We start from the raw sequence: 72,089 nt of genomic DNA, 5'->3' as shown, positions 1-72,089 counted from the left end.
TCATATCAAACCTTTTGCTGGAGATCAAACTTAGTCTGCACACAAATTCCCCTTTGTTTTCCAAAAATCTCTGCAACCCTTGACTTCATATTTGACCTTATCGCTTTGATCAAAACACACAAAAAACACCACTACATTTGATAAAACATGCAGTTGTTAAAAGAGACTATTTTTTTGGGGGGGGGGGGGGGGGGGGGTTAATGGGGTAGACAGCTGCTGGGAATGCACGCACACAATACTGTATTTACAAGTTTAAGGGTCATGCCCCTTGGCTAATGACACGCAGCTGCTTATTCACAACAGTGACGGTGGGGGGGGGGGGATGTTGCTCGTGGGATGCGTTTGATGATGTTGGCAAGAGCGGCCTTTGATCAGTCAAAGTCGCGGTTGGTGAGGACCAGAGGGGCCACCAGGGTCCAGACGTACAGGGCGATGCAGATCCAGCTGGAGGAGATCTTCACCCACACGGACGGCCACTTGCTGGTCATGGTCTCGTAGTTGGCGTCAGGGCTGGGAGTGGGGGAAAGGGACGTGATTACTGAGTACATAACTTTAAAAGCCTCGTCACTTTTTTTTATTTAAGATTTTTATTTTTATTGTCTAAGACGTTTTTTTTTTTTTTTTTTGTCTTTTTGATTTAGACGATCAAGAAATATCTGCAAAGAACTCTGAAGTGAAAATCATGATCTATTTAATGGAACACACAAGAAAAATAAACACTGAGATGCACATTCAAATGAACCTCATGAACATTACAAGCATTACAAGTATGTGGTTTAGTGACAAACCTGGGTAAGTACAACAGGATGCAACAGGAAAGCCCTGCAGCGCATAGTGAACACAGCTGGAAGGATTATTGGTGCTTCACTCCCCTCCCTAAAAGACATTTACACCACCCACCTCACCCGCAAGGCGACCACAATTGTGAGTGATGCAAGTCACCCCGCTCACAATTTGTTTGATCTACTGCCCTCTGGGAAGAGGTACAGAAGCCTGTGCTCCCGCACCACCAGACTCACCAACAGCTTCATACACCAGGCTGTTAGGATGCTGAACTCTCTCCCCCCTCAGCTACATAACATCCTGGACCCACAATGGCTGCCTTGCACTACTCCACTTGTACACTTTGCAACTTGTTGTTGTCCTGTTGTCCTGAAAACACAACACTTCTGCTGCTCTTACATAACTTGCACCACTATGCCACTTGCTTACTTAGGTCAAACAGAACTACCTCAGCCATTTATTGGTCTGACTTTGCACAATTGCACAATTTCAAACCAATTTTGCTGCTCTTATTTCTTCATTGTATGGGTCTTCTTATTTACTTTTTATTGTTTACTTGAATGTTATGTTTGTCTGTGGACTTAATTGGTCAAATATGTCTCGTCTTCACCGTGGGATAGTGAGAAACGTAATTTCGATCTCTTTGTATGTCTTGGCGTGTGAAGAAATTGACAATAAAGCTAATAATAATAAATAAATTAACTCAGGGTAAGTGGTAAACCTCCTACAACAAGAGCCCTATAGCATTGTTTTTTTAGGAGAATGAAGCCATATAGCTCTTTTATTAGGAGGTTTACCCCTTATTCTGAGTTAACTTACCCAGGTTTGTCACTAAACCACATACTTGGAATAAGTAAGTATGTAAGTAATCAACAGTCAGGGAATGTCCCACCCGGTCAGACACATACCTGTACCAGTTGGTGAGAGTCATCATGATGTAGAGTGAAGCCAGGAACAGCATGAAGTGGAAAAAGGAGTAACTGTAGGTGACGCCATCCCTCTCGTTGTCCACGGCGCGGTTCACGCCATCTCCCTCCTCAAAGCTCTCTGGGAGGGAAGGCCCGTCCTCGATCAGGGCCGACTCGTCGCTGGTCAGCGTCAGCTTGTTCACTTGGGTGTTGGAGGAGTTGCGGATGCTGCAGTGGGCCAAAACAGAAAAAAACAAAAAAATCGGGTGTAAGTAAATGACAATGAGAAGATCAAAGTGAGAGGAGACCATGGATTACTCGAAACCCAATGTGCCGAAACAAGAGGCTTTGTTGGTTGGCTGAGTTTAAGCAAAGCGTGTCATTAAAGCTCCGGTATTAAAGGGCACATCTCCAAAGTTGGATTATACAAAGTCTTGGACAACAACTGAGTTTCACTGCTGAAAGTAAAATTCTTGTCTGTTCTTGGATTAAATCTGAAAGACCATGGGACCAGTATAACTGATGAATCAATTAGGTTGTCTTCTGACCACCATTTGGCTTTGCACTCACCTGGAGTACAAGACACACATCAGGAAGAGGATCAACCCCACAACGCCCTGTGCATCCCACCACTGGACCACGTGGTCCTGGCCAGCAGGGGTAGTGCTGTTGAGGCCGATGATGCCAAGGAGGCTCGGGTTGCAGTTCCTGTCTGAGAAGCAAACGGGACACCCCTTACTTTCTAGTCACCAACAACAACAACAACAGGAGCAAAGCCTAATCTTGGACTTTATTTCTACCCTCCTCTACCAAGTCTTGACCTAATTTCTCTTAGAAGTACAAAGGACAGCTCAATGAACAAGGTCAATGCAAGTGTGGCAAAAGAAGCATGTTTGGCAAGGTCTCGAGCAAATTAGATGTGGAATCCCTGTGGATACTCTGTGCTAGTCGTACAAAGGTCAGGAGGAACTGAAAAACACAACTATTCATCCAGACAAGATTCTTACCAGGCTCATTGGTCATGGCAGACCAGGTCAGGTACATGGTGTAGAGGGTGACGAGGGAGGACTGCAGCAGACCAGACCTGGGTTGGGCCTCCTACGGGAGGAACCAAAGAACACCACATTAGTTTACAGAGTAGTGATAGAATAGTAACAGAGAAATATAAGACGGATTTTCTATCTATTTTTTCAAATCAGTGGGATGCACCAATTGAGAAATTCTGGGCCGGTACCGATAGATAAAATAATAATTTGGCCGATAACAAATGCCGATATATTTTCCTCTCTGTTCGTTTACATCTTTTTGGTTGTTAATTAAACTCTATAGTAGAGTCGAAAGAAAACTATTTAACTGAACCATTTTCAAGTCTTTTAGGCCTTCATAGCACAACAATTACCTAGTGCAGAATTTATGCAGCATAACAGATAAACATCAGCCACTGCCATCGGTAAAGGTCATATATACCGATAGCCGATATCGGTAAACAAGGCCGATACCGATGTTAGCCAATATATCGGTGCATCCCTAGTAGTAATGGTGTTGGCGGATTTAATTTGACAAAAATGTTGCAATATTTTGAAAGAATCTGTGCAACCTAACCAGGGTATCTTAAAGAGTTACCTGGATCTTGGGCAGGATGGACAAGACTGACACTCCCACACAGAACAGCATGTTGATACTGATGAAGGTCTTGTTCTCAGCGCAGCCATCAGTGTGAGTGTAGTACACATAGAACATGACCAAGGAGATCAACGAAAGGACGTAGTTCATGGCAGTAGCAGAGAGAAGGGCTGTAAAAGGTGAACATAGTAGGCAATATTTTGTGATATGTCCAAAAAAATGGTGAAAAGAATTACTGGATGAATATAGTTTAATAAAATGATAGCAGCATACAAAAATATTTGTGTCAAAAGCAGTCTGTGCATTAGAATACCACTTTGGGCAACTGATTTATCACTTTCAAAAAGCCAACCGCCACAGCTCTGATCTATGATGCCAATCCTTTCTAACCATGCCAAGGAAGCGTGACCACATCTTTTAAACCCTTTCCAGCTGATCTGTGACTGAGGGCGCATGAGAAGCCCAGATGGCTGGTGTCTTCTCTCTCCCTCTCTCTCGTCTCTCATACCTGCATACCAGCAGCGCGAGTTCCCCTCCTCCATCTTCTCCACCCAGGACTCGTTCCAGGAGTGGGCAAAGTCAATCAGCAGCACCAGCTGGATGAGGATGAAACAGAAGGCTCCGGCCATGCCCACGTAGAACCAGACTGCAAGAGACGAGGGGGCAAGAAGAACGGTAACTAGAGATACAGACACTGCGCCAGGCTTGGCCATTTATCTAGTCTACGGCTGGAAAGCAGGTGCAGGCTGAGGACAAGGTTGAGTAAAACTGGCAGCAAATTTTTTATTTTTGGTCTGGGCATCTCCCCACGAATATATCTAAACCTCAGCTCTTATGCACAAGCTACAAAGCTGACTCTTCTATCTGTATGGACAAAGTGTTGGCAGCTGTGCAACTGTGCTATATCTGAATATGGACAGAGTATGCGTAGCTTTCCTTATTCAGCAGGGCGCATGTTATTAGGAGAAGTGCCACTCAAGGGCTTTTAATGAATAAAACCCTGAAAATCCAACTACAAGGCTTTCTGGGGATGATCAATTTACATTAGTGAATTAAGTGCTGACTGGCCTTGAAAGCCCGTCTCAGACCAGCTACAAGACCTTTAAGAGCAAGTGTTTCATACATCACTTCATCAGGAAATAAATCACTGAATGTGTGTCCATGGCAATGGCTATTTACCAATAGTGAATGGACCCTCAGGGATGAAAAATGCTCCAATGGTAATGGCGGTGGCAATGGCAAACTTGAAGAACCAAAACCTGCAGAGCAAGACCAAAGTTAAGACAACAAATGGCAAGGAACACCCATTAATTACTGCTTGCCAAGTAAGCAAGCTTTATACTGTTAATTGAGCTAAGCTGTTATACTTTTTGAGTAGATAAGATAAGACTCTTTTACGTAAGATCATGCCATCAACTACTGGAATGCAGTTATATCAATGATAAGGCCACTATGGAAGAAACAAAAACCATCTAGATCACAGTCAATAGCTGGTCAAGTTGCACACCCAGTCTCCTACAGCTTCACAACGGGAGGCCGAGATTTGGTTGTGTCCACACCTACCCATTGTGTAGGGCCGCGCGGGGATCCTGGCTGCTCCTGACCTTGATGGTGATGAGGGAGAAGAGCAGGAAGAACATGGCCATACCAAAGCACACCCGGTACACCGCCTTGTAGCCAACCAGCACATCGCAGTTCACATGGCCCTCCACTCCTGGGATAGAGGTGCCCATTCCTCCATCACAAAAGCCCGGTATCTGCGAATCAGAGAGGGCAACGCCACTAATAGACATCCAGCAACCAACCAACCAACCATATGTGATATGTGGCACAGAGCACAGAACATGCATTCAAAAAGAAGAATGTGGTTAGTATTTGGATTCTTATCAATCTCCCATAAGGGTGTAAATTAAGCAATAAGCCCTGTTTGATGCATTTTACAACGGCATTGAACGTGATTCAGCCAATCACAATCAAGGACCTGAACTATCAGTTTTAGAACTAAATATAACAGCTGGCTTGGCTTCTATTATAACATAAGCCTACATAGTGAAATACAAACCCATACAGACAATTTACCCAGACAAGACTTTGACGATTCAGATTTACTGCACAAGACTTTTAGGCGTGCAGTTTCTCACCTTTTTCAGCTGCCCCTCCATGCCAGGCATGAGCATGATGCAGGCGATGGCCACCCCCAGCAGCATGAAGAAGGCGTAGATGAGCCGGGTGACGGTGGAGTTGTTGCCACTGGGGCAGCACCTGCACAGCAGACAGGGGGCGCTGCCACACAGACAGGGGATCTGCGGAGGCAGCAAAGTGGGTCAGAGTCACAGAAACACACGAAAGTGAAAGGTGCGTTTACACTGAGTTAGCTCAATAGATGAGGCGATTTCATGGCTGGAGGGACTTGTGACAGCCAAAGAAAAAGACGAAGTCATAATTAGACGAGGAAGGACAACTTAACTTTAGAAAGCAAAGTATTAGGCTATTAAACATGTTTCTGTTAGTGCAAGCCCTTCATAATTTGAATGTGTACTGAACAAAAAAACGTTATATAAATATACACACTGTAGTATTTATTCATGACCAATGGCTACAGCATACAAGAGCTATCAGAGATTTACCTAGAGTTTGCATAACCATCACACGTGCCTTATTTAGATCTCAAATCCACATAAAAATAGACATGCATCCCTTAAAAAGGAAGTCCAAGCAAAAACCTGTAACTCTTCATTGACAGTTATGTTGACTTAATTACATTTTCATTTCGCAAGAGGTCATATGTTATTTACATATAACAGATTTAGCTAGTTCACCATGTGCTATGTGCAGACATTTGATCTCTTGTTTACAAATGTAATTGACGCAATAGCACAACCACACGGGTTGAATGGGTTAGCACTGGCAGGGTAGATTAACGTCAATTAAGTCAAGCACTAACTTGGATAATAAAATAGATATAGCTAGTAAATAATAACAAATGTGTTGATTCAGTATGTTTTGAAGTGTTGTGTTGAACATCAACCAAATAAAGAGTAGTCGCTTAGCAAACGGTGACGTTAACATTAATGATAATCGTGGGCATTAAGATTTGAAATTAGCCATCAAGCAAGCCAGCTATCATTAAGGGCAGACAAAGATAGCATTCTTTCTGAAGACAACACACAATCTAAGGATAACCAAGTGGTGTTATTCCGCAGAGATGACTGGTGTTTCCAATGCCGACGCAGTAAGGTTAGCTCTAGGCTATGCCTTCTCTGACTAACGTTCTAATCAGGCTAATGTTAACCTTTCATTTCAGCTAACGTTACCTATCGATAGCACGCAAGCTAAGTGGTTACGTCAGCCAGTTTATTATTGTAAAGGTCGGGGAATAATATTGAAATAATCGCAAGGACTTCTATATATTTTAATTTTAAGGACTCTAAACTACATTAAGATCATAACCAAACGATGCAAATGAATGCCATCAACGATGCAGGGGTGAACCACCACCCTGTTTTGATAGACATGGGTGACACAAATGTTTTCGACCACAATGTTTTGCTACCTAGCACTAGCTAGTGATAACTTAGCATGTAAAGGCCTAACGTTACACAGCGACAGTGGGGATATGATAGCAATTTAGTCCTAGTAAAGAGATCATGCCATAAGTATGCTCACGTATAACGTTACTAATAACCGATATATATGTAAATGGTCAAGGTAAATGTTGATAACGTCATTTGTTGTCTCTTGTATCCATCTACGTCTGACGTTAGCATAGCATGAGCGAGGATGTTTTAGCCTGCTACAAATTCGTTTGACGATCCCACTGTGAAATCTGCCGACGACAAGAAAGGAAAAATGAAGACAAATAACAAGGCTAGCGCTAATACGTTTCATAATAAGAACTGCTTACCCAGCTTGCCATGGAGCAAAGCCCTAAAACGGCCCCCATGTTGACAGCGTGAATTCGGACTTCTCTGGCGTAAAAGATGGATGCGGCTGCTGCTTCGCTACTGATCTGTTTACAAGTGTGCTTCCACTTCCGTTTAATCTCAAGCAAAGCCTTCATCTATGACACACATCCTGTATTATGCGCTTGAATATTTTTGCTTGCATATTGATTGTATATGGCCTAACTACTTTCACAAGCAACATGCAACAATTATAACAATAACAATTAAACTTGTTGCATTGGCCTACAAACTTTACTTGGCCGCTTAGCCTAAACATGGGGCCCCCAGTCATGTGCATCCAATAATCTAATTGAACAAAACTACAAGAAAAAATGCAGCCTAGGCCTACTGCAAATGTCCGGATAGGTCTACCTCTGGCACAATGAAGCAACTCTGTTTTGAAACACTTTTGGCATTATGCTTGGTTTAGCATTCACATTGGAGTGAATTCAACTACAGAATATAGGCCTACAGATGGCCTAGTGCAGTGATGCACTACAGATGGTACTATTTCACAGAAGGTGAACAAGACTATTTCATTATGAAGAGAAGTAGGCTAATAATGCACATCTCTCATGTTTTGTGTATGTCCTACTCCTGCAACTCCTTGTAAACTGCAAGTCACTCTTCCCAAATCCTCACTACCCCCTTAAGCTACTCCTGTAGGCAATGTCCTCCTTGGTTACTATGTTGTTTTTAACAGCTCAAGACAACACAATCTGAACTGCTTGAACATCAAGTTGAAGTGTGTGTGTGTGTGTGTGTGTGTGTGTGTGAGAGAGAGAGAGAGAGAGAGAGAGAGAGAGAGAGAGAGAGAGAGTGAGTGTGTGTGTGTGTGTGTGTGTGTGTGTGTGTGTGTGTGTGTGTGTGTGTGTGCATGTGTGCGCGCGCGTGTGTATGCGTTTGGGCACTGGCTGTGTTTCTGTGTGCAAATGAGAGGCTTTGGGCTTGGTTGGTGCGCCTCCTTGAGACCAACATAGCATTCAGCTTTCAGGGGGCCTTGCGCGGTGGCCCCCGGGAAACAAAAGCTGTGAAGATAATTCATTCATTAGATGTGAGATAAACAGATGAGTCTTTAAACATTTCCTGAAAATCCCCATCGCAAGAACGTATGCTAATAATGTTAATGTCCATTCTCTTATGCGTCGTCTCTCTGCTTATAGCAAGACTTTCTGAGTCTTGGCAGTTGGCAGTTGTCTGATCTCTAATGAGAGTGATCGGATTTCAGTTGTGATTTAATCAGTAGTGAGCGGTGATGCTCGAGAGCGACCGAGGGATTGTCTATGCTGGTCACGTAGCTCATCCTGGATCACTTGTTTAAGTATAGGCCTGTGAGTTGAGTAGCCAAATTTATTTTAGGCTTACATGTTTGGGTAGGAGCTTTGGAATCAAACCAAAGAGATCAGAGTATTTCAGACACAGACACAGACATTCAGTCTCTATTCCATTATCAAATTGTTATTTTTTTATTTTTATACAATGCCAATACTACAGATGGGATTGTGGTCTCTGCTCAGTGTATACTTAGAGTAACATTGACAATGAGCGCTTGCTCCCAATTTCCTTCATAAACACACAGTGAAAGAGCCATTTGTGATATGGACAAAGCAACCTCTAGTTGTCCTGTATGCATAGCCTGTCACCATTAGCTTGTTACAATGAGGGTTTGCCCATTTGAGGGGGACAGCAGGAGTAATAATAAACAGAAGGTAGAAATGATCAGGCTAATTGCATGAACCCCAAACAATGCAAGCTGACACCTAATTTTGTCACTTTGTCTTGCATTTCGCAGCTGTGTATTGTGCTTTGTGATAGTCTGGAAAAGCATGTTTAATGATCATCATAATTTATGTATTCATTTCACTTCCTGTTGTGCTTTAGCTTTTTTTAGGCCTATATAAAGCTCACTATAAATAAGTTGTATCAAAGTGTATTGCCATCTTGCCAACATTAGAAATGAATTGTTGGAAAAATATTGTTCCTTGGGAATCATTGAGTTCATTGACGATAAGTTCATTGAGGATGAACTTGCTCTTTTGGCAATGTTTTAAAATCAGAAAAAAATAAAACTTTGAATAAGGCAAGGGTTATTGCACTTCACCACTGGTTATTAATTACTGTAATTTTGACTAAAGAGATTTGAGGACAGATTCCTTGTTACCACGGCAGTGCTTTCACTGTAATCTGCTCTCCATTTAGAGAGGCATCAGGTCTATTTAATAAGCTGCACTGAAAAGCATAATATGCACATCAAGCATTTATTATTAAGCAATTATGCTGATAAAAAAAACCTTTAATGATAGCTTGCAACTCTTGAATTATATTAACATGTTTGACTCTGTTGTACTGTTTGGTTCAATTTGTCATTATTTTGGCATTTAAAATTGATAGAGAAATTAAAATGTACATAAAAGGTATTACAAAATGTCAAATTTTACTATTGGCTAGTGAATATTCCATACACACAGCACATAGTTTTACAAACTCTGTTTTAACAAGCCACTGACTTTAGTTAATAAAATGCTGCATTATTCATCACATGAGAACTTGTATTGAGAAGGTCTTTCATTGTGGAGGCCGGCAGCTCTCTAGCAGGCCGATAGTCCCATGAATGCCCTGTCTCAACAAGGTCATCTGCAGGAGAGGGCTAATAATAGCCTCTATATTGTCAGGGACAGACGAGCTCCCAGGGTAATGATGGAGAAGATTCCCCGATAACATTTTCCCGCTTAATTGAGACACATCTGTTGAGCCGTCAGATCTCTCTCGGCTCAGCCCTACAGTCGGAGGGGCAGTGGACGATAAGAAAGATGAGGACAGAAATAGTAACATCAACAAAGCGAGGCTCATTAATGCAGTCTGTTCAGTCACCGTGTACTGAATGCAGACGTTTGTGAACGATATTTATTGAGGTCATTCTTATTGCATTGTCAAAGGCCATTTAATTCATGGTTTCAGCAAAGTTCATGACAGGCAAAGGAAAAGTATGTCTCTACAATAGCTCAAATTAATTGTGTGTGTAATTGTTTGTATTTAAGGTTGGATATTACATATTCGTCTCACTAAACTGATAAGGCTGTGTGGCTCCTGATTTAAACAAAGGTTCTCTTATTCAACCTAGATGGTTCTGATCGCACTAATGAGACTCAGAAAAGATTACGAACACTCTAGCCTAATTCACTCAAGCCACCTTATGTATCAATTGGCCACGAGGCCTCGGGACTTTATGGCATTGTGCATGGAAGTTTAATGATCACCACTTGAGTGAACCTGATATACATATGCTGAATCTACCAGTTACTAGGGAGACAGATGGGTGTGTGTGTGTGTGTGTGTGTGGGAGGGTGTGGGTGTATGGGAGCCCTCCACACACACACACACAAACGCACACACGTTTGTGTGTGTTTGTGTGTGTGTGTGTGGAGGGCTCCCATCATGTGCCTCCGAGACCTCTAATTTATTACTTTAATTTTGTTCTCCTGTGAGAAATAACACTGTGAATGTCCAAACGCCACTGAAGAAACATAGCTCCCAAAGCTGTATGGTGTAACAATTTCATTACATCTTACATGTGCTCCTACCTTCCTTGCCTAATTGACTGAATTAGACCCTCAGTATCAAGATGAAAGGTAGAATGGTCCCGATTGTTGCTGTATTCAAATATTGAATATGATTATGCCCTGTTATTTGGAACGCTTGTTAGGCCTACACTGGCACTGTATGTCAGAGCAGAAGTCAACACTGTGTGCCCAGTGCTATCTTAAGCAATGCATGCATATTTTAAAACACTATTACACCTGTGCAGATTAATTCTCGCGGTGGCTGTCAGCATGAGCTCTGCATAATCAAGCACGTGCCACAAGTTTTATTTTAGGCTGCGCAAGTTAAGCCAGGTGATGTCATCTCCCCTGACTTTAATCATGTTCCGTAGTGCTTGTCATCCATCACCGGGCCGTACCTGAGCTAATGTACTGCCTGATAAAGACAGCGCTGCACTCTTGATAACCAGGGGTGTCATAATGAGTTCCAAGTGGGGAAAAAACCCTAGTACTACCTACTACTTTATTCAAAATAGCCTATAAGGACTCATAAGAGTGAGGCAAACAGCTTTGCACTATGCAATACTGGATGCCTTGCCAGGTACAGGTTGTACAGGTTATTACAGATGACTGCTCTGGATTAGAATGGTGTTGATGTCTACTGTGACAGTCAGATGAGCAAACAGGGTATGCTATAGCCTACTTCATGAGAGGAATGTAAGGTTTGAGCTTTTAACAAATGACCATATCCATATCATGGACTCAACTTCCACTGCTATGCCGATGACACTCAGCTTTATATCAGCACAAACCCCTCCTCCCATCTCCCACCCATACAACTTGTCAACTGTCTGCAGGAACTGACGCCTTCATCACCTCCCGTTTGGACTACTGCAATGGTGTCCTGTCTGGACTGCCCACCAAGGGCCTAAGCAGACTCCAGTATGTCCAGAACTCAGCTGCCAGGGTTTTAACCCACATAAAGCCCTGGCAACATATCACTCCCATTCTCCAACAGCTCCACTGGTTGCCAGTCAAGTCACGCATCGCCTACAAGATCCTCCTGCTCACCTACAAATCTCTCCATGGACTCTCACCACAATACATCACAGATCTCCTCCACCCCTACACTCAGTCACGCTCCCTGCGGTCCTCTGACAAGGACCTGCTGGCCACCCCCCGCACCAGGTTGCGGACTTTTGGGGACAGGGCTTTCTCTGTCAACGCTCCCACACTCTGGAACAGTCTACCACTCCTTGTCCGCTCTGCCCCGTCCCTGCCCATGTTCAAAAAGCACCTCAAAACATTTCTTTTCACCAAGTCCTTTGACCCCTAACCCCCCCCCCCTCATTGTTAAGCGACCTTGGGTACCATGAAAGGCGCTATATAAGTCCAAGTTATTATTATTATTATTATTATATCCAATGAAGATGTATTTCATTCGAACCTGATGCAAGAAATCGGATTGCTGCTGCAGTGCAAAGCCTACATATTATCAGGGAAAAACACCACATTCTGATATATCACCACCACCACCAAGCACAAGGGTGCAATGGCTGCAAAGAGATTCTTGCTGCTCGAAATTGGGAAAGTGAATGGAACGCGCCGGTGACTGCTGAAGCCAGTGTGCTTATCTCACTGGTACCCGACAGTTTGGGCTCTTGCGCGGCCCCGTCAAAACGTGCCTGTGATGTCACTGCCGCGAGGGTTGCTGTGCTCGTACTAATCTCAGTCTCTGCCAGAGTGAGAGAGATTCACGAGGAGAATGGACGGAGCGCCGAGTGTCCTAATGGATAATCGGTGTGTTTTCTGATTCGGAGTGTGAAATCTCATCTCCGTTGTCACTTGCTGTTCTGCGTATACTGGGTAAGTGCTAGTCGCCTTTCTGTACATAACGTGTCAGTGTCATATATTTTCTCATGACCATACATTGTGGTTGCAAGTAGTACGGATAGGCATTGTTGCCACTGACTGCGTTTCTTCTGCAGCTCGAACAATAAATCCAGGGAATGTCATTATGGCAACCATCATTTAATTGTCGCCAGGGTAGCCCAGATTTAACGTAGGCTAAATGTCTTTTATAAATGTGTTGACCTCGCGCATCTTAGACTGGGGATTTATTTTGTTATTTAGCATGAAGCGTAAGTTATTGATTCCATGAATGTTATCCGATGCATTCACATACAGCTCCATATAGGTTATTGTAACAAGACAAACACATTTCAATGAATAGGCTACAAGACTACTGTACAATGCCACAGTTGCTTATTCAAATGGAAATGATGCGTCCTGTCCTGTCTGTTGTAAGCAACCGACGTTGTTTGGATGTCGGTGGATGGACCATGATTGACGTGATTGTCATTTGTAATGCAATTCAACACATGCATGCAATTACGAGCTAATGTGAGGCTTCAAATTATTAAGTGTCGAAAATCCGTCTGCATGTGTAGGTCAAACACTCATTCCAATCCAACACTGTGATTGGGTGCCTAAATTATTAATTTATTCCTGAGCAGAGGACGACAGGTATTCAGGAAAGGTTCGGGAGGTACAGCAGGTGGAATGCTCGCTGACCTTGGGGGCTTAGACTGTTGTTGGTCCAGGTGCAGGTTGCCAGCACCGCAGTTTTGGGCTCGAGTGTGATTATAGAATTGATTGGAGCAAATAGATTGTTTTCAGCTTGACATTACATCATCTGGTCTTGTCTTGTGGGCTTTGTTTTAATTTGGCTGGTTGTCATTTTTCAGTTAGTTATTTGATACTGAGGTCTGTATGATGACATTTTGATCACTTCTAATAACAGCTTGCCTATAATGAACCCATTGCTGTGAAATCACAGGGAAATATCACACAACCTACATTCAATACCACTTAATATTGTATTATGAAATATATGTAGCCAGTTACACAGCATAGCATTCATTGTAGAACAACAACATGACACTGTAGGATTTTCCATACATCACTTAGCCTATCACATATGTTTGTTATTCAGAAAAGATGATGTTGTTCAATAATGCGTGGTCTTTGCATCCAGTTCCATGTATTTGTGCACTAACACATCTCCCCACCCCTCTCCTAACATTCAACAACACCAGCCCCTTGGACTATTTTCTCTCTGACTGTGCTGTTAATTATCCTTGAGCTGTGTGTTGACTAATGAAGGCAACATTGGAAAATCTACCCAGAAATATTGTTGTGTGTTAAAATGGACACAAAACATTGAAGTGGAAAACAATATGAACCATTATGTTACAGAATCATGCTGGGATTTTCTCCATAAAAATCCATTATGGACCATTAGCAGCAGAAAGGCTGCTGTGTATTCTGCAAATTGTTTGCATTATGCATCCATTTTAATAGGAGAGAGTACATTTTGTTATCATGACGTTGGTGATGAGAGATGGGGGAAGGGGGATGAGCTGAACTGTGCTGCTTTGCCTCCCGTGGAAGATGCTAAAAGTAGAGGAGATGCTAATGTATATGGATAGTGACAGCTGAAGTTGCTGGGGACACAGCGCGGCCCATTCCACATTGCATACGCTCTGGGCAAAGTTTACCCGAACACAGACATGGCACTGCTCGTCACCCCCCCTCCCCCCGCCCCCACCTCTACCATCCCTTCTGCCCCCCTACACCAACAACCAGAACACTAGTCCTCCACATCTTCCCCCCTGCATCCCAGCATTCTGGGTTGGAGGCATCCGGCAATTTGTGTCATGGCCATTCTCTTGGTCCAGTTTCTCATTTCTGAATAGTGTTTTGCCACCAAATTAGATCAGATGATATGGCTGGACTTGTGAGTTTTTTTTTTAGGAATCATTCACCACAAAGCTGTTATTTTCCCTTTAAAATTCAAGCTGCTAGCTGAAATCCCATTGTAAATAATTGTAAACCACAAGTTGTCAGTGAAATTATGTTAAAATGTGAAGCTTTGGTTTTAAGCATATTGCTCTGACTTAGTCCTACATCACTGCAATGGTGTCAGAGCAGAGTGTCAGTAATTGCGGGTAAAGGCTCTTGAACAGTTGGATTTCAAGCTGTTTTTATTCTGGTCTTTATGTGAACTCAAGCTATTTGCATTTGTGGCATATGAATCATCCTGTATTTCAAAATATCAGCGAGGTAAAAAATGTGACTGTCTGTGCATGTGTGTGTGAGAGAGAGAGAAAAAGAGAGAGGGTTAGGGAAAATAGAGATTTAATGTGTTTGTCAATTCCATTACTGTATGTTATCCCCTGGGCAAATTATGGAGGTGGTAATTGTCTCCTTCTGATAAGATTTTGAGACGTCGCCTCATGATGTTATCTTTCCTAAGCATACAGACCATCTGTGGTTGTGTGATGAGGACATAGCTTGCTAACAAGCTAAACTATAGTATATGCATCAACATTGTATTGTCAGTCTTGATTCCATCCACGTTATAAAAAAAATGTATTTGATAAGAGAACACACACTCTTTCCATCTGATCCAGGATCACTACTGTGAGAGTGAGTGTAATGAAAGGGACACATTTGAATGATTATCCATATCAATTCAGATTGTCATGGATCCGTATATCCACATCCAGCTGTTGCCGTTTTTTGTTTGTTTTGTTTTTTTGCTAAACAGCACTGTGCAATATGCCCACTCGGATTCAGTCCTCTGCAGTGCACATCTCGCTAAACAGCCTGCTCTTATGCTATCAGCTTGGTAATGGAGGTGAGCGGCTCTCGAAGCTCATCCACCGTCGCGGCACATCAGGGCCCTCGATCCTCAGTGCGGCCCTGTCACGCTGCGGTGTGTGACAAAATAAAGAGCTTGCCGCACTCCAGGTGGCCACTGCTTGGGGTTGCCGCCGCCACACGCCTAATTGGCTCAGCTGACAAAGAGCAGAAAGTTTGCGATGGTGCATGGCTGGTTGGCATTTTTAATTGTGCCCGAGGGAGCCGTGCCTCATGCTTTCATTTATGTTTTTTTCTTTGTGGTTCTTTGTCCAGGTTTAAAGTGTTCTGGTCTCACTGTAGTACACTGACTACAGTACAGAGACCCAATACAGAGTTTAGTGTAGTATTATAGTACAGTATGTCTATCCTTAAGAGATACATAGTATGTAATTGTTTTTGCTTTTTTTCTTGGTGGTGAAAGGGTGTGAGATGAATAGAAAGTTTGAAGTAGATAAGGCACGGCTGTTAAAATGCTCTAGTGTGGTGTAACTGGTTACAGCACCAATACGGTGTTTGGGTATACTATATATATATATATATTATAGCCTGTGAGAATCATTAACTACCAGTCTTTAATACCCAACATCTGGGGAGACTGGCAGGAGATGCAGCAACTGTATGGAGCCTCCACACACCGATGGCTTGTCTCGCTATTTGAAATCTCAGTTTGTGACACACACACACACACACACACACACACACACACACACACACACACACACACACACACACACACTGAGAGGGAGAGAGAGGGAGGAGAAGATCAAAAAGGACGTTTTGGCTTCTTACTATCTTAGACGAGTGTCTTCAAAGCTGTTGCGAGCGTACACAGTGGATTTTGCGCTTCTTTTTCCATCGGCTTAGACTCTCTTCCTGTCCCTTTTCCTATTGGCTGAGACGCTCTCCCTGTCCCTTTTCCTATTGGCTGAGATTCTCTCCCTGTCCCTTTTCCTATTGGCTTAGACTCTTTCCCTGTCACTTTTTCCTTTGGCTGAGACTCTCTCCCTGTCCCTTCTCCCATTGGCTGAGACTCTCTCCCTGTCTTTTTTCCCAGACCCCGCTGTTCTGCTTCCTGTTAATTGGTCAGCACTCTGCTGAGTGGGCACAGCATAACTCCATGTTAGTGCTTTTTTGTTGTTGTTTAAAGGGCTGGTCAAGAAAACGATTATAAATGGGGCCTTTTCTGCCACGAGGCTGACCAAGGCGAGTGGGTGTTGAGCTCTCCTCCCATAACCCACAAGGAACACAAAACAGCATCTATGACAGTAATGGAGAAATATGCTTGCCTCTCTCTGAATATTGCCTCTATTATTTCTCCCTCTCGGAGGACTTGTTAAGCCACAGTTTAAGTTTGACTTTGACTTTCACTTACTGTAGAGAAGTTCTGAGAGACTTTTCTAGCAAGCTAGAGTGGGTATATAGGCTTTATAAATAGAGGTTCTCAGCTATCTACATTTTCATACACATACTTTTCAGTGTTCAGCGGGACGGTTACCCCCTCCCCCACCTCCCCCCAACATTCTAAATCAATTGTATGCACCATATTGTTATGTAGCATAGTAATGTTATACACCATTTCAAAGCTTTGACTCTTGGGAATCCAAACGTGACAACGTTTTTCATGTACAATCTGTATAATGCTTTACATGCTTGCTTACACCCCCCCCCCCCCTCCGCTTTTGGTGCTACCCTGACTTCTGGCTGCAGTGTAGCTGCAGCACAATAAGTAGATGCAACATATTGGGTACTGAAATATTCACAAGAATCCATAGAAATTGAATCTTCATGTTGTGTCATCCAATATTAGTTGTACAGATGTATAGTCTATCTTATACTCACTCATTGAACCAACTAGGTAAATGCAAAAATAGAGACTTTTTGTAATTATTCCATATTTTGTGTAGTCAGTCTATATCAGAACACCTGACATACAATCTAAATAATTCACAAGAAACCTCAAAGAAACCTCAAAGTGTTCATTTGAGACCAGGATTATGCTTCTACACAAAGGGGTTCATGTGCAGTAAGCATTTGATTGTCAGTATGCATTTTGGATAACAAAAAGTCCTATGGGGAGTTTCCATAGGCATTTTACAAAACACATGAGCATACCATGGCAAATAATAGTCTAAAGCACTCATATTTTCATTCTATATTGATCTACTTTTGCACACAACTTCACAAGACCTGGTGCTAGGGTTGTGTTTTGAAGTGATATCAAGTGACCTACAGTAGAGGGCTGAAATGTGGTCAGTTCAGAGATGCTTGTAATCCGGCAGAAAGAAAAAACTATATTCTAGCCTTTGTAACTCTTTGTGAGTACATCACACATTTATTTTGACTGTTTCCTACGAAAACTAGAGGACCTCAGCTTTCTATAGAGGTCCAACATTTGATATAGGCCCCAAAAGAGGTGGGAACAATGCCCTTGTAAATAGGCACAGTGCAATTTCAGGCAAAAACTTGAAATTTGTATTGAGATTAAAGTGTCAAAGAACTCTGTCTGTATGTCACCCTATCGTGTGTTTTTTTTCTCCATTGCCACTGGTGCTTTGCTTAAATGGGACATCCCTTATGTGGTTGTGGTGGCAGTGATATTGTATGTGTGAGGTTGGTGAGTGTGTATGTATTTGTGTGTGTGTGTGTATGCGTGTGTATCTGTGTGGGTGTGTGTCTAGTGGGGGTGTTATAGACCACACAGCAACGCGGTGATTTGGGTGTAATCCACCCCCCCCCCCCCCCCCTCCTTGTGTAAAGTCTGTATCTGTATGGGCCAATAAAGTATGGCAGCGGATCCCGCTGTGTTATCTTAAATCACAGGATTTGAACAAGTCATCACGACCAGGGCTAAAAATAGCCCCCTGCCCACCCTCCCCCTCTTCTCAGTCAATCTGGGCCATCGATGTCCCTCCGGTTCCCCCTACTCCCTCTCAGACAAAGCTGCTCGACAAGATGCTTTGTACTGAGATTCGCCAATATCACAACGTGGGGAGCTCCCATTTTCTCTCCCCTGTCGTCTGTGTGAGGGTCCCTTGTTTACTGTCACTCTCGATTATTCTGAACCCCCCCAGCAAAAGCCTCCACTGTTTGCACATGTAATTGCATCTGGATTTATGGATCACTACAAAGTGTTGAATTCAAAGGGAGCCTGGAAATCGATCTCTCGCCCAAATCGCTCTCCTGGGGGCAACTTGGTGTGAATATTTTATGAAAGCCTGTGGGAAATAGAGCAGGAACCCTCCCGCTCCTGCTGCCACTTTGCCCGGCGCAAACGGTCATCGTATGATCAGGTAACAGAGCTGTGGAGACGGTTAAGACGACTCATGAGATTCCCTCCTCTCACAATCGATAATGCTCCAGTTATGTAATCCTGCTCTGAATCTTTCATCAGATGCTTTCAAATATAGCAGCTCATTTCCATATTAATCATCCCTCTTTTGCTGTATGCGCGGATGTCCTCTTTTTCTTCGGAAGGATGATCACGTCACTAATAACAACAATAAATAATGAACAGAGGAGCGAGGACTGATGACTAATTGATTAAGGATGATGAGGATGATGATGATGGAGGAGGAGAGAAACAGGAGGAAGAGGATGAATAACGATGGTGAGTCAAACTCCATCAGTGTTGCAGTGATCTCTAGAGACAGCAGGTGAGCCAAAGCAGTCAAGGTAGCCATGTTTGTGCAGATATAGGGGTGACTCCCGTGATTAACCTGGCAGTATTTCACCTTGTAAACACCCACCCGCAGGCCCCAGTGAGACCCAGGCCACACACACAAACACACACACACACACACACACACACACACACACACACACACACCTGAGACGTGGGTGCCTTTGACCTTAAATGTCACTCCACCTTACAGCTGCCCCTTCTCCACCGTGCACCTCCTCCTGTCGCATCCTGTTGTGCTGCTTGCCATAAAGATGCACATAAATCTGTGGGTGGTTTTTCACTCGCCGACTCCTGAAGGCCACGTCAAAGACACCGAGCCACCTGGGGAATGTCGGCCTCTGCTCTGAGAGAGAGAGAGAGAGAGGGTGAGCAAAGTGAGGTGAAGTAAAAGGAACAGAAATGTCTCTCTTTGTCTTTGTCTCTAATCTCTCTCTCTCTCTCTAATGGAAAAGAGCAGAGGACAGGGATGATAGCGAGTCCTTCATTAAGTCTCCTTTCATTCAATATTTCTCTTCCCCCCTCCTCGGTGCTTACCTGGCCTGTCATTGGTTATTGATTGCAGTGAAATTAAATTAGTGGAATCCATTAACATCTCTTTGGCAACAGTGTTTGGGCCATCTTTTGCTTGTGTTCTGAATGACAACACAGCCCAATGTTTGTTTGTCTGTTTTTATTATTTGTTTTCTTTTTTTCCATCCCTGACTGTTCCACTCCAGTGGACAATTATGGACTCGGTTTCAATTGTTGTCCATTGGTGTGTTTAGAGCCAGATGGTGGTTTTCGCTTTCAAAGCAGCGTAAGATATCCAATTGAGTGCAGAAGTTTAAAGGGATGGTAGCAAAGCCCATGGGAATATTTTATTTCTCCCTTCCCCCGACCATCAAATTAAATACTGTATGCTAGTGCAGACTTATAGGCATGGCGCAACACTGTAGCATATAGAGCCGAAAGCGCTAGCACTATTACCCAGTTGGGGCTTGTTCCCTCCTGGATGCTGAGTGGATGAGTCAGCATAATGGAGCCGTGTTTTTTTTGGAGCTCATTTTTCCAGAGCTCACACAAACAACTTCACACGGCCAACCTAGCTCCAAAAAGCTCACGATTTCACGCTGGTTTGTGTCGATGTATTTGCAGTGTTTGTGTTTGCTTTCACACCCATTGTTTTTCCTCATAAACATTTTCTCTGAAATCCTTCTCATTGCCCCGCCCCCCCCCATCAAAAAAATCTTATATTTGCCAGTAGCCATGGAGATGGAATGCTAAAATCTCATGGAGGCCTGTGAAGAACCTGTGCACCCCATTGGTTGGTTGGTTCCCATATATATGTGTCCATAAATGTCCTGTTCAAGGCTTGGAAGTCTTACTGACCTCCGATTCAGCTCTGGTTCCAGTGCATTCTGCCAAACACTACATCCCTCTCAGCTGTCCAAATAGGGATTTGAGCTATTCCCATGCTGGATGCCACAGATGTACTTTGGGACTGTGTTGTTGTTGTTTTTTACACACACACACACACACACACACACACACATACACATACACATTAAGTGTGTGTCAGCCAGAGGGTGAATGCGTTTTCTCATGGTGGGAATAGTGGGTGGTGGAGTGGGGTGGGCAAGACGGTCGATGGGTTCCGGGATTGCAACCGGAAGTTAAACGTGAGGACAGAACGTGTGAAACACTTAATGGGGGACTAAATGGCCTTAAGGAGGATGAGTCACGAGGTACATATGCCCATTGTTCGCCTGGCCCATGGAAAGAAAAAGCTTTGTCCTGTCATCTCCAATTGCTGGGCTGTACTAAAAATAAGCCAAGATTAAGCACTCTCATCCGGCTAACCTGCCCTTCATCTGCAACTTGCCTGCTAAGTATGTTTGTATTCCTTTTGAGCATGTTCCCTCTCTCTCTCTCTCTCTCTCTCTCTCTCTCTCTCTCTCTCTCTCTCTCACACTCTCTCTGGGTAGTGATTGAATACTCAGTTGCCTCATGAGAGCATTTGCTGTTTTTAGAAGTGTGTGAATGCTTCTGTGAAAAGGCGTTGATGGGTGAGCTTTCACCCAGGGCCTCTTCAGCTTGTCTTCTCTTCTCAGGTTCAGTGAATGGCGTCTTTTTTTTCCCCCCCTTGAAAATCTCTAAAGCGTTACTCCAAGACAAGGAAATCAACAAAGCAAACATCAGGGGAAAGATTCAAAAACACAGTAGTATATATTGCCTCTATGAGTCTCTTGCACATGAGCCTACACACGTTTTTAAAAGTCTACATCTTTTAGAAACGGCATCTCAATTCAATTAAATTCATTGAGCCAAAGCATAAACACAGAAGCATATAGTAAGACATTCAAAAATAGAAAACATCTTCATGTCTTTACACAAAACAGCATCTTCACATGTTTGACATCTGCTGTGGCAGATTGGCGCCTGGTGTTGTTCATCATGGTGATGAAAACTTATGGTGATGGGGTCTTATTATCATCCAAATGCAGGAGCCAAAAACTAAATATAAACTTGGCGACCCCTCGACAGAGGCTCTTGAGGCTGCACGAACAGTGTATTATTCAGAAGGCAAGGCCCGGGCGTTGTCAGCGGCGACATGTGATTGACAGCCGAAGAGCATCATTGCTCGGAGCAGTTGGCTCCAGAGGCATGGAGACGGTGGGAGGTCCCGCCTGAAAAGCACGGCCCCGAAAAACGCCACGGCCCCGAACGCCACGCTCCTCTTGCTTATGGAGGAGATCATCTTAATAAGCTGTCATGTTCACGCTGTGCAGTGCGTTTCCAGATAAACAGGGCATAAAAGAAGGAACAGAAGAGGGAAAAGACGCAGGGATTTTCCTCCTCTACTGCACATCAGAGGATGGAGCAGTTGTAGCATCATTAAATTGCCTACTTCTGTCAGAAGTGTTTATGAGGTAAACACTCCGAAACAAATGCTGCTTTGGCTCAAAAGGTAACATGGGTGCGCTGCTGTGGGACGATTTAGGGAAATTGTTGTTGCACCAGTGAGCCAATTACTATTTACATATTCAGTCATTCAATTGCACTAACCAGAGGGTAAGAGGAGGCCAGTGAATCTGATGCAGGTTAATAGGCAGTGCTTTTTGGAATGCATCACTATAACACTAATAAATGCATATAAACTCTAATAATCTCTAGCCGTTTTCAGATCCCAGGTGCACATGATGCGCAGGAATAGGCCTTTAGACTTGAATGGAGATCATCACCGCACACTGATCTAATATTATTATAGGGCTAATTGTTTATTAGGAGAGGACAATGCTAATAAATGTGTTTGTTTGTAGCCTGCACATGTGCACTATAAATGGGGGTGATTACCTTTTGTGTTCAGTGTCCTGACTAGGGCTCTAATATAGGAAGTGAGATTTAGGTGATCTTAATCCAGCCGTGCCCTAGAAGCAGATGAGTAAGTGTCTGGAACAGCTGAATTGCATATGACACACACGTACACGTACACACACACACACACACACACACACTCATACGTACATGGACACGACGTACACACACACCCCACACACACACACACATACACGTACGTACACACACATACACACACACACACACACACACATACACGTACGTACACACACATACACACACACACACACACACACACACACACACACACACACACACTTACACACACACGGCATGAATAAGACTTATGGGCAGTTCACACCAGGAACGATAACTAAAACGATAATGGCTAAAACAAGTTTTAAGTATTAGTCTCGTCCACACCACATGCTATAACGAAATCAGGAAGGACATTGTTGGGTGTTGCTTTCAGAATGACTTTAAGAATGATAAAAATCTGACAATCAATCAGAATCCATAGAATTTTAGACATCCCATTTATCAACAGAAGGAGAGGCTGTACTTATCATTGGTCAGTGGACGTTCATATCGTCATACACTACTTACAAAAAGTCAGGGATATTCGGCTTTACAGGGGAACTTAATGTAAACTTTTGAATGTGCATGTCCAATAGTTCAATGTTTCTGTGCTTTCTGTACTGAAACATTAAATTTCACCCAAAAGCCAGATATCCCTAACTTTTTGTGAGTAGTGTAATTACAGTTGTCTTTATGGTTATCATTGCTGGTTAAAACAGCCCTTCAGCCTGCTGCCCATCATTGTCTGTGTGGTCCACTGGCCCTGTGATGCCTGCCATTTCTTTGGACTCTGTTGCATAAGTAGTAGCTCCGTACTGCCCACTGGGACTTTGTTCACTCTACACCACTTCACTGTTGAGTTTCCATGGCATCGGAGTTACAAAAGGCCTCCACAGATGCACAGCGTATCTGACTCTCTTTCTCTCTCTCTTCATCTCTCTCTCACTCTGTCTTTCTCTTTTCATCTCTCTCTCTCACTCTGTGTGTGTGGTGGTGTGGGGGGGGGGGGGGTGGCTCTTCTCTTAAAATATACTGTAGATCTGAAATTGCGTCGTGTTACCATGGAACCGTCCATTTAGCAGGCTCTCATGCGGCTTAATCAGCAGTTGTCTCTCTCTCTCTCAGGTCGGCTAGCTCTGAAAGGATTTTGGGTCAACTCTGAAGTATTCCGTCATTATTGTTGGGCAAGTTTTTGATGCAGGGTGCTCTGCTCTGCAGCATAACCGCCTTACAACCGCCTTATGTCTTTGAAAAACATGTTTTTTCTTCCGCAGATTGGGGGGTGGAGGGACATTTTGATGATCCTCAGCCAGTGAAGCAGCAGAAGAAATATGCATGCAGCCGTTTTGCTGTCTCTGTTATTAATTTATTTGTTTGTTTACTTATTTATTTATCGTCCCAGACTGAGTCACATGTGTTCACCAGAGTAGGAGGGATGCGTGGGCATCGAGATAAGAACTGGACGCCAGGCTCCGCTCGGCTCTCTCTAAGCTCTACGAGGCTGTTGTTCCCCCTGACCGAGTACTGAAGGCGTGCACAACCAGAACCTCTCCTACCCTCTCCTCTCACTGCGATAAAGCAGACTACCCTGGCTGGGTTCATTTCATTTAGAAACCTTGCACATCCCTCTTCAGAGAGAAAACAGGCCCAAAGAAAAAGAATCAGAGAAATGGAAACACTGAAAGAGAAAGAGAGGGATAGAAGGAACACAAGAGTGACAGAGGAATAGATTGAAGCTAGGAGAGAGGGAGAGAAAATGGAAGAGGGAGAGTGATGAATGAGGGGAAGGATAGACAAAATCTACGTTTTTTTGAGTGAGTGTGTGTGTGTGTGTGTTTGTCTGAGTATTTCTGTGTGTGTGTGTGTGTGTGTGTGTGTGTGTGTGTGTGTGTTTGTTTGTCTGAGTATTTCTGTGTGTGTGTGTGTGTGTGTGTGTGTGTGTTTGATTGAGAGAGAGAAACCGACTACTGAGAGAGGGAGAAGCAGAAAGAGAGAGAGAGAGAGAGAGAGAGAGAGAATGGTGTTGCGTAAGCCGCTATGCTGATTTTAGCCTTCCTGGACCAGTCCTACTTCGCTCATCCACTTATCTATGTCACTGTAAACCTCTTGAGAGCTTTGCTGAGGTGAGGAGGCATCCTTCCTGTCACCCCCACACACACACACACACACACACACACACACACACACACACACACACATACACACATAAACACCCACACCCTACAGCATTAACAGCTCCAGTGACTTGGTCATCGGACGAGAAAGGAAAACAAACTTGACTGTGGACTTGCGGAGATAAGCCCATGAATGAGGACAGGAGAGGAGTTTGTGTTTTGTGTTTTTTTTTTATGTGAGGTCAAAGAGGATTCGATTTCACAGCCCCATCCATGGAGAAACTTCCTGTCCTCTCCTCTCCTCTGCTCTCCTCTTCTCCACTTCTGCTCTTCTCTCCTCTCCTCCCCTCTTCCTCCTCTTCTCTCTATGCTGTGGATGGCCCCGACCTGCTCCGTCTCTGTTCTGTTTTCTCTTTTGCCTTGCTGCTACCCTACATTAAAATCCTCTGCCAGTGCTTTTGAGAGCTTATCTCTATCCCTGCTGAATAGGAGTTTGAAGATCAGTCCACTTTAAGAGGTGTTTTGACTTTTTTTTATACTGTTTTTTTTTACCTTATATTACAATATCAGCATTACCAAGTGCGACCTGAAAGAACCCTGCTGGCTGTGAAGGTGAAAGCCCCTCTCACCATCTATGGCACTCAGCAATCAGTAGGCTAGCAGCAGCTAGTGTCTCTTGAGTCATTACCGTGAATCAAACAAAATGGCACTTGTCAGGGCAGATAAGCACAATTACAAACCTGTAAGCTTTTTCAGAAGAACGGCCCCTTCTTTTCTGTAGATTGAAATAAACCCCACCACCATTTTACCTTGTATCACTGAGTCCCACATGGCTGTCGATGGGATCTTTTCTTTGTTCAGATGGACAGTGATTGACGGGGTGCGTGGCGCCCGCAGTGTTTGTTTTGAGGGGAGGATGGATGCGAGAGGGCCTCCATCAGCTGAAACTGAAGGGGTCAGATCTGCCAGACGGAACTCTGCACTGGAGACTACACAAGGACAGGCTTTGTCAACATGATAAAGTGAGAGGCTCACAATTCTTAGGGCTCTCTTGATCTTGAGATGCCCGTTCCCCTCTAACACTTTCTCTCTCTCTCCCTCCATCTTTCTTTCTGATGCTGTGTACTGTTTCTGAGAAATGTATTAATTAAACAGGTTGTGTGGCCTTCCCATTGTCATCTACATAATAGAAACTTTGAGATGGTCTTTTTCTCTCTTTTTCTCTCTCTCTCCATCTGTGCATTCCTTTGCTTTCTTCTCTCACTCTCTCTCTTTCTGTTACTCTCTCTCCTTTTCTCTCTCTCCCTCTCTCTCTCTGTGAGTCCATACAATGAAGTGGCTTCCCCCCTTTCCTCTGCTTTCTCACTCCGCTTGCTGTCTCTCTGTTTGCCTGCTTGCCTGCTCTAATGATCTTCTGTGGCACCGGAAAAGAATGAGTGGTTTGTCCTTCTCTCCCTCCTCCTCCTCCTCCTCCCCTCACTCTGTGGTGGCGCTCCGGTGAGAAAAACCCCTTAGTCCCTCTGCTCTCCACAGATGAGCAGCTCAGTTCTAGTCAGCCCCACAAGGTCACCCCCCTTACAGTCTTCCGAAAGGGGCCCCTAGACACCAACTTGAGAGCCTTTTCTTCTACCTGTCTTTCAGCTAAGTCAGGTTAAACTAAATGCCATTTGCTTTTTCTCATTTTATCCAATAACCTGGGCAACAGAACCTTCTGGAGTTCTTCAGTCAGAGTAGAGAGAGAGAGAGATAGTATATTGGGCCTATCAGACCACCATTATGTGGTGGAATATTGAATATGATCAGTCTCCTGTCCTTGGGCCATGAAGCAAAACTGTAGATGATTCATTCTGCGTTTCTACTTCAGTTTTTTCCTCTCCTTACCTAATCTCATTTGTTGTTGGAAAGACTTAAGGGCTTGTTTGTTTATTTATTTATTTATTTATTTATTTATTTATTTATTTATTTCGTTGAGTTAGTTATAAATTCTGCTCTCCTGTTGTTGCATGTACATATGCATTTTTTAAAAAGTGTCCTTGTTTCTTTTTGTCTGGATGCCTAACATGGCGCTTATGTAATTATTGAAGGATCATGATGTTTTAAAAACCCACGTCTTTGTCTGAAGAATTCGTTAAAGAGCTACTACGGTGAGCAATCATGGCATATTTGGTGGAGTGCCACTTGATTACAAAACATTACATTGTCGAGTATTTATTTTTAAATAGACATGAAGTATGTTAGCTGCCGAGCTGCTGCTTTTGATCCCCGGCCTCCTGTCGCAATTTGTTGCCATGCACTGAGTCTATTTCGGTGTTTGAGGTCTTAAACATTTGATTAACACAAAACATTAAAGCGCCTCAATTCATTATTCATAATTCCTCCAAGGCTGCGTCCAAGGTTAGAGCAATCAGGACATAATCCATGCACATTATTTACTCATGCTTGTTTAGCCTTGAAGGGCTTAAAGAGAAATACTGTATGGCCCTCTCACTGGGAACAGGCATGGAAACATCTCATTGTTTTTTTTTTTGTCTGTGGGCAGTTGGTAATTTTTTTATAGTTAAGAAAGTTTCAACTCAGACTAAGTTTTATTGTGTAAAAATGTGGTCATATGTCCTTTGGTTGTTTGTTTAATTGTTTGTGGCTTTGTGAAGTCATATGTAGTATAAATCATTGTGCACACATACCAGTACATTACATCATAAACACTATTTGACACTGAGAGTGTAAACATTTAGTATAAATAGGTTATCTGCAGCTGTTTTTAAGAAACACAATGTAGGTATCCCCCTTTCTGTCAATTTTCAATATTGCATTAAGCGCTAAGGGTGTACTCAACTGACTAAAAAGGATTGTGCTCGACCCACCACACAACATTTACATAGTGCAATATCAGGCAATCTGGGTGTTCTTCGGCCGATGTCATAGACTCCAGTCAGTGCAATTGCAAAATGAGTTTGAAGGCATTCGTTTGTGTTGCTTTAAGATGCGTCCAGAGTGAACACCGCTTTACTCCCCGAGCCACTTTTCAATTCAAATGCATGTTAGAAGTGGCCATTGTTGCCACATGCTCTGTTTTTCCTACTCCAAGAGTGGTACAGATGCTGGGGTAGAGTTTTCCCTGCTGCCATGAAGACCCCGCGCTCCATTTGGGCATCCTTTGGGCATCCAGTGCCAGTCATCACGGATTTTGGGGGATTAAGTGGGGATAAACATTTGCATGTGACTTTTTTTCTGCTTGGTTTGCTCGCATTGTTTTTTAAAATGGCCATAATTCCTTGTACTTTAGCACATACTTTTGGGGGATTGGATTGTGAGGTCAGTTTATTTTTTGTGTAGTATTGTTTTGTCATAATGGCCAGGCATGACATGCCTATTCCCTTCTTTTTACATCTTCCTTTCATTCTTTTTTGTTCTCTTCTTTTGTTTGGTTCTCTCCTAGCGGTCATAAGAACTCAATGCTCACTCAAAACATAATGTAAGAATTTCTGGAGGGAATGTAAACATGGCTATTATAAGCTATTATATGTTGAAGATAAAACTTTAAATGTCACATCCCACTTTAGTATCTCGACTACTAATGTTACTGTAATAACTTGCACACCATGTGCTCTGAAACCGGTGGTGGTTCATTCAGCCTCAGCCCAAAAGCTCCATGAGATTCTGTCCAGTCTAGTCCAATTCTTCAATAGGTGTGTTTGTACACACCAGGGGCAGGGCCAGCAATGTGGTAGCTCTCTCCATGAGGTTGTCCAGGCCTGGGTCTTCCTGTCTTGAGTGACTCGAGCATCTTGAGTCTTGAGACACTGTTCATTCATGGTGCTACATAACTTAGGTAATGAAATTGAACGGGATTACAACGAATCTTGAATCCTTGAGCTGGTGGTTTGAAGTCACGTGATGGCTCTCTGTACTGTAAATGATCAGACATGATGGAATGCAACATAAATTAGGGAAGGGGGGGGGGGGGGGGGGGTGGCAATATTGAATTGTGCTTTCGTTGAGGGCGCCAACTGAGGCAGCACTGATGGAACTGGACAGTGGACATTACCAGCACACATGCTAGCTGTGCTGTCCAAAGCTCTCATCTCCATTGATTTCCTTGAAAATATGCTGAACGTTGGCCTTCTGGCTCTCAGCCACATGTCATTGGAAGATACAAGAGTGCACTGTGTAGAGTGGGGAGGGGTTTTGAAGTGCACCAGGCTCTCCGTGAAGTGCTTCCAGTGTCTGTTCAGTCGGCTGTGAGTGTAGGCTTTGGTGCGAGTGTGTGTGTTTTGATGTATAGAGTAAAGTAGATGTGTGTTCACATGGTTCACAACCTGGGAGACTTTTACCTTTGTTTGTTTGTCTACTTGTCAGTTTGAGGAGCAATCTGGTGTGTAGTGTGTCGGTCCTTGTGTGAGTCCCTGTGTTTTGTGTTGCCTGAGGTGTGTGTGTGTTTTGTGTTGTTGGGGAGTGCTGTGAAAAATAGTATGTACACTGGGCTCTATGGGGGCATTTGTGGAAGCATGTGTTGTTTGTGACAAGTGCTTTTCTCTGTGTGTTTGTCCATGTGTGTGTGTGTGTGTGTGTGTATGTATGTGTGTTTGTGTGATAATAAGGACTTTTTTGGTTTATGCTGCGAGATCCATGAGGGGCATTTGTGATGGTGTTTGATGGTGACAACTGCTTTTGTGTGTGTGTGAGCGAGTAAAAAAGAGAGTGTGAGAGTGTGTGTGTGTGTGTGTGTGTGTGTGTGTGTGTGTGTGTGTGTGAGAGAGAGAGAGAGAGAATGTGTGTGTGTGTGTCTTATCTTGTGCTGAGTGTGATGACTGATGACTGTAGTGTTGTGGTGGCAGGGCAGCTTGTGTGAAGCGTGCCGGCGAGCCCCTGCCGTATGGAGCTGCTTCGCCGATTAGCCTCTGTGAGCAGTGGGAGGGTGAGAGGCTCTGGCAGACTCTCTCAAGCTGCCTCCTGGCACACCACTCTGCAGAGGCCGGCTACCACCTGGTCGGCTACCGCCACCGGTCACTCGGTCACACACGGTCACTCACTCACAAATCTTTAGTCCTCCTTTACCCATGTGTTATCCGTCTTTCCATGTTGGTTTTCTGTGTCGTTCTGTATTTGTCTCCATTTCCTCCTCCTCCTTGTTTCTCCTTCTATGTGTATTTCTCTCTTCTTCCAGGTCCTTTGTATTTCTCCCTCTATGTCTCTCCTGCTCTGCCTATGTCTCTATTTTCCTCGTCTCCTCGTCTCTCTCTCTCACACACACACACACACACACACACAGGGCACACACAGGGCATTGGAGAGAAGGGGGAGCAGGATGGTTAAAGGTGAGTGTGTGTGTGCGTGTGTGTGTGTGTGTGTGCGTGCGTGTGCGTGTGCGTGTGGTGTGTGTGTGTGTGTGCGTGTGTATGTGTAGGCCAGTCACCAGTGCCACCAGCCATCTCCATGCTGTGTTCAGGGCATCGTCTCCATGGGAAGAGGAGGCCTCTTCTTGGAAAGGAACCAGCACAACACTGAAACTCTCACTGAAACTCTCAGCAGCTCTGTGTGTGTGCTCTGACAGTGCTTCTGGCACGGCACGGGCATGGGCCTGTTCAATACATTCACACTGCCCTCCTGTACATTTCTGAATCAGAGGAGAATAGCTGTCTGGCTCACTTGTGTGGCTTTACCATCACAGTACAAACAGTGTAGTGTTTCCACTCCACGGTCACACTCTACTGAAGAGTACTCACCGAAATGTTACATTTTTCCCACAGCAGTCAGCTAATTTCTCATAGCCTGGTTTATGAAGTACAATACAATGCGCAGGACTCTGTGCAATAGATTTGAGTTTGACCTTGATCATTTTCCTCCCACAGTCCTCCCTACTTGGTGTGTGAAGGCGTAGTTTTTTTTATATATTATTTATCTTTCATGGAGATTAAATATATCTCTCATTCCTAGGTTTCATAGCTGCAGTCTCTCTCTGCCATCAAAGATGCGTAAAAAGGATATCGAATAACCAAGGCTGATGAGAGCCATAGTTCATGTCTAGTCTCTCTCCTAGTGCCACGGTAGGAAAATCTGTCTGTCATCAGCTTGCAGCCGGGCCTCCTTCCTGAAATCACTCTCTCTTTCTCTTTCTCTTTCTCTTTCTCTCTCTCTCTCTCTCTCTCTCTTTCTCTTTCTCTTTCTCTTTCTCTTTCTCTCTCTCTCTCTCTCTCTCTCTCTCTCTCTCTCTCTCTCTCTCTCTCTCTCTCTCTCTTGTCCGTAGAGGAAGAAGACGTGTTTTTGTTTTGCCCGTTTGGGCATGATGCAACTGGGAGCTGGGAGCTGGGTGTGATGATTGAGGCATCCCCTTGATGAAGATCTGGCACCGGTGCCCCAGGTGCTAAGCCTACCGGTGGCAGCAGTGGCAGATGCCCGAAATAGCTCCTGGCAGATGTCCCTCTCTCAGGAGCGTTCCCGCCCCTTGACTGATGGGGTTTGATTAAATTCTAAATCTTGTGTCGTCCAATGGGGTGATTATCCAGCGCTCGTTTGCGCGCTGGTTTTGCCCTCGTTTGGACCAGCCGGGACCATCTGTTTGAATGGTTAGAGGGGGTTTTCACTTACATGTCACAGCTCATCCTCGTCCCCCTCTCTCAATCTCTAATTTTCTCTTTCGCTTTCGCTCTGTGTGTGTGTGTGTGTGTGTGTGTGTGTGTGTGTGTGTGTGTGTGTGTGTGTGTGTGTGTGTGTGTGTGTGTGTGTGTTTGTGTGTGTGTGTGTGTGTGTGTGTGTGTGTGTGTGTGTGTGTTTGTGTCTGGAAGCGGATTAGTGTGACACAGAGAAGTAACAGCCCTTCGGATTGCTTTTAGTAAACAAAGTCTGGTTTTCTCTCGCAGCCCTGCCCCCGTCTGTCAGTAAAACTGTGTGAAAAATCTGTGTGTGTGTGTGTGTGTGTGTGTGTGTGTGCCTACGCACGTGTGGGAAGCTGTGGATGGGCATGATATCGTTACTTCATAACTGAGAATTACATGAAGACTTTAAATGGCCTCTGGAAAGCAAACAGTCAGTCTCTGGCTTCTGGAAAAGCCTGGGCGCTGCTAATGGCCATTGGTTGGGGTAATGGTGAGGATGGTCACGCCTGTCTGGCATTTGCATGGAGGCCAACCCAACACAGCTTGGGCAATCACGACTTGCAGTCCAGCGATTAGGGACATATGGTCTGAGCATAACCGTGAATTGATTAGCTCGCTCTCTAACTTGAGGGTGTGAACGTGTCCACCATTGCCACACAGGGAAACCCGAAAGCATTACGCTACACCCCCCCCCCCCACACACACACACACAGCCCACGCTACCCCCTATAATAATGGTATAGAAATTCCAAAACGTGTGATGTTCTACGCTTAATGGGTATACTAGGGAACTATATGTCAGGTCTGTTTTTTCAACATTTCGTTGTTATTCTGTAACAATGGCAACAATAAACTGAACTGAACTGTTCATTGTCCCTTAAAATATCATAGTTTATGCCTTGGGGTATAGGTTTTGTCCCAGTAGATATCAAGTAACTGCGGAGGTTTATAGTTTGCTATATTGATCAGAGTGTGTTGCTGGTCTGCAGGTCGAGTCAGCAATACATGACAGACGGTCTGTGTTTACCCATAGCAATTATATAAGCCGGGTGTTTTATTGCACCAATTCAGCAGAGGGAACAGGGGAGAGGGGAGGAGAGAGAGAGTGAGAGGAAGAGAAAGAGAGAGAGACGCCAGGGAGGCAGAGTATGAGTAAGAGAGAGAGAATGAGAGGGAGAGAAAGAAATAGAGAGAGGGACACCAGGGAGGGAGAGAGAGAGAGAGAGAGAGAGAGAGATACGGTGGATACATTGTGAAAGAATGGCTGAGAGAACTGTTTAATGAAGAACAGAAACAGCCATCTACTGGCGTGTTGTACACAGTGCACAATTCCCTGCAAAAATGCTTCACTGTTATCAATTAATGCAGCAGTGTTTTCTGCTTTGATTACAGTTAAACACGTCTAAGGAGAATTGACAAGGCATTTGTTTAAATTGAATGGGCAGAAAAAGTGTTTTGTGTGCGTGGAGTAACTTATCGATCGTAAACTGCGGAGGGAAAAGTGCTCATTACGCTCGTCAAAAATCAATAACTGCCAGAGCTTGGCAACCAGAGGCCTCAGTAAAATTGTATTGCCATGGAAATCACCTCTGTGGTTTGGGTGAGTGCCGGGGTGTGAAGTTTAAAAAAAATGGGGGTTCATAACATCTCAGCAATAGTGTTTACTCAGTACAGAATTTACAGAGTATGAAGGTCCACTCTGGTATATTTGGTTAGCCTGACGAGCCAGACCCACATCAAGATGTAGGGTCTGGGAACTTACCATTGGCTAATTAGAGGATTTTATAGGTTAAAACCAGATCTCAATGTCAACATACATCCTTGATATTAATAATGACTATCTATCTCTTTATGTGTCTTTTGTTGTAGACTATGCTATGAGGACAGGACACAGCGATGACTGATGTGGAACCCGTTGTCACAGACTTTGCAGCGACAGGACGGACGGGCCGGCGCAATGCCATGCCCGACATTTTAGGCGCCAACACCGGGGACGGAGCGACGGACGTTCAGGAGAAACTAGCCGAGTTGTCTGTCTCCGGTACGATTCACACCTAATACACGGCCAAGCAATTATACCAAATCAGGACACACACACACACACACACATATACATACTGTACACACACGCACATATACAAACACAAAATGATATATTGGTTATAGATTGGTGATTATTTTTGCTTATGTATATGTAGTTATACATTATGGGTTACAGTACTGTATGTCTCACTGTCAGTAATGATGCACCACACATTCTCTGACAATCCTGTTGGTTGATTAAAAACTCAAAACACCAGTGAGGTGTTTTAGTTACAGTAGCTGCAGTCCTTATCAGTAGCTGCGCTACGTAATATGACTATGATTTTGTTTCTTTTCCTCTACAAAAGAAATTGCACATCCTAAAAGAAATGGCAAACCCCTAAATGTAACTGAAACATGTTCTTTGTAGCCGTGTAGCAATACAGACTGACTACAGAATGAATAGCTTTAAATAACTCTTAATTGTTGATTCCAGACGGTTGGCTTGGATTGCGCTCTAGTTTATGTTCTGCCTCAAATACCAGTTAAGCCTACAGCCCCGTACTCCTCATTCCTCTGTAGGCACTCTGAATTTATCTTATGCTCTTCACACGCACAAACACACACACACACACACACACACACACACACACACTGCTAGCAGAACAACCTTTGAGCCAAACGGTGGAAATCCTTGTGCAGTGGCATATAGTGAAATAGCTACATGCATCGCCAAAGCCTTGATCATCTAGGCCCCGTTAGACCTTGCAATGATCAAAGCAGCCAAGCATTTGATCGCCGGTCTTGAAGTAAGCGGTGCTCTGTAAGGGGGGGCGGGGTGTCTTGGCAGCTGACGCTCCCCAAAGGTTTGCATCAAAAACGGTGTGGAGAAGGCTGTCTGGTGAATCGTAATGCACTCCGATTCCATCTGAAAACATGGGAGGGAGGAGAGGCTGAAGATGAACAAAGTGCCAAGTTTGGCAGTGTTTTGTGAGGCATGTGCTGTAAAGGGATCTTCTCCATTTACTGCACAGTGTCATCCTCACAGGCTGTTATGTAATAGCATCCTTTTTCTGGGTATGCAAAACGCTATATGAATTTTAATAGGTTGGTAAATAAAAGAAATGTTAACCATACAAGATATTGTAGATTGTGTTTGGTTGTTATTGATTGTCCTCGGTTACATTTGATTAGGTCTTTGATAATCATTATAATTCATCATTAGCCATTTTCATTTTGTTTTACGCCACTGAAAGATGAGCATGTGATTTGATGTTGTTCAATTATTAAAGGATTCCTTGGCCTTTCATGCTTTTAATAATTCAAATTTGTGTTGTTGATCACAAGATTTCCCACTTGCACTACAGAGGCTGTCTTCTGTGTGTGTGCGTGTGTGTGGGTGGGTATGTGTGGGTGGGTATGTGTGTGTGGGTATGTGTGTGTGTGTGTGCGTATGTATGTGTGTGTGCGTGTGTGTGTTCCCACTCCCCAGATGACGGAAATGAAGGAGGCGAGGGCTCATCCTCCTGCAACCCCCCCAAGGAGGAGGAGAAGAAGGAGGGCTCCTAACCAGCTCGCCCCCCTCTGCCTCCACCTGCACCTCCTCCTCTGCCCCCGCCATGGCCGGGAGATGAGGTCAAACAGCGTCCCAGGGAGCCTGGACCTCACTCGGCCCGCAGCCTGCCCCCTTGACTGCCCCACACCCAACCACGCAGACCAGACAACTGTTACCATCGGAGCCGGGCTATGCAACACCAGGACACCTCGGACGTACTCCGACACGGCAGGATGACGGCCGATGAGACGGAAGAGATCACGCTGTCTTTCAGAGGGACAGTGGACAAAGTGTGCTGTTCTTCAGACTGTCCTAAGCAGAGATGATCTGCCAGTCTCTTATTGGTGGATGATATATCCCTCATTCACTTGGTCAGTGTACGCATTAACAAGCAGTAAGAAAAAAGACGCTTACACAGAAATAGTGGGCTATTAAATGCATTCAAGAAACCAACGTAACTTTTGTTTAATTCCTTTTTCTTTTCTGCTTTTTCCTTGAGTGTGAGTGGGTGTGGAGAAATGAAAGGGACCTCCTCCTTCTTATTTCTTTTCTTTTTCAGGAGTTGCCATGACAACATTTTCCTTCATAGAATGTTGACTTGTAGTTGCAGGAATGTCTCTTTTTTGCACAACAGAAGAATAAACATTCCATTTTGGTGATGTAAAACAGTTTTTAAATCTTCAATCTGTGGTTGATTAGTGCACCACATTATCTTATGTGTGTTTTATACTGTAAAATATGCATTATAACCACTAAGTGAGAGATGGAACAGGAAATTATTTGAAAAGGTGGTCTTTTTTGGTCTGTAAATAGAGAATTGTGCATTCTTGTTTGCCAGCCTTGAAAGGAATACATTTCCTTGTCCATTTATGCTGAAATGTTATACTCTGTGTTACTATGACTGACGGCTGTCCAACGTACTATTGTAAACCTTAGTTTTGCTCAATGGACTGGTTAGTGTGAAACTGGTTGTCTTTGTCAATTGTTCTTCTTTTTCTCAGTGATGTGATCATCAGTGTAAGACCCTGTTAACATCATAATATTTCAAGCAAGCAAAATTCTGTTAATTTCCAAATTCAGCTTTCCCCACCTTAAAGGTCAATTCCCACTTGCACATTTTGAGTCATCCTGTTTACTGTATGCTGTATGCCATGAAAAAAATAAATCCTATACCTAGTTTTTTTGTAGGATTTAGTGTCAATTCTCTGCCTTTTTTTGTTTTGTTTTCAAGGACATTTTTGTCTGTTGTAGTGCCATATATGGCCAGCAGATGGCACAAATTGTTCTCTAATAGCAACAAAGAGTTAAATTCGCTATAGATAAAGCTTTGATCACGGGGTTAAATATACTGTAGAACATGAAAATAACAAACAACGATGATCAGGCCAAACTAGGGCCTACTTTTCATTGTTGCTAACAAACAAATATGGATATAATTATTTATTCTTTCTATTGCTGTATTAATTGTGTTTGTAAATGTAAAAAGATGCTCATAGAGTACCCAATCTTACCCGGCATCGCAAAGATGCACCACCATTCTGTATTAAAGGGGGGGCTGTTAATATCCACAGATAAATTGCGCTGAATTACAGCTTCCACTAGACTGAATGAGAGCTTGCAATTGGCCCATGTTAAGAAAATGCTGCGGCTCTGGCGTTTTATGACTACCCGCCAGAGATATCAAATACGACGAATCATCCTGTCTGTGGATGAAAGTCTACATTACATAGTTTCGAGTGAGGTGCCATACCATCACATGTCATGCCTTAGTGTGAGTCATTTGTATAAGATGTAAGTAGAAACTTTTAGAACAGCGTGCAAGGTTGTATCTTTTACGCACGAAAATGCGCAACACTTGTATGTTGCATGTAAACGAAGATACGCCCCCTAAATCTGACCCATTCATCCTTACAGTTACTTATTCAGACCAATCACAACTACCCGCTGTCTTCTGTCAGCCAACGACAGCTTAGTCCCCACCCCCAAACTTATGTATTAATAATGCCCAGACAGTTATTCCCAATTTACGAGGCTTCTAAACGGGGTTAAGAGCATCCTCCGGTCTCCCATTCTCCATTGCTATCTCTGTCCACGCGATCCAGTTTCACCATGGTTGACGCATTCTGTGCCACTTGGAAGCTGGTTGACAGCGAGAATTTCGACGACTACATGAAAGCTCTTGGTGAGTTTTCTTGACGCACCTGCGGCTTTCTGGCGACACCATGCGTACTCGTCCGCTTTGCAGGTGTACTCTGTTCTTGGACACAATGGAGGAACGGGATCTGTAGATATTTTTACACCTCAAAGGGTGCTGAAACAAAACAAAAAAAAATCTTTAACCCACATCAGTAATTTTTTTTCATTTCACTCCATACTTTCACAGGTGTGGGCTTTGCCACCAGACAAGTCGGGAATGTGACGAAACCCACAGTAGTGATCTGCAAAGAGGGGGACAAAGTGGTAGTGAAGACGCAGAGTACCTTCAAGAACACCGAGATCTCATTCAAACTGGGCGAGGAGTTCGAGGAGACTACCGCAGACGACAGGCATTGCAAAGTAGGTGCAACTACAATTTAACCAAAATTAATCAATTTGTCTGTATACCCGCATACGACTTTCGTCGGGCATTACATCGACTTATGACTTTGTTACAATTGCTTAGTGTTAAAAGTTCAATTTTCTATAGAGATTAATTTCTGAAAAAGGGAATATATAGCCTACAACTGACACTTATTTCACCCACAGTCCGTTTTAACCATGGAAGGGGACAAGTTTGTGCACGTCCAGAAATGGGACGGCAAGGAGACTAAATTCGTCCGGGAGCTCAAGGACGGGAAAATGGTCATGGTAAGTCACTAATAATTGGAATTTTTACTTGTGCAAAGCCTTTATGTATAGGCCTAATCTTTAGCTCAGTGACCAACAGCGTGCATATCTGTAGTAGGCTACAATGTTGAAGAATGTGTTCACATACACTTTGGGGTCAAATAGAGTGCTGATTTTTAATGTCAATTTTGCCTCATTTCAGACTCTAACCTTTGAGGATGTGACGGCAGTACGTACCTATGAGAAGGCATAATTCATGGCTGTGACCAAGACCATCTCAATCTTTTTCTTTCTTGCTTTTTTATTGGATTACAAACAAGAAGTGATTTTATTGTAAGCAGAACTTTGCACTTCACTCCTCGAGATGTTTAAAACATGGACTGGAAAAAAAAACTTTTGTAAGAATTTTATATGTCTTTCATATTAATAAATCATGAGTAAACGTGACTGAATAAACACTTTTAAAAGAAAGTTCGACTTTGTGGAATATGTATGTAGTCTACAGTAAGAATTATGCATTAGGTGCCCTATGAACGTGCTCATAATCAGAGAAACAAAGACAGCAGAGGTTACAATACCATATGGCTTTAGTTCCATGATAGCAAACTTAGACATACGTGCTTACTGTCATAAACTAGCATATTATTCATGCGAGAAAAGTTTTGCTTTGCATTTTACAGTAAACAATAAAGCCTGGACGTTTTAAGTAGGCCGAGGCTATTGTAATTCAATTCATTTAGTTGTAATAGCGCACCATCCTGATTGCTACTAGCTCATTTAAACGCATGACTTCCTCACGTGTAGAGACACTAAAAGTTTGCAATAAGCTCGCGGGGATGCATATATCTAGAGATCTACGATTCTTTGCATTACATAAGCTAAACTATATAGACCTAGGCCTAAAACCATTCTTACCAAGTAGATTATTGGAAGTTCCACTGTCAGTACCATAGCATTATAATAACATTAGTAACATCATTATGACAGTAGGCTAATGTGATATCAATTCTCTCCCGTCCCGTGATCGGACAGTCAACAATGCGATCACGTGACGCATTTTCACTTCCTGTTTTGTAGGATTAGGTTATATTAGTTGGTCTGTTGGTACTGTGCAGCACAAACATGGGACTATTTTAAAGAACAATTGTGCGTGTAGTTCTCTAGTCTTCCGCGATGCATCGGAGTGTTCTGTACTATCTTGCGTGCCTGCCTGTTCACCTGCTGGTTGTGGCAGCGCCGACTTCGAACAAACTCCATAACGTCCATTATGGTAACGGCAACGTCGGTGAGTGAGTGCTCAGTGTTTTTGTTTTGGAATTTCTCTACGTGTCCTCCGATTGTGTAGGCCTACTACATTGTTATGCTTACTGAGTAGCCTATTGGGTCATTCCACCTAATCGGTGCCTTTTGCGTCCCACAACATATAATCAGATCTAAAGTTGCTTAAACAACAAATACATGTGTAATTTAAAAAACTTAATGTTACTATAGATTATATGCATCAATATAAGACCAGGTAAACCCAATAAAATACAAGTTCAAACGATTAAAATCACATAAATATATGCTATGGGTAAAGATTTTGGTTGATTTTGACCTGTCCCACGCAATGTTTTTTCTTTTTCAACAGCACTTCTCGGTTGTAAAATGTTGGTAAAATGATACAATTTTCACAGTTTTATATCGTCTTAAGTGTAATCTCATTGTTAAGCAATGATTTTTAAATAAATAGATATGTTTTCTTAGAAAATATAGTAATTTAAGTAATTAATTTAAGTAAAATAAGTAATTCATCATTGTCCCTTAATTTCATCTCAGTCCTGTTACTTTCACCAAAACCCCCTATAAAATAATGGTACAAACTAGAAGTGACATCATTTAGAAGAAGCAGATTCCACAGTGTGCGAGGGTAACTTTCTCTCCTTTTAAATGTCCTATTTTTCATGTTTTATCAGGGTTGTGAGAGAGGGGCAAGCATACAACATCAGTCCTGTTACAATTTTTTAAAGTGTATATATAAATAATTATTTATCAATACTGATATTACCAATATCTAGAAGTAATAACCTTTCAGATTACATACCATGTGCCTTCCTAACCTTGACCTGTTAGCTAGAAATGAGCAATTTAGCATGAAATCATCAGTCCTGTTACCATCAGTCCTGTTACTATCCTACGATATTCTATGTAATAAGTGAATGGTAAAAAAAAAAATTCATAGCTTGAGATGGCCCGAGACAATTTCTTGTCATGTTAAGATGTGTTAATTAAATGGGCATTAAAAAAAAATCAGTTTGAAACAATTATATTTTTCACATTTTTAAAGTTGAAAAGGCACCGATTTCGTGGAATGACCCTATTATAGCCTATGTTGGTCTACAATATCAGCGTAAATAAACAGGCACAGCCTATGACTATAATATATAGCTACTGGCAAATGTTTAAAAGTTTAGCCTACTTGCATGATCTAATAGTTTGAATCATCGTTCACATTCAGGTAGGCTATGATTTGCATCCATTAGGCCGTACTCAATATGGCTGTTTCGATTTCAGGCAAATTCTGGCACATATCAGACTTGCACCTAGATCCCTCTTACCATGTGACAAAGGATCGCACCAAAGTGTGCCTCTCCTCTTCGGACCGACCCGCCTCTGACCCCGGGGCTTATGGGGACTACATGTGTGACTCGCCCTATCAGCTCATCTCATCCGCATTCCAGTTCATGAAACACGAATCACCCCAACCAGACTTCATGATATGGACAGGGTATGGATAATGAAATGTTTACTGAATTAATGTTGACAATTGGTAAATTGGTTAAACAAACAAACAAACAAACAAACAAGGCCTAATACTGTTCTGCGGTTCCTTATTCAACATAATAAGATAAACCTTAGTTGGTTGAATCTTGTGATCTGTGTTGGTGATATTGTCTTCCTCTATCGGTGATTTTAGTAGAGGATAACAGTCAGTTACCATCATTAGGGGAACCTTTTTCTCTTTTCAGAGTAATTTGTCAAAGACAGCAATTTAATATTAGCTCAAACCGTTTTGAAGATGTAGGAATTTCCTGCCCCGTAGGCCTGTTCCACAACATGGTCTGGTCATTTATAATAGTTCAACATTTTTAAATGTTTAAAAACAACAACTTAACAAAAGACACATACTTCTACATTAAACCTAGTTGTTGGAATTGAATAACAGGCAATACATGTATTACAAGGATACAAGGATACAAGGAAGTTTATTGTCACATGCATATAGTTACTGGAAGTAAGAAATGCAGTGAAATTATGTCTGGTGTCAGCCTATTTGTGCATTTATTGGGGGGGGGGGGGGGGGGGTAAAAAGTGCAGTAAAAGAGGGGTTTAGTAGATTAAGTGGCAAGGGTTGCATAAGAAAGGTGGGGAAGGATTGGGGGGGGGGCACCAACAAGGAGCACCCAAGAGCAAACCTTGGGCAGATCCACGGCTCAAGGGGCTAACCCAACTGCCAGGGGTCTTGGTGTGTGTGTTGGGGGGATGACAGGGGAGATGGGATAGTGTGCTGTGTATGTGGGGAGAGGGCAGTGGTGCAATATGTGTGTTGGAGAAGCTTCCTCATGAGACAATGTGCTGTGTATGGGGGGCAGTGTGCTGTAAGTATGTTGGGGATGTGTGTTGGAGAAGCTTCCTGATGAAATAATGTGCTGTGTAGGGGGGGGGGGGGGCAGTGTACTGCAAGTATGATGAAGGGACTTACTATTGCAAGCAGAGTACTGTATGTATGATGTATGTGAGCGATGACAGTGAAGATGTGTGTGTGGGCGGGAGGGGAGTGGAGCAGTGACTGTGTGTGTGTGTGTGTGTGTGTGTGTGTGTAGTGTGTGTGTGTGTGGGTAGGTGGGGGCAGTGTGCTGTAAGTATGTAGAGGATATGTGTTGGAGAAGATCCTGAAGACAATGTGCTATGTATGTAGGGAGGGGGGGCAGTGTGCAGCAAGTATGTAGAGGAGGCTTGTAGCAAGCAGTGTGCTGTATAATGTGAGGTGATGACAGTGATGATGTAAGTGTGTGTGTTTTGTGTGTGTGTTGGGGATGGGGGTGGGGGGGGGGGGCAGAAAGGCTAGGCAATCAAGGACATGGGTAGATAGATGGAAGAGAAATCAAAAATAATAAATAAAAAGTTCTATGGAGATGTGCAAAAGTTGGAGAAAGTCAGATGTGGGGGGGGGGGTCATGAGTGCTGAGGAGTGAATGAGTGCAAATTCAGTATAGTGTGAGTTCAGAGTTCGGATGGCCTGGGGATAAAAACTTCTCCTGAGTCTCTCAGTTCTGGCTTTGTGACTACATAGGCGTCTTCTTGATTTCAGCGGTAGGAATAATCCATATTTAGGATGAGAACAACCAGTTAGAACACTCTCAACCGCTGAAGTGTAGAAGGCCTTCATGATGGATGTAGAAACTTTGAATTTCCTTAGCTGACGAAGGAAGTAGAGTCGTTGTCTGGACTTCTTCAGAACATATTGAGTGTTAACAGTCCATGTTAAGTCTTCAGTAATGTGGACACCAAGGTATTTAAAACTTGTGACTCTACAGGTTGCCCGCTGATCATTAGTGGGGTGTAACTGTAGTTCTGCTGCTTCCTTCTGTAATCCACTACCATTTCCTTGGTTTTATTGATATTCAGTGTCAAGCTGTTAGATTGACACCACTGTGCCACCTCATCAACCTGATCCAAGTAGAGCTGTTCATTGTTGTTACTAATCAGGCCCAAGATCACTGTGTCATCTGCAAACTTGATGATGGAGGTATGACTACTGTTGGCTTTGCAGTCATTTGCAGCATGTGTGTAGATGTTGTACAGCAGTGGACTCAAAACACAGCCTTGGTTATTAGTTAGTGATACATAAATATCCTTGTAGGCCTACATGATTTGGAGCGCTAAACTTCACAATATGATATGTGAAGATATGATTCTTGAGGCAAAACATGATATCCTACTATAGTCATGGTTTAGTGGTTTAAATGTTTAGTGGTTTTAATGGTTTAGTATATATATATATATATATACACACACACATAAATATGTGAAATATTTCAAAATCAATACATTAAATGTACACTATGCAGGTTTAGGTATTTTTGGCGACTGTAAAGCTCCCTCTAGAGTCACAATATATTTATATTTTACTCTGCTGTTGTAATTAGAAAAACTTCTCATGACTTATCCCCCCTGTACACAATGAAAATACTTTTGTTGTGGAGGTGAAGGATTAACAACAGGCAAAAACTATCTCCAAAGTGTCTACTGACAAGGTCATGTTTCACGATTCTCGCGACATTTGTCGGTCGCTGTTCTTGGAGTTACATGGCTGGTTTTCTTGGTATTGACTCGCTACGGCTATGCTGTATAGTCATGCTAGGTCAATGATTCGCCTATTACAAGTTTGTTTACCATCAAATTGGCTTCCTAAAGGTTATATTAAGGTGAAAATCTTGCATAGTGTACCTTTAATACCTATATTTGAATGAGGGACTATTTATAAACTATGTGATTAGAAAGTGATTGATTTTTTATTCATTAGCAAGACCAGTGCATGGTTTAATCACAGTGCTGAGCCTGTATCATATCTTCTTTAGATATGAATCATGAATCAGCAGCAGTTTGTTGTATGAGGCAAAAATGTGATGTGAAATATCATGGAGAAGGATTATTGGTATAACCCTTCAGATTATTCTATATGGACTACCTAAAACCATTATTTGTAAATGTCCGTGTGTGTGTGTGTGTGTGTGTTTGTGTGTGTGTGTGTGTGTGTGTGTGTGTGTGTGTGTGTGTGTGTGTGTGTGTGTGCGTGCATGTGTGTGATGTAGTGAGCGTTTTGTGGTGTGGACGCACATACATGTAAAACTTCAACCCACTGTCTGACCCTCAGCGACAGCCCCCCTCATGTTCGAGCAGAGGAGCTCTCAACCCAGCAGGTGATTGACATCCTTGCCAACACCACCCACACCATCCGAGAGCTCTTCCCCTCTCTGACTGTCTACCCTGCAGTAGGAAACCATGACTATTGGCCCCAGGTATCTCACTTGCTCTCCTTGCCTTTTCCACCACAGCATGCCTGGAAAATGTCCCTGGGGGACATTTATACGGATTTCCCTATTACAAATGATTATCCAAAACACTTGACAACTTAATGTGAATCACAAATGTTTTTTTTTTTTTTCTGTGATAGAATCTTTATATACATGCTACATAATATATAAAACATAAAATCTGTGCTTATCTGTGATGAAGAGATCTTGTGTTGATTTAATTGCTCTCAAAATAGCTGTTATTTTAGCTAATCACTCCAAACAGAAGTCTTAGTCAGAGAGCAAGGCTTGCGGTAAAATGAATCAGACGCTGGTCTTAATTGCCAGAAATTGCTGGCCCCGAGTATATTTCAGGTCAGTGACCTGGAGCACTGCCTTCTAACACTTAGCACTTGATTCCAGGATCAGTTACCCGCGACAACAAATGAGATTTACCAGGCGGTTGCCAAACTCTGGGCAGGTTGGCTAAAGCCAGAGGCGCTTGCTACCCTGCGTGAAGGTAAATCCCCAGCAATGCAAACACAGGATGCCTGAGAAGGAAAGGCTGAGGTGCGTTCAAATTTGGTAAACGGTGGCGAACGTTCGTGGTGAACATGTTAAACAGTTAAACAGTTAAATTTGAAGGATTTGGTGTTAACATTCAGTTGTAAAAGTAATTACATTGTTATCTTCATCAAGCTCATGTCCAGTTCCACTGTATGTTGAGAACTACATCCGCAGACGGTTGTTCGCAAACGTTCGCCGAAAACTCAAGGCTAATGGACAACTGTTTGCAAACTCTCGCAATGTTTGCGAATTTGAATGCACCTTAGATCTTGCTCTTAGAACCTCTGCCAATCATATTGGATTTGAAGCGATGTGTGTGTGTGTGTGTGTGTGTGTGTGTGAATTTCCATGCCTAGCCCTCCAGGTGTTCAAATCCTTAAATTAATGCAACACCCTGATCTACGAAATATGCTGAAATATGTTTGAGCAGATTTAATAAGCGGCTGTCACTCAGTATTAAGCATAAAAAGCTGTAGGCCTACAATAGCACATAGTGTTTAAAAATATTTTTGGTAAGGTTATTTTAGTTACAGGGCCTGAAAATAATCATGCTGGTTTCTGGCCAAGGCTGTAGGCCTGCACTCATATTGTTTGATATAATGGCCGACTGGCCCTTTTTAAATTTATGTTGTTATTGTCACTAAATTGTACAAGATATGAAACAAGACTGTATATTTTGATGTTTACATCATACATAGACCTGCTACTTCAAAACTTCTAGAGCACCTCCCCTGTGACCTCACCTGAATTCACTGCCAAGTGTAATACATGGGGTGTCCTTTAGTCATAAATGCATGACTGCATTGTTTTGTAAGCTTTTAGTGTTGTGTGTCAAAACAACTCCATGTTGACCTCTACTTTCAAGCGACTGGTCCCACACAAAAACAGACATGACCGGCATGTGTGTATGTTGTTTGTTTCTTTTTTAAAAAGGTGGCTTCTATTCCCAACTGGTCCGGCCCCAGCTGCGGCTGGTGAGCCTCAACACCATTCTCTACTATGGCCCCAATAACGTGACGGAAAACATGACTGACCCCACGGGGCAGCTCAAGTGGTTGCAGAACACTCTAGAAGCCTCAAGGCAGAACATGGAGAAGGTAAGACAGACCTACCGGTCAAGGGGGAAAAATGTGTGACAATCAAATCATCGTCTCATGAGTTTTGTACGTACAAAACAGACGACCAGATGACCTTTAGTTGACCCTTACGTTGAGCTACTTGTTACTTCACTGGACAAAAAAGAACACTGTGTTGGCTTTCAATGCCAGATTCTTGTAAATGTAGGATAGAATGTAGCCATGCCGTTAATCTGCTGACTTTTGACTGAGTCATCTTTTAGTCGCAGCATAGCTACATAATTCATTCAAGACGAGCTACATTTACTCGATAGAGAAAGATAGGTTGCTTTTCTGTTAAATTACTGGGAATGTTCTTAATTTAATCCCAGTGACACACTCATACCCGAGTGAGTTCATCACAATCTCAGCATAACCTCATAGCACTTGGCTGACCAAGTCTCTAAAACCCCTAGTCCACACCCCACCAATATAATTTGCCTTTTCCCTATAGGTCTATATCATTGCACACGTTCCCATTGGTTACTTGCCATACGCCATGGACACTACAGCCATGCGGGAGGTGTACAACGAACGCCTCGTGGAAATGTTTCGCGACTACAGTGACCTCATTTCCGGACAGTTCTATGGACACACACACAGAGACAGCATAATGGTCATGCTGGGTCGCCAAGGTAACGTGGCACAGCCTGTGGATTGGCAGTCTTTCTCTCTCTCTCCTCTTGGCCTGGATTCCTCTATTCAAGGACTGTCCTCAGCTGCCCTTTGAGGTCAAGACGCCTCTGGACTAGGAAAGTCATGCATGTGTGAGTTTAGTATAGTGTGGGTATGAAATTACACCGTAAATTGCCCTCTCAATTATGTTTTCACCTAAAATTAGGTGGCACAAAACTCCTGTCATTTGACAGGAACGCTCTTTTCAAAAACTCTCTCAGTGGTTGGTAGACTCTGTGTGTGGAATGTAATCATTTAAGCCTAGCGTCATCATTGCCCAGCTATGCTCAATGTTGGATCAATCTGTAATTTTAACAATTCATCAAGTGGCACCCCCTTCAGCTGTCACGGCTGTGCTATATTCAGCACTTCAATGATTTGGCACGCGGTTGTTGAGACATTCTATCTTTCAACACAGCCTCAGGCTCCCTCACTTAACAGTCAACCTTTTGTGGAAACATGCGTATATCTGCAAAAAAAAAAAAAAAAACATTATCTTACCATTCCATTCCTCTCCTCAACCTCTCTCTCTTTCCATTAAAATCCCTACACTGGGCTCGAGCGAGACAGTCACATGACTCCATTTTCGTTTGCCTGGCAGGTAAACCGCTGGGCTCGGTGTTCGTCACGCCGTCCATCACACCCTGGAAAGGTGCCCGGGATCCGTACTCCAACAACCCTGGCGTGCGAATGTACCTGTACGACCCTGCGGACTACGGCGTGCTGGTAAGCACGCACATACAAATGGTGTTCAGACATCAAACAGATCAATCAAATCAGGTGGTGTTTATAGTGTGTGGTCACTAGCACATTCCATATGTGACATAATTGATGTGCATATCAGACATAAATAAACCGTGCAAGACTTTTTAATGACACGTAATGGCAGAAGGGATGTTTCACTAATTGTTTGTGGTAGGCGAGTAATTTGCAAAAAATATTTTTATGGGATCGGTTTAACAGACTAGTGTATGAGTTAATGTGCATGAAAGGATTATACACAGAACAATTAGGAGTTATTTCATATGGCTTAATAGCCTATATTCAGACTGGTGCATCTTAATGTCTTCATTAAGTGCAGCGTGACAGATTTCACCACAATGACGTATGAGGGTGATTATTATATAATATTTATTTCCAAGGAGACAGCAGCAGTGAGAGCCCTTACTCTAGGTGATTCAAGGGCATCCAGGAGGTTAAAAGATGCCAGAGGCTTGAGCTGTTACTGGTTGCTATCGCTTTATTAGTGTGTCCATGCCACGTTAGCCGCATACCAGCTCAGATGCCACTTGTTTGTCAGTGATTAATGGCTTTGTCAGTCTTCATTTCATGGTGCGATTTAATCAAGGGGTTTCTGTGGCACTGCCTCTATGGGTTCAGAGAGAGGGGTGGAGAGGGGAGAAGACTTTCTTTCTTTCAGCCGCTTTTAACTGTTCTCTCACTTTGTTTCTTTCTTCTCACCCATATCCCACCTCTCTTTCTCTCTCTCTCTCTCTCCTTTTGCACCTCCCTCTTTCTCTCCACAACCCCTTTGTGTTTGTGTGTGTGTGTGTGTGTCTATGTTTGTCTGCCTCTATGTATACGTGTGTGTGTGTGTGTGTGTGTGTGTGTGTGTGTGTGTGTGTGTGTGTGTGTTCCCACCCCCTTCTCTCCCCATCCTCACCCTAAAGGATGTCTGGCAGTACTACCTCAACCTGACCGAGGCCAACCGCGAGGGCAGCTCGGCGTGGACGCTGGAATACTCCCTGACCCAGGCCTTTGAGCTACCGGACGCCCGACCCCAGAGCCTGCACAAGCTTGGCCTCTCGCTGGCTCAGCCCCAGAGTAAAGCCTTTCACAAGTACTTCACGTACTTCATGGTCAGCTACAATGACACTATTACGTGTGAGGGCTACTGCAAAACCATTCAGATCTGCTCCCTCATGTTCGTTGACCGCGACTCTTACTCTGCGTGTATGAAACAGCAGAGCATTTTATAAACAAAGTAACAGACTTACAAACGGTGAACACTATGTTGTTGGTTTTGTTGTTCTTTAAAAGGGAAAGTTCCAAATTTTCTGTTAAGGGTCTCTGACACAGATGGAAGTAATATTTTGATTAGAGATGCACCGATTGCAATTTTCTGGGCCGATTGCGATTTCCGATTTTTCCGGTTAATTATAGAAACCTTCAGAGACAGCTGAATAAGTATTGAGAGCATCAGTTTTCTTCATTTTAGGCTACTGTGTCAAAAGAAAATGTAACTTTTGTTTGCCTTTCTAATAGGTACACCATCACACTATCGTATGTTCACTTTTCACATCCACTTCCCAATCTGCTAGACTAGGGCATTAAGTCATAGCCCTAGTCTACGTGCAGTAAATAGTTTGAGTATTTTTTTTAAGTGGAGTAGAACTACTAGGCCTACTCTGTGTGTTGCTGCTTGCTGCGTGAAAATCGGCCAATTCTAGTCACCAGCCGATCAATCGTTGCATGTCTAATTTTGATTAAAAAGGGATATTGAGAAAAGCCTATTGTACTGATTCATAAGTTGATTTTAGATTAGATGACAGTGCCTGGGAAGATGGCTGATTAATTCAGGACTAATCAGGCAACTGCTGAACAAAGAATGACTTTTTTTGTAAAGTGAAACTTTATAAATAAAGACTCTTTTGTAAAGCCTGGTGGTGAGCTCATTGAACTTACGAGGCATTCGTTTTCATCTAGTGATTTTTTTTATTCTTCACTCGAGTGCCTTCTCTCTCTCTCTTTCTCTCTCACTTCCATTCTCTCTCTCTCTCTCTCTCTCTCTCTCTCTCTCTCTCTCTCTCTCTCTCTCTCTCTCTCTCTCTCTCTTCCATTCTGTCTCTTCCAACCTTGGAGTTTTTTGTAATGCAACAGTTGTTGCCTTCTTCTCCCGCGGCCCGTGGTGGAGTTGAGTGTGAGAAAGGTTAGCGCCTGACCTCTGCAGAGGGGGGAAAAGGCAGTGAAAACATCTCCAAGCCTGGACATCACTCCACAGGAGACCGGGCCATGTGACATAAGAGAGGAAGGCTTGAGAGAGAGAGAGAGAGAGAGAGAGAGAGAGACGACCTCCACACTAGAGGCCCCAATTCTCCCCACCTTTAACTCACAACCCCCCTCCCCACCCCACAACCACTACCACCTCTCACAGCCACCACCCCAAGTCTCCCCCCTATTTGCCTCTGTCCCCACAGAGCAGCCACATTCTTTGATGAGTGGAGGGAAGGAGCTCATTCGTCTGCCCTGCCCCCCCCCCCCCCCCTCCTCTCCCCCACACATCTACAGTCCGGCCATCATTGGCATTCGAGCCGAATCGGTAGCTTGGGGGAGCTCACAAAAGGGGACAGCAGCACAAAGCGAAGAAAGGTTGACATGGCGATGAAACGCGCGATGCCATGGCAATAGCAGCAGGTCTCTGGCAGTGCCGCTGCCTTGTCTGACCGAGGTTCTTTAATAAACGTTAATCTGTAAGTTGCTGAGCGTCCCCACCCAACACCACCCCCACCCCCCGAGAAAGTAATGGAGCGGCCACCCCGTCACCCCCCCCCCCCCCCAACCCCCCCGCTACTCCCCACCCATATGCAACATATTCCCCCAAAAAAATGGGTCAATATTTGTCACGCCATGTTGCTGCTGGATGAGGCCTTCTAAACACTCTGGATGACCACACAGATGGCTTTGTTAAGCTCAGACCAAGAGATGTTTTGACCACTGATATAAAGCAGTTGTGTGTCTGCCTGTGAGTGAGAAAGGCTCCGAGAGAAAGGACGGAGTGAGAGAGAGAAATGGGGAGAAAACAGCGATGTACAGTACAAGTTAACCCTCTGCAGTTGTTCTCAGGACACCAAAGTGCCAGATTGAAATGGAGCCCACACTGTTGTGTGTCTTCATAAGCCCCCTATGCCAGATACTCCCTCGCTAGACAGACAAACCGTTCTGCTCATGCAGTTTGCTGTGACAGGAAGGAAATGCTTGTGAGCGCCTCTAGCCTGGAGATATTTAATGTCTGCACTCCTAATGCGCTTCTACATTGGACGCAAAGGGCAGACTTGATGCATGCGGACAGACCATGAATAACAAAGACTATGAGATGATAACAAGCACACTCCATAAGCAGCTCAACGCAACCATTTCACATGCATACACACACATGCACACACACAGATACACACACATACACACACACACACACACACACACACAGACACACAGAACTGCAATGCATTCCGCAGAAGCTTACAGTAACTGTCCACTTTCGTACAGAGATGCATTCACTCATTCATATCCGTGGGTTTTCCTCCATTGTGATAATCTCAAGATTTACCCTGTACATCCTTATGAGCGTCTCTGTGTGGTCACTGTATAAATGACTCGTCACTTGGTGCCCCATGTGTCAGGTCCAGTTAGCGCTGTCACATGTGTTCAGACAACAGAGTCCTCCAGGGGCATGTCTGTCTGTCTGCCCGACAAATCAGACGGGGCCCTCGAGCACGGAGGTCACGGGGAAAGACCCCTGCGCAGGGGTCGAGGCTGCGCTCATTAGCGAGGCTCATTAGCGTCTGGCTGGACGCTCGAGATCGCCGCTCTCCGACGGGTCTGACCGTATGTGTTTCTGACGGCTGGGCTTATCCCAGAGGATTTAATCTGTGGATTACTGTCAAGACCATGAAGCCACTAATGCTTTTCCTTCGACCCCACCTCCCTTCCCTCTCCACTTGGTGGACCCCAGATCGACTCGGAGGAGGAATACGTCTGTTTCTTTAGGGTAAAGAACAAAAAAAAAAACACAAGTGCAATCCAAGCATGCCTGGCCAATTGACATGAGACATGAGGTGGAAGGGGATTAACATGTGAAGGAGCGGATATGAAACAGAGCTTTTCAGCATATCTCTGCCAATTGAAGTGTTGATTTGGTGAAATAATACTACTCAGTGAATTAGTGCCACTCACAAAGTGCACTCTGCCACTTAACAACTACTAAGATCCACTGCACAGCAGTCCAGCAGAATAGCAGTTTACCATGATCCTCGTGACCTTCATATCGGCCTAGCTGGTCCAAAGAGACCACCAACTAGTGACGTCCCTGTCCTTCAGCTCCACATCATCCCTAACTACCGTAGTCAAGCAAACTTGCTGCATGGTCTGCTCCACATTGTGTTCTGTTGTTCCCCCTGAGGCACGATGGTAGGAATAGACTGAGCCGTCAGAGAGGAGGTGATGATGCAGGAGAGAGAGAGCCCACGCTCACATAGTCCAGAGTCCAGACAATCAGCCCTCTGTAAAGTTATGGTCTTGAACTTGAACTTGAGGACAAACATAAACCCATTGTCATTCGTCTTGATAATAGAGTGACTATGTGACTTGCATGTTTGACCCTCCTGTTGTGTTCGCGGTCAAATGTGACCGATTGACAATTATTTTCTCTCAAAAATATTATTAACTTATTCTGACCACAATGAGGCTCCATGACTTTGTTAACACAGGGCATCTGAACACACAAAACAACCCCCCCTCCCCACCCCTGGCTGGCCATTAGAAATGAATGGGTGAGAAAATGGTCAGTGTATAAAATTGAGTCCAGGCACATACCTATTGATCAGATGGACTGTATGTGTGCTTCTGTACATTAAAACACACCCTCACTCCCCCTCTTTGCTTCTATGCCAGCCCCCACTGGAACTTCCCCAAGTGAACCTCGTTCAGGTCCGAACTCCAACTGCTACATATGGGCTCATGAAAGCCACCATTCACGCTGGCTTTCCCCAGTAGTATTTTCCCCTTTCTGACTTACATAAGCTCAGGTCAATGAGGCCTGCAGGCCATGAATAGCAAATGGAAGTTCAAAACTGGTAATATCCAATTGAACATGTTGATACAAAGGTCTATCACAACATCCGATGATAATATATGTGTTACTATGGATGTATAATGCAGTGGTCATTTTTGACCGGGAACACAAAACTAGTAAACATGAAACGAACACAACAGGAGGGGTAAAATCATGCTACATAGAAACAAACCGATTTATTTATACATCATATAGTATAGTACGTACATCAGTCACTGAGTAAATGTTTAAGTTAGTCAATTAACTACTGCAAAATTGTGGTGTATATTTTAGCTGTCAAATACAGAGCATGAACTGGGAAGGTCTAGTGAGTTGCAAGGTCCCACATTATTCCTTATTCACATGAATATATCAGCTTGGTGCTAGACATGGCCAATACAGAAATAGACATGGCTGTAGTGTCAACCTGTATAGATTCAACTTGTGTCTTTGATTTGATCTCTGATATAGTTATTATTTTCATTTATAATACAGTATCATCTGTGTTTGCACAGGTCAAGTTGTGTGCCTTTATAAGAAGATTGGAAAGAAAAGTCCAAAAACGTTCTTTTAAAACTAGAGTCTAGACAAACCGTAGCCATTGCACTGGGCTCTATTAGGTTAACTACAGTGGAAACCATTATCCTGTTCCCAGAACGATCAATACTCACAGACTTTAGTCTATAGAGGGTCATTCCGATGCATAACAGACTGAGAGTGGAACACCAGCGTGAAATGGGGCTCGTATCCCTGGGCAACATTTCACACCCCCGGTCTAACGAACGGGCAGTCTGCCAGCTGTGCCTCCCTCCATTCCCACTGCACTTACATTCAAATGACTGGGACTTGCAAAGAAAAAATCTCTTAGAATTGTTAATATGTGAATCATCAGTGTTCATAAGAGGCAACACAACAGGTATTGTTGTTTTGATTGTTGATTTATGTCATGATTTGTTTTCAACCCTCCTGCATTGAGTGTCATTAAGTCCACCACAACACATGAAAATGCAGACTGAAGATTAATTTTTGTGGAAGAACATTTTGCTCTTTAAACTAAAAAAAATATTCAATTTGCACACAGCCAGAACTTTGTCTTACTTTTGTGAAATTGAGCAGGAAGGATAGACATGGAGAAACAGTTTGCTGTCATGCCTTATTTAGTGTACAGATGCAGCATTTGTGAAACTGCTCTTTCTCACATCCATTGCCTCAAAGGACCCCGGACGTTACTTGGCAAACCCTTGCTGTTTCTTTCACTGCTAATCTAATTGTGGCTGCAAAAGAAAACAACTACAAACTCTGAAAATAGGGAACTCAGATGGAGAATACTAAACAGGCGGTGTAAAAGGACCCACTGAGAAATTTCAATATGAAAGGTGGAGGTTTAACTATTGCTGCACGCCGCCAGCTATACAAAGGTTTCCAACTTTTTTTGTTGCCGTGCAAAGGGCATTTTCTCCCCTCTTCATCCAGTGACAAAAGTGGCTCGAGTGTGTGGTGTCTTTTCCAGATTGTAAGGTGCGGGGGCTCCTCACTCAGATATCTGATGCTCGAGGACACAAATATAATGCTGACTCCAAAACTTGTGATGCTGGAGTGCATGATCTCACCACAACAGGAAGTGAGACGGCATGTAAGCTTCCTGTTTCAAGTATTTTGAATGTTTCTTAAAAACATTCAAAATTCACTTCTGGTAGTTTTTCATTTTTCTTTTGCTTCAGTTTTGAATATGTTGATGTTGACCACAAATACTTTTTTATTTCCACCTAACTAAATCATTTGTATTTATCACCAAATAGTAGTAGTAGTGCAGAGGCAGACCTCTCTACTGTAGTAATTCTTGTAGGTGTACTGTCCAGCCATTGTCCGCGCAGCTCTGTTTGTGTTGTGCATGTGTGTGGGAGGGGGGACAGCCTTTGATCTTGTGGCCCTATGAATTCATGTCAGCATTGCAGTTGACCTGGAGTTACTCCTCTAATCCTTATTAGAGCAGGAACCCCCTCTGTTTTAAGCTTCCCCTTAGTACTCTACTGAGCAGCCAGACCCACTCTGGACACACACACACACACACACACACACACACACACACACACACACACACACATATAACTCCGGGTTTCCTAGAAACTCTGGCACAGTCTAGACTTCCATGTGCACTTGCTTTTGCCAGACTTTGCAGCAATCCATATATAGATATACCATGGGGCTGGTATGGGGTTTTGTGTGTAAACATTGATGCATGGCTTCACCAAGTTATTTGTGCTATGTGAATAATTTTTTTGTGTGAAATTATTTTCTTTTAGTAAATTACATTTTCAAGGATGTAGATATATGCAAATACTTTGATATGCGTAAGAGAGCATTTCACTCTTACATTACATAGCATTTACAACACAGAATGCTACATTGTATGACCTAATGATGTCAAGGTTTTGCCCCCTTATGAAGAACTCAAACACAGAAACGTGACAACCTCGAGTGCCACACTGTTCCATTTTCAGAGGACACACCTCTTTGATAACCTTGTGTGCTGTCCTTTACGGTCACTCGACCGTGGTAAGTATGCGGAGGGTTGGGTTTGGGGGGGTGGGGGGCTGGAAGGCAGAAGTAGAGTTGGATGATTGGCACAGATTCTCCAAGCCAAGCCTGGCACTGGAGTACTGTGTGTGTGTGTATGTGTGTGTCAGAGTGTGTGTGTGTGTGTGTGTGTCTGTGTGTCCGTGGTTAAGGACCTTCTGTCCTATGCTTTGGGGGATGGTAAAGTGTATGTGTAATGAGGAGGACAGGGGGTATGGGGTGGGGCAGTCATTAGGCATTGGGTTCCTTTTCGCCTGGTAATTTGTCAGCCAGCGTGAATGGTGGCCTTCATGAGTCCATATGTAGCAGTTGGAGTTCGGACCCAAACGAGGTTCAAGCTGACCGTGCCCCCTGCCCCATTATGGGCTAAGCATAGCCCGTTCTCCTCTCAGCCAATGGGCTCCCGCCTTTGCCATTACATCATTGTCAGATGATGTCCAAGCCAAGCGGCCAAAAGAGTCTGCCCACTTTTTTGGGAGGGGTCGGGTGGAGTGGAGGGGAGTAGGACCGTAAGGATGGGGGCTTTTGAAAGGAAGAAAAGCGTGCTGGGAAAGGAATGAAAGTCCTCGAATGCATCCATGGGAACCAGAGGCGTCTTTCAAACTTTAGAGTGTTCCACAAGAGCGTGGGACAAACAAAAGGCAAATTACTGCTGAGAGGAAATATTTCAGATAGTAGCTTATTGCATATGATAAGAATGTACGAACCGGAGAACAGCAGAGAGTACGGAGCGTGTGTGTGTGTGTGTGTGTGCGTGTGCGTGTGTGTGTGTGTGTGCGTGGGGTGGGGGATGACAACAGCAGTGGTCATCATTGCCAATTAAAATTGGGCCCGCTGTGCTTGGGAACTGTAAAGCAGTTTCCCATGTAGTGGAGATTCTGGCCATTGTCTGACCACACAAAGCTTTAATTGTGGAAGTAGGCAGATTCTATATGTGCGTGCAATAGACTGGTGAGCCAGCAAATGTTGGCACAACTTCCTCCAGTAGCCATACACCACAGACTCAGAGTTTGAGGCTGTGGGAAAAGAACAACTATCTATCTCTTTCTTCTTCTCTCATCTGCAAACAATACACTGAAAATTCTGTGTGTATAGGCCTAAGTGATTTCTATTTATTAAGATCGTTCATAGAAATTAATATACATGTTTATGTCCAACATTCAAATAGTTATTTCCTTAAACCATCAGTAACCTGTAGCTGTGTAGCATGTACTGTACTTGAACCCAAACAAAGGCATTAGCAGTAATTAGCATCAACCATCCACAACGATTTTCTCCAGAGTGGATTTGATGGCAAGGATGTATTGTACGAGCGTCCAGGAGAGATAACGTTAGTCTGATAGTCCAATCGACCACTTGTTTTTTTTATTTTTTATCCTCCTCCAGTAATGCCACCCCCTTAACCCCCCCCCCCCCCCCCCCCCCCCCCCAACCCACCACTCAGTCAGCAGAAGACGCTGGGGGGTCAGTGGGTTTTTGCGGTGACCCTATAAACAGTGCTTTGATGGCGTGGCGCAGCGGGGGAGTCTGGAGATCCCTTTCCTTCCACATGACATGAAACTACAGTGACCTCTGCCTGTATCTCTCCACTCATCATCTCACAGCAGGCCCAAGAATGGGAGGAAACCGCACAGAAAAGAGCATAGAACGATGAAAAAAAGAGCATAGAACGATGAAAAAAAGTGCATAGAACGATGAAAAAAAAGAGCATAGAACGATGTAAATACAAAATAATACACACAACTCTGTGTTTGTGCTTGTTTATGCTTATTTACAGTGTGCCTTTTTATGTGGTCTATGCCTTGATATTTTGAGGTTCAAAGACAAGTTTCTTTGTTGGTCTAAAGAGGATAGCCCGCTTCATCATCTGATTTATGTAATATATCTTCTGATTTATGAAATATAAAAGTAGTTGTAAGTTGTTGTAAAAGTTGTGTTCCTAAATTAACTTACAGTTATTGAATTGGACAAACCTGTTGTATTTTTTGCTAAAGACTGAAAATTGTAATTTAGTCAGGGCTCTGGCAACAATAAAACATGTATTCCGCATTTCACTTTTTATTGTGTGCAATGTCTGTTTTATAGTAGTACATTTTATAATGAATTTATCAATTTGTGAAATAACTTATATAATAATTGTTTTACTTTAAGCTATCAATAGTCCCTCTGAGGAAAACCCATTTTCTTATATAGCAACAGTGTCCTCTTGTGGCTAGAGATTATTATGACCATAAGTGAAATTGCAATGTGATGCCTCACATGCATCAGTAGTCTCCTACACTGTTTTTGGGGGCCAAGCAGCGAAGCTGCGAAGGCACCCATTGTGTTTGTTAGTTTTCTTATTAGGGGTCCGAGCAGCGTAGCTGCAGGACCCCTATTGTTTCTGTACCGTTAATTTTTGGCCAAAATTCTGTAAAAGTCATACTGCAGCCTAAACCGTAACTCCAAAACTCTTCAAATTTTCAGGTATGGTTACCAGTACCCCCCTCTGCCCATAACCCAAAATTTGGGGTACTGCACCCAAAGGTGGCGCTGTTGGAAAAAAAAGTTAATTATGCTAATTTCTCCTTACCAGATTGACCTAGACTCAAAATTCTTTCATAATATTAATCTCTACATTCAGATGCATCTTTTTCACCCTGGTCTTATGCTCTAAAAATGTTTACTTTTGCCACAATTTCAGAGAAAAGCCAAACATCATAAAAAGTTTCACATACTTCAAAAATAATCAAATCTTCACCAAAATTCTCACAGACAATGTTTAGACCAAGCCTCACAAAAGTTATTGATCAGAATTTTGATATTTTGTTCCATTTCAGAGATATAGGCCAATAAAGTTAGACCACTTAGGCCATTTTTCCTAGATCACATATATTCCTATAAACCGTAAGTCCTAGAAACTTCACATTTTCAAGTATTGTTACCAGTACCCCCCACTACCCATAACCCAAAATTTGGGGTACTGCACCTAAAGGTGGCGCTCTTGTCAAAAATGCTTATTTCTCCTTACCAGATTGACCTAGACTCAAAATTCTTTCATCATATTAATCTCTACATTCAGATGCATCTTTTTCACCCTGGTCTTATGCTCTAAAAATGTTTACTTTTGCCACAATTTCAGAGAAAAGCCAAACATCATAAAAAGTTTCACAGGCTTCAAAAATTATCAAATCTTCACCAACATTCTCACAGACAATGTTTAGACCAAGCCTCACACAAGTTATTAAAATAATTTGGATATGTTGTTCCATTTCAAAGATATAGGCCAATAAAGTTCCACCACTCAGCCCATTTCTCCTATATCACCTATATTCCTATATGAGTAATTTCTTTTTCTTGGATAACAACCATACAACCATTATTAGGTGGATACCATTAACAGTGCACATTTTCAGATCTGTACTCTTTTTATAAAGCCCTTAATTCTATTGTCAAATGTATACTAGAAGTTTTCTTGATGTTGCATGTTTGCCAACACATATTTTCACAATGTGACTGTGACTGCACAATATGTAGGATTGTCAGTGGCTCAGTGGGGTAATGCCTTGTACTGCAGTTTCATAGGTTGAGAGTTCAAATCCCCGCTGGAGTTTTAGGATTAAGCTGCACATACTATTGGTCATTTAAGATTCACATTGAACAGCACCTGAATGACATCAGGCAATCAACATTCACACTCATCAGTTTCCAAGAATCAGAATGGCAAGACACTCTATGGCATAAAGGGGAACTTCTTTGTTTACTTTTTTCCCTTCATCATTAACTCTTTTATATGTCATCCATTAGTGTTGTTCTTTACAAATGTCTAATTGCCCCAGACTTGCAAAAAGTTTTCAGGTGCACTCTTTTAGGAAAGCCCTTCATTTTATTGTCAAATGTATGCTTGGAGTTTTTCTTGATGTTGTGTGTTTACCAAAACACATTTTCACCATGTGAATGTGACTGGCTAACTTGTAGGATTGTCAGTGGCTCAGTGGGATAATGCCTTGTGTTGCTGTTTCTTAGGTTGAGAGTTCAAATCCCATCAAGAGCATTATGATCAAGCTGCACATGCATTATGAACTGTCATATTTATATTTCTTCCATTAGTGTTCTTCAAATGTCTAATTGCCCCAGAATTTAAAACAGTTTTCAGGTGTAATCTTTTAGGAAAGCCCTTCTTTTTATTGTCAAATGTATGCTTGGAGTTTTTCTTTGTTGTGTGTTTACCAAAACACATTTTCACCATGTGAATGTGACTGGCTATCTTGTAGGATTGTCAGTGGCTCAGTGGGATAATGCCTTGTGTTGCTGTTTCTTAGGTTGATAGTTCAAATCCCATCCAGAGCATTATGATCAAGCTGCACATGCATTATGAACTGTCATATTTATATTTCTTCCATTAGTGTTCTTCAAATGTCTAATTGCCCCAGAATTTAAAACAGTTTTCTATTGTGAAATGTATGCTTGAAACATTAATGTTGTTTGCTTATCAATAGATATTTTCACAATGTGAATGTGACATAATGGATTACACAATTGTCAGTGGCTCAATGGGATAATGACTTGTGCTGGTGATCTTTAGGTTGTGGGCTCAAATCCCAATTACAGCATAGAAATCAACCTGCACATTAGGTTCTTTTCAGGTGTACTCTTCTGACAAATATTTTGATCACATTATGAAATGTGCTTACAGGAATGAGAAAATATCAGTAGGCTTTTGATTATGTGAATGTAACATTGCAAAAGGAAGGAAAGACAGTGGCTCAGTGTAATAATGCCTTGTACTTGCCTTGCCAACCCAAACATGCCATTATCAACATCCTCCATGCTACTGATGACATTCTGGCATTGCTCTGCACTTCACATTTAGGAAATTCTAAGTATTGTAAAACATGTCATCATTTTACCAAAGTCTGAATGCAAAAGCAACCATTGTAGTACATGTTATTAAGGGGAACTTTGCCATTATCCATTCTTCCATCATATTAGACACTGATGTCACATGAATATTTTGTACATTATTTGTGTTGTCTGCAAATGTTTCATTTATCCACAATTTCACAGAAAAGCCAAAACCACTAATAGCTTTATTATTTCAAGAAATTACATTATATTTTGAATTACATATGATTGACCATGTGTCAATGTCAGGACAGCCTGAAAACATTTTAGAGGCAGTGGGTTAATGCCATGGTCGGATGATCATGAGATTGTGGATTCAAATATCAATCAAAGCATCATGTTCTGATGATGGTACATGCTGCTAGCCATGACAGACTCATAATACTCTGGAGATCCGGCAAGTGAAGTTTACAGCCTTGATGACAAAAACACTTGAATAACAATAAACATATGTACATTAACCCTCTAGGCGCCACTGTCGAGTTTACTCGACAAGATGCGGTACTGAATAAAACGGCCGATTTAGTCAAATAGGGTGTCATATTTCGTTCGACATCCACTCCACTAGATGGCAGACATGTCATACGTCATCCCCGAGTCCGAAAAAGGTCATGGTTTAAACAAAACTTTTGAGCTACAGCGCATTGAATCAGTGTGTGCAATACCGGAGCTAGTGTGCGTGTGAGCCACTTTGTCAGAGCGATATTGTCAACGTCAGCGAGTATTTGCATTAGATTATCGTCTAATGGCATCAAAAAAGTTTACCTGAAATGAAGTGTTGGGTCTTCTATTCGCGGACCCTGATTCTGAAGGGGAATATCTGCCTTCAGGAAATGACGGTGATTCGTTTAGTGAGGCTTCAGATGCGTCCCTGCCTTGCAATGATGCAGCTGGACAAAGTGAGTTTACTCCGTAGTTTAGCATACACCAAGCACAAACGTTGAATCGTTTGCCCAATGTCACTGGTGGGAATAATGTTTCACGGGTTCGGAGTGTTCATCGGGAAGTTAGCAGGGTGTTAGTGGTGTGGCGAACGAGGCTGGAGGTAGCCTAATGTCCATAGCGCTAGCTTCTGTCTTGTGCCTCTCCACAATCGCGGCGACAGTAACGTGGTGGAGCCTTTGTCTAATGCCACTGGGTATGTTAGACGAGGTCGAAGTGCTCATAGGACAGTTAGGGGGGAACGTAGTGGCAGTGTGGGGAGTCGCAATGAGAATGACAGTAGGCCTAGTCCGAGCTGCGCAAATTCTCTCCACTCGGCGCGCGCGAGGCAGATCTGGCCATGCTGCTCGCATGGTGGAGGTGGTGACACGCCCTCTCCCTCTCCCACACACACACACACACACATTATGTCATGCATAGTCTATCACAAGATGATGGGAATGCCGGCCCTGTATGTATAGGGATAGGGAGTCATTATCTCTACAGCAAAAGGCTATATAAGCATGTAGCATAATGCTACATAAAAAAAAAAAATGTCAGCCATTTATTAGTAATGATTTACACTGTTGATTTGCTATCTATTTCCCTGATCATTTAGGACATACACTATGTGTTCCTTTTTGTGTGTTCATGTCCTTGTGATGTGTGTGTCTTTGTCAGCTAAGAAAAAAAACATCAACAAAAACAACAAAAAGAAAAAAAATACTAACATTGTCTCTTGTCTTGTCTCGTCATCTCACTCCTGATCTGTGCCTTGCCGTGGCAAATGAGCTTTTGAACTAAACAGGTCCTCGTCTACTTGTGTTTGTGTGTCATCTGAATAATATATATGTGCCCCATACATGGAATCAGAGTGCCTACTGTATGTAGTAAATGGAAAATCTCTACAGCAAAAGGCCAGTCTACCGCTACATGCATTTGGTTTGTTTCTGCCATTTATTAGTAATGATTTACATAGTTTGTTTACTACTTAGTATTTACCTGAGCATTCAGTATTGTGCAATATAGCATACAGAAGGTGAGGGACATTTTGGGGGGAAAGAAGTGGTGCATTTTATTATTCAAACATGCGACTTTTCATGAAAATTCTATAATCCAAGATGGCCGCCACCATATGACGTCATAATATGCAAATTAGATATAAACATTTAATCCCTACATAAACTTTGGGTCATCCTTAATATTTCTCTAATTTACAGAAAGTCTCTATCTCTTATCACTTTTAAGATATAGCCTTTTGAAATGAAGATGTCAAAATCGAACGTTTTGAAAAAAAAACTCTGGCGCCTAAAGGGTTAAGATATAGCCTTTTGAAATGAAGATGTTAAAATTGATCGTTTCGGAAAAAAACCTCTGGCGCCTAAAGGGTTAACTAATTTGATCTGTCTTGTCCATGCTCCAAGGGTGTTGCCTTACTTATAAATGCAATATGGCTCCACGTAACTCCATTTCCAACCAACTGTTAAACTTAAACACATTTTATAAAAGATCAAAAATTACAAAAAATAATTTCCACATTAACCCTTGGAACTCAGCCATTTGCCAAAGTCTCAGCATTGCATTTTTTAAGTTTCAGCAACAATCCAAACTCTATTAATAAACATAATAATCAGTACCATTTCCTTGCAGTTAAAGGGACACCAAGCAAGCCTGATGCCCCCCTCGCTCAGTCTGAAGCTCTTTTCCTTTTCTTTGCATCTTCCGTCAAGGGTTTTCGCTGCTTCTTCACTGGCTCTGCCATTATACACACGTTTGCAACTATGTTTTGTTAGCCTGCCTCTGTGCTGTGGATGCAGGATATAAACTGATCCTGCTTCGGTCGGCGGGTACGATACACTGAACTTGCAAGCGCGATATTCTTCCTACAGGCAGTAGGGGCGGGCAAAAGAGTCTTCATTCACCCTGTAATGAGTCATTTAACCATATACCGACTTACGAAGATGAGTAATTAACACGAAAACGTTGCCTGGTGTCCCTTTAAAACATTTGTATTAAAAGATTTACATTGTTCAATAGTAAAATGTTACTGAGCCCAGTTTCTCAAAAGTAATAGTGGGATTACATTTCATCTGGATCTAACCTGCCTTTTTTTTAACAAACTCGGCCCTTGGAGATCCAGATACTTTCAGCAAATTGTCTTGCACTTTACTCTGGTAATGAACAACAGTTCACAATAACATATTTTTTAAAGTAAGGGCCACTGACTGAGCTAGTGAGTCATTAAAAATGGACATATACAGAATTGACAATTGATTCACAAAGACTCTCAACACTCAACAGGGGGAAACAATCTGGGCCTGACATCACAAATGTTACAAAGTGCCTTCACATGTCTATTTTGGATTAATTTTAGGATATAGATTAATTGACAAAGCCTGATGGCAGCTAAAATAAGTTGGCAGAATTGTAACATCCATATCATACATTTCCATATTCTTGACATAAACATGATCTATCAATGTACCATATTCAGTTGTTGCTTCTTCAACAATCTGAATAAAATTCAATTCCTCCATTACTAGCTGGATTGAACTGGAAACAAAAAGATTTTCATTAAAATCACCCATGACAATTTTACCTCCAGTAAAAGTATCTAAGAATTCAGTCAACTCAATCAACTTGCAGCTAAAATTGGCAAGGCTGTAAGATGGTGGTCTGTATAGAACAGCAACAACTGCATCAAGAAATGGTACCATGAAAGTTAAACATTCAATATTAGGAATTGGCAAATCAATCACATAACATTCAACATGTATTTGGTGGTACATACCAACCCCACCATGTTTTTGCCTTTTCAAATCTGCAAAATACTTCTCATTTCCATTGTAAGCAATATTTCTACACTTACTATAAAATTTGAATCCTTCAACATCACAATTCTCTAAACAACATTCATACGGTATTGTGTTTCAGTCACACAAATTACATCTGCTCCCATAAACCTGTTATCACATTTGAAATCTTCAATGTGAGAAATTAGCCCTTCCACATTATGTAAAACAACCTTAAAACAAGCAGGATGCAGATCTGGTTCAAGGAATAAAGGCATGTCTTGTATCGAACTCTCAATGTCTTTATTGGCATAAATTACCTTCTCATCAAAGTCTTCAATGATGAGTCCCTCAAGTGACGTCAGACGACTTAGAGCAACATATGCCTGTCCAGGAGCAAATATCTTTTTGAGTGAGACAGTAGCCTTATCAACAGTTAAACCTTGAACTTTGTGAACAGTAGAAGCCCAAGCTAATCTCAAAGGGTACTGACGCCTCACACCACCACTATTCGTCACCCTCTCTTCCTCTGGCTTAATTGGTGTACCATTTAAACAGGTATGGTCTGAACAAGGCCTCTTCATTCTTGCAGTTCTTCCAATTCGGGAATCATCAAATGTGACATATATCAGTGAAGGAAAAGTGTCATCATTTCCATAACAAATTTTAGAGACTGTGCCAAAAGCCCCATTCACAAGCCCATCACAAACGTCAATATTCTTTAAAAGCATGACACGAGCATGTAGACCAAGATGAAGAACTCTCTCAAGGGAAGTTTTCAAAACTGTTGCATGATGACCACTCTTTCTCTCCAATCGACCAGATCGTGCAATTCTGTCAAAGTCCTGGGCTCCAATTTCAACAACATCAGAACACAACCGATGCAATATCATAAAATTATGATCATCCACTTCCTTATTTCTTGCATAGATGTGAAGATAATCACTTAGCTCTTCTCCAGTCTCTTGCTTTTTCAGCAAACAAATGTCTTCATCTAACATGGGATCTGTTTTCCTGCGCTTCCTTAAACGGTTGAGCAACTGTGCAAATTGGACATCCTTCTGACGAACAATATCTGTTAGCTCAACCACAGAAAAGTGAGCCCATAAGTTTATGCAAGTAAAATCTTTATATAATGCTGTTCCCCTCACAGGAGGCAGCTGATAAAAATCTCCAACTGCAATAATAGACACTTTACCAAATAGAGAATAGTCACCAATTTGTTTAATTTGACGTAATCTGCCATGTATATATGCCAAAAGTTTATGGTCTACCATAGAAATCTCGTCAATTATTAATAACTGCAGATTTCCCAATTTAGCTCTTAAACAGTTCACTTCATTCTCTCCAAGTGGCTGATATGGTAGGGATATATCTGTGCCAATTGACAAAGTGTTGTGAATTGTTGCAGCATTTATATTATAAGCAGCAACACCAGTTGGGGCAGTAAGTAGCACATGCAATTCATCAGGATTGTCAGACAACTTTGACAATATACGACTAGCTTCATACTGTATTGCCTTTATCAAGTGAGACTTTCCAGTTCCAGCTCCTCCTGTTACAAACACATGAAATGGCTCTGGGTTTTTGCGATGTACTTTCTGTAGACACCACTGAGAAATCCTATGCAACACGTTACACTGTGTCTCATTTAATGACCTTAACAAAGTGAAACCATTCTCTTTTGACATCATATTAGACAACGGCTCAAATGTGCACACAACCTCTATAGGTGAGAGCAAATCTGGAAGAGCCTCTTCACATACCCTATAATCATTTCTCAGTCCATTTTCCTCAACACACTCAAGCCGTTCCCGTTCAGTTTCAGGGCAAATCTCAGCCCATGCATCTTCCATAGGACCATGTATTTCAAGATGCTGTTGAGCAGTCTGTAAATCTTCTGCATCTTTTTCAAACACATCCACTACACGCTTAGCAGCTATTAATTCATTATCAAACAATGTCACAAATCCTGTTCTGTAAAATTCCTCAAATGAGGGGAACATTGATGGCTTTAATTCACTGTCCAAGTAATGTGGCAAAAACAGTTGTAAAATACTCAGATAATATTTCTCTGGATTTTTAGTAGGAGAAAATCTTGCATACCTTACAACAGCAAAACCTGTGCGTGTCCTTTTCTTCCCAAAGCCCAAATCAGTATCTAGCTTTATGGCATTTAATGCATCACTTGCAGACACAATGCGATATTCAGAACTAAACCTTGCCAAGCACATATCATAAAACTCATCAGTTTTAGGCCTATCTCTGTATTTCTCTGTAAGGCTCGTCATCCAAATGCTCCCAGAGTCACCACATTCAGCTTTCCTCTGAATGACATGTAAAGGAAAACTCATACGAACCACATCATCACCTGTTGGTATAAATTGGACTTTCCTTGAACCTTCTCTCAATCTCATATTTGTTAGACGATAAATGCTTTCCTGAGCAGAAACTTCACGGTTAAACAAGTACACTGACCCAAGCTTCTTTAACACCTGTTTGGCTTCCATGTTCTTATTAGAGGCCTCTTTTTGGGCATGCTGAAGCAACATACCCATTTCACGTTCAGATTTTGAAATGTAAGAAACAATATAAACAATACATGAGTAAGCATCAACAACAAACTGAATGTCCATGTTTCCATTCCAGCACATCAGAAGATGCTTATTATACTGATTCACCCATATATCAGAAGGTCTTCTCTTCAGCATAACACTTGTTTTCTTAGTTATCCTTCTATATGCCTCTTCAAACAACTCCTGAGTGATACCTACTGCATCAAACAAACCATCAACTGATTGAAATGTTTGACATTCATCATTTAGTACTTTCTTTACCTTTTCAAGAATAGCCTCAGCTTCCTCCTTTTTCATAGAGTGGACCGGTTCCTTTATTTCATCCAAAGCATAATTTTTGTCTCTCTCAACTTTTTCATTCACTTCAACTCCAACCAGTGCTTGATTTTGGGACAGCTTGCTTCGTGTGATAAAAGTTCTGCCACTAGGAGGACGAGGAAAATTAAAACGACAAACAGTCCCCTTCTTTCTGCAACTGACAGAATGCTTTCGGCTATGCTGCTGCACACTGGAAACAATAGCATGCATCTCATCAGTAACAGGTGGCATTTCACAAGTCACATATTGATCAACAAAGTCTGCTACAATGCTATCCTCACATTTATCAACCTGAGGAGCATTATCAACCCAGAAAAGAGCATGTGTATGAGGAGAACCACAAGCCTGAAATTCCACTCTATAAAAGTAATCAATAACCTTACCAATAGGTTGAGCTGGTGACATTATGACATCTTTCAGAAATACATGAAAACGACGATCAAACATCCGAGCAGCTGTAACTGGATTCCTCCTTAACAGACCACATCTCTCAGACCAATCCAAATCATCAAAAGTTCTGCACATACCTTCTTGTCTCATAAGACTTTCAATCACTTCTCTCCATCTTAGATCAGCTGAAGAGAAAGAACAGAACCAAGTTGGAATTCCCAATTGTCTAACCATTGCAAACAAATCTTTTTGAACCCCTTGCCAAAAAGCTGGTGTTCCTCTAATTGGTTTCAAAAACTTATATCCCTCATCAACTTTTAGAATCCTCTGAAGAGAATCATGATTAGTTAGCATCTCTGGAGCAATATTAGCACAGTGTTTTGCATTATAACCCTTTCGCAAAGCAATGGACACATTAGATATAACTTGGTTAACCTCAGACAAATACTGTGCATAAAAGATGTAGTCCAAGTTTTTTGCAAACCTGCCATTTGCATTCAAAATACGTGCATTAAAATACTTGCACAATGTCAATTTCTCTTTCCTGATTTCATGGAAAGTACCCCTGCCATTTGGAAATAATGTTGGAAAACACTTAGCTTCATTCGTCTCATCCTGTAATACCCTGATAGGACTGTTTCCCTCAGCTGGAGCAATAGAAAACACACCATTGAAATGCTGATCAAGAACTTCTTGAGCCACATCAACAGGTTGCAAACATGTATCCAACAACATACCATGTTGCTGTTGATCATACAAAGACTGGTCCACATCATCCCTTACTACATCAGATGACTCATCTGTAGACATGTTCTCAGCTTCACAACTATGTACTCCTTCAGTTCTGCTAAGGGGATTAGACCAATCTGGATTAATTGAAATATCCTCATAAAACCTGTTATGCACTTGTAAATATGCTAATGCACTGTGGATTTTATTTGTGTCTACATATTGATATTCATAATGACCTTCATAAGTTAAGTTTCTTTTCAATTTCACATGGATCAGTTGATCATGGGTTCTTGGCAGAATGTCAGAATTTTCTGCAAACTTTGAAGCAACACACACTACAGGGCCATGCACACCATTTTGTGAGCCTTTTGGCAAAGCAAGCAACTTCATGAATGGAATGTGTCTAGCAATTAAGTGTTGTTCAAGTGAGTTTAGGACATTCAGCTCTGGTGGAATCCTTTCCAGATGTAAATTATTTGCAACACTTTCTTCAGGTAATTTACCAACAGAAATTTTTCTGTGACAAGTATGACAAATCCAAAGGGTACCTTTAGGTCCTTTCTTGATACCACAATCCAAAGTGCATGCTTCAATACATTCATGAAAAAAAGTGTTTAATTATGCAAGTCACAGCAAGTGAAGCAGCCACTGATGTTTTTTTTAAATAATCATCTTTCTTACAGTGAACCACTTGATTTCTGAAAAGAAGCCTATGACAAACAGCACACACATATTCAGGTCCTGTTCTTGTTTTTTCTTGAAAGACAACAACCACATTGTTAAAGTCACACATGTTACTTCTTCTTTCCCTTCTCTCCATGCTTTGACTTTCAACCTGAGATTGAAAAACAGATTCATTTGGACCCTTCTCTTTGCTAGCCAAATTCAAACATTATCACTAGCATATGTTTTTGTGGTAGCACACTTTGGCCTAGTGCAAAATTCAAACATTATCACTAGCATATGTTTTTGTGGTAGCACACTTAGTGCAAAATTCAAACATTATCACTAGCATATGTTTGTGTGGTAGCACACTTTGGCCTAGTGCCAAATTCAAACTCATTATCACTAGCATATGTTTTTGTGGTAGCACACTTTGGCCTTGTGCAAAATTCAAACTCATTATCACTAGCATATCTTTTTGTGGTAGCACACTTTGGCCTAGTGCAAAATTCAAACTCATTATCACTAGCATATGTTTTTGTGGTAGCACACTTTGGCCTTGTGCAAAATTCAAACTCATTATCACTAGCATATGTTTTTGTGGTAGCACACTTTGGCCTTGTGCCAAATTCAAACTCATTATCACTAGCATATCTTTTTGTGGTAGCACACTTTGGCCTTGTGCCAAATTCAAACTCATTATCACTAGCATATATTTTTGTGGTAGCACACTTTGTGCAAACTCATTATCACTAGCATATGTTTTTGTGGTAGCACACTTTGTGCAAACTCATTATCACTAGCATATGTTTTTGTGGTAGCACACTTTGGCCTTGTGCCAAATTCAAACTCATTATCACTAGCATATCTTTTTGTGGTAGCACACTTTGGCCTTGTGCCAAATTCAAACTCATTATCACTAGCATATATTTTTGTGGTAGCACACTTTGTGCAAACTCATTATCACTAGCATATGTTTTTGTGGTAGCACACTTTGTGCAAACTCATTATCACTAGCATATGTTTTTGTGGTAGCACACTTTGGCCTTGTGCCAAATTCAAACTCATTATCACTAGCATATCTTTTTGTGGTAGCACACTTTGGCCTAGTGCCAAATTCAAACTCATTATCACTAGCATATCTTTTTGTGGCAGCACACTTTGGCCTAGTGCAAAATTCAAACTCATTATCACTAGCATATCTTTTTGTGGTAGCACACTTTGTGCAAAATTCCTCATTGTTGCTGGATGCTTTTCTTTTCATTCCACGTGTTTGGCGTTTTGAACAATCATCTTCATGACAACTCAATTTATTGCAAATGCTAGCACAATCCTCAGTACCTCTTATTCTGACACAAGTAACAACTTCGAAATGAAATTCATTCCTATTATTCAAATAAATTGCTTGTTCATTTGTCTCTATCTTGGTAGGTGAATATTTCAACCAATTATTCCTAAGGTAAGTAAATATAGGTGTCCCACATAGATCAGCTGCTGCCTGTATCTCAAGTTCTGTTGCCCAGGTTCCAACATATCTCATGCGTGATCCTTTCACATACTGGTCAACAGAAGTGTACTCAGACCTAAGACATGCCTCAAACCTACAAGAATGTGATATCATATGTTTAACAACAGCAACCCTGATCTTTCGGTGATTCATCTCAGTCCCACTCATCACCTCAGACAAAGCTGGAAAAAAGCAATTGCCATCTCCCACAATACTTTTCATTCGACATGGCTGGCCCATCAATAATTTCTCAGGCATCTCAACATTTTCACCTAAACCTTGAACAATGTTAAGCATGAAACACAGCCTATTTTTCTGGTGTGTTGCCAAAGGCTGAAATGTAAAATGGTTTTGCATTTCACTGATCAAAACAACTTCACAATCATCACTTACTTGACTGTCTTGAACCTGTGCAACCTCAGTTACCTGTATGTCATTTTCCTTCACCTCACATTTATCATGCTTAGTCATTTGGCCATCAGTACTGCAGCCTGCTCTTGGGGAAGATTGCTTCAAAGCAGATGATTTCTTAGACACCTTTACTCCAGTTACTTCAAATTGGGCATTGTATGCATTCAATGACCTTGCAAGTCTCTTCACATGTCTAATCATGGACTGTAAACCACAACAAAACACCACAACACTTTTACTCCCTGGACATTGGCGGCCATCAACACTTCTGGCATGGGAGTCAATCACAGCATACCAACCTCTTCGTCTAACAACAGCACAAATAGCCTCCTTCATAGTCAGGAGACAAGCATCATAATTTTCAAAAGTTTTATTCAGTGCTTCATCAATATCAACAAAGAATCCCTGTAGCCCAGATACATACGTTTCTACACCTATATTTCCCATGTAGGAATCCGAATACTCAACAGACAATTCAACATCCCACTGTTTTAGGCTTCTTGGTAATTCATGCACTGCAATATAGCCATGTTTATCAGAAATTTTGCCTTCAATCTCTAATTTCCTGTACAACTCATTTCCTTCAACCAAAACATCATCTAAATTAGACCTTGACCAAAGAAATATATTAGAAAATGCACTTTTAGTAATAGCAGTTAAACTTATTGCACCACACTGCTTACCAGCATGAGGCCCAAATTTAGCATTACCTTGATGAAAAGATCCACTTAAAGTTTTGACAACAGGCTCACTAGGGATATCTTCAGGGTTTTCAGCAAATTCAATGGGTTCAACAGTTTCAGCAGTAACATCAAGTTGGGGCAATTTTGGCAATTTTGGCAATAAGTTTAACAAGCTTAAAGAACTTTGGGTGACATGGCTCCTAATCTCATTTTCTAGCCTTTCAGGAGGACACAAACCCTCATCACAAGCTGTATTTGTTTGAGGAAGCCCAACCTCATTACTTAGCCTTTTTAGAGGTGGCATAACCTTTTGGCAAAAAGCAAATCTTTTCCTAGCTGCTTGCGATCGTTTTGACCTTCGTGGCATCTTTAGAAATAATTTAGACAAATTATAAATAACTAAAAAGGATTTTGTTTATACAAATGAAATGTTCAAGAACCCTAACCTAACTTCAGAAGACAAGTTTCAATTAATTTAGTTTACTATAAACTTCCAGAAACAACCTCTTAGCCTAACAATGGAATGATGCTTAACATCTAACAAATCTCAATATGGAATACAAATGCAGTAACAATGGTAGCATTGTATTATTGTTGGTGAATTCCTCAAAATCTCCCATTGTGTTAGCTGTACCTTAGGTTGTGAATTTCACACAGGTATCACTATCAATAATTATGGCCACAGTACTCAGTTCATACAGAACACCTGTGCACAACAATCAGTGTTGCAAAACATCCAGGGAAGTGTAGTCCTTAAATGACTCAAGACTACGTAAATGCTAACTAAACAAGGTTCCAAAAGGGCATTCAGGTGTTACAGATCTCAATGGGATGCATGTTAATTGGGGATAAACAATTAGCACATCATCACAAGCAGTCATTTTACCTTATTTACTGCAGATGTCACTCTGATTTGACAATCATAATACTAAGCCTACTTCTATGGAATACAGTTCTGTGCAAACGTTTATAGTGTTAAGGTGTCCATAATAAGTTTACAAAACTAACCTTATTTCTGCAATTAGTTGAAAACCACAGAACCAGTTGATCCACAGATGGTTAGCACATCAGTCTAAATATCATATATTTGTCAGTGAAGCACAAGTTCAAATCCAAAGGGGTATTTTCTGGCAAAAGCTAATGTTGTCTGTTCTTTTTGGACAGTCAAAAAAGGTTTAGTTAGGCCTATGTAGTTTTATTTGTCATAGACACAAATTAAGGGGGCATTTTCATACTAACACATATTTCTTCATTGCACAGAAGTTGGTTCAATTGGCTCAACACAGTTAGTGTGATTAATGTTACCATTTCTTTGAATCAGAGTCACATCTGCAGTAAATTAGGTAAAACTACCTGGTCTACATAGCCTACATATGTCTAACGTGCTTTGTAGTATACCCCAATGGTCTCATTAAGTCTTACAGCGTCCTTACACCAACCAACTTTGACAAGATTTGGGAAAGATTCTTAAAATAATCTTTTGAGTAAAGCTTGAATGGGGGGCATAGTTCAAAGACTACAATCTTTCAAGAATCTTTCCCAAATCTTATCAGATTTGTTTGGTGTAAGATGGCCACTTGCACAATTGTATAACTTCTCAACAGTCTTCTGTTATAACATTAAACACAACCTTAGTGCTTTGTTTGTGTATGACATCAAAGTTAACAACATTAGAAGAA

At 42.3% G+C, this 72,089-nt stretch overlaps 4 protein-coding genes across 4 annotated transcripts in view; 3 read left to right on the top strand and 1 right to left on the bottom strand.

The window, feature by feature from the left end:
- serinc1 (serine incorporator 1) overlaps positions 1–7,368 on the bottom strand; it is an 8,097-nt gene extending 729 nt beyond the window's left edge. Inside the window, exons 1-10 of the mRNA XM_042096022.1 lie at positions 7,219–7,368; positions 5,456–5,617; positions 4,878–5,071; positions 4,494–4,573; positions 3,823–3,960; positions 3,315–3,484; positions 2,699–2,789; positions 2,262–2,403; positions 1,692–1,919; positions 1–510 (exon numbers count right to left, since the gene is read on the bottom strand). The exon at positions 1–510 is cut by the window's left edge and continues 729 nt beyond it. Of these exons, the coding sequence (XP_041951956.1) occupies positions 372–510; positions 1,692–1,919; positions 2,262–2,403; positions 2,699–2,789; positions 3,315–3,484; positions 3,823–3,960; positions 4,494–4,573; positions 4,878–5,071; positions 5,456–5,617; positions 7,219–7,257 (1,383 nt within the window). The 5' untranslated portion in view covers positions 7,258–7,368 and the 3' untranslated portion in view covers positions 1–371. The remainder of the gene's footprint in view (positions 511–1,691; positions 1,920–2,261; positions 2,404–2,698; positions 2,790–3,314; positions 3,485–3,822; positions 3,961–4,493; positions 4,574–4,877; positions 5,072–5,455; positions 5,618–7,218) is intronic.
- A 5,098-nt stretch (positions 7,369–12,466) lies between these two features.
- pkib (protein kinase (cAMP-dependent, catalytic) inhibitor beta) lies at positions 12,467–36,068 on the top strand. Its single transcript, XM_042096068.1, has 3 exons — positions 12,467–12,663; positions 33,180–33,351; positions 34,825–36,068. Exons 2-3 carry the CDS (start codon positions 33,207–33,209, stop codon positions 34,899–34,901), a joined length of 222 nt encoding a protein of 73 aa, XP_041952002.1. The 5' UTR covers positions 12,467–12,663; positions 33,180–33,206; the 3' UTR covers positions 34,902–36,068.
- Positions 36,069–36,903: 835 nt separating this feature from the next.
- fabp7b (fatty acid binding protein 7, brain, b) lies at positions 36,904–38,184 on the top strand. Its single transcript, XM_042096065.1, has 4 exons — positions 36,904–37,069; positions 37,271–37,443; positions 37,633–37,734; positions 37,916–38,184. Exons 1-4 carry the CDS (start codon positions 36,997–36,999, stop codon positions 37,964–37,966), a joined length of 399 nt encoding a protein of 132 aa, XP_041951999.1. The 5' UTR covers positions 36,904–36,996; the 3' UTR covers positions 37,967–38,184.
- A 593-nt stretch (positions 38,185–38,777) lies between these two features.
- On the top strand, positions 38,778–48,784 carry smpdl3a (sphingomyelin phosphodiesterase acid like 3A). The gene is made up of 8 exons (XM_042096029.1): positions 38,778–38,998; positions 40,267–40,480; positions 43,631–43,775; positions 44,193–44,289; positions 45,270–45,433; positions 45,906–46,086; positions 46,728–46,852; positions 47,797–48,784. The coding sequence occupies exons 1-8, from the start codon at positions 38,887–38,889 to the stop codon at positions 48,103–48,105; spliced, it is 1,347 nt and encodes a 448-aa protein (XP_041951963.1). The 5' UTR covers positions 38,778–38,886; the 3' UTR covers positions 48,106–48,784.
- The last annotated feature ends 23,305 nt before the right edge of the window (positions 48,785–72,089 follow it).

The sequence above is a fragment of the Alosa sapidissima genome, chromosome 6 (genome assembly GCF_018492685.1).
Source record: "Alosa sapidissima isolate fAloSap1 chromosome 6, fAloSap1.pri, whole genome shotgun sequence".
Lineage (NCBI taxonomy): Eukaryota > Metazoa > Chordata > Actinopteri > Clupeiformes > Clupeidae > Alosa > Alosa sapidissima.
The sequence above is the reverse complement of the archived record's forward strand: the minus strand, read 5'-3'. Positions and strand labels throughout refer to the sequence as shown.

Bases quoted from the DNA above. Each gene is read 5' to 3' on its own strand.
- fabp7b (XM_042096065.1), top strand. From the start codon at position 36,997: ATGGTTGACGCATTCTGTGCCACTTGGAAGCTGGTTGACAGCGAGAAT. The intron at 37,444-37,632 runs GTAGGTGCAACT...TTTCACCCACAG, and splicing joins CAGACGACAGGCATTGCAAA to TCCGTTTTAACCATGGAAGG. The intron at 37,735-37,915 runs GTAAGTCACTAA...GCCTCATTTCAG, and splicing joins AGGACGGGAAAATGGTCATG to ACTCTAACCTTTGAGGATGT.
- smpdl3a (XM_042096029.1), top strand. From the start codon at position 38,887: ATGCATCGGAGTGTTCTGTACTATCTTGCGTGCCTGCCTGTTCACCTG. The intron at 38,999-40,266 runs GTGAGTGAGTGC...TTTCGATTTCAG, and splicing joins TTATGGTAACGGCAACGTCG to GCAAATTCTGGCACATATCA. The intron at 45,434-45,905 runs GTAAGACAGACC...TTTTCCCTATAG, and splicing joins CAAGGCAGAACATGGAGAAG to GTCTATATCATTGCACACGT.
- pkib (XM_042096068.1), top strand. From the start codon at position 33,207: ATGACTGATGTGGAACCCGTTGTCACAGACTTTGCAGCGACAGGACGG. The intron at 33,352-34,824 runs GTACGATTCACA...CCCACTCCCCAG, and splicing joins AGCCGAGTTGTCTGTCTCCG to ATGACGGAAATGAAGGAGGC.